The sequence below is a fragment of the Brachyhypopomus gauderio genome, chromosome 14, assembly GCF_052324685.1.
Source record: "Brachyhypopomus gauderio isolate BG-103 chromosome 14, BGAUD_0.2, whole genome shotgun sequence".
Classification (NCBI taxonomy): Eukaryota; Metazoa; Chordata; class Actinopteri; order Gymnotiformes; family Hypopomidae; genus Brachyhypopomus; species Brachyhypopomus gauderio.
Window position 1 is genome coordinate 11,552,198 of NC_135224.1, and position 72,089 is coordinate 11,624,286.

The window sequence follows — 72,089 nt, forward strand, 5'->3', positions numbered from 1 at the left end:
TTCTGTATAAACAATGATGTAAATAAATGTCCACATGTACATGCAACAAATAATGTATCACAAGTCACAGTTAATGTAAGTTTATCACTGTCTGTTAATTTATCTTAAATAATGGTTGCTACAGTGCATAGCAGCACATACAAGGATACTGTTATGTTAATATATGTACTGCATTTGTTTGTGTTTGTTTTTGCTTTTTTATGTTTGTTTTTGTCAGAGACACATTCACCTTGACAAAATGCCTGAAAGAACTGGGAAGACAATCCTGCATTATGAACCTATTGTGTAAAGATTCTGCTGTATATTCAATGAGTGAAAGATAGGTGATATCCTGTGCAGGAATTGTGTGTGTGTGTGTGTGTGTGTGTGTGTGTGTGTGTGTGTGTCCCTGTCCATGGTACTGAAGTTCCGGCCCCTGACAATGTTGTAAATAATAAAATTAAAAGGCTATGAAGCTCACACACTAATAAATCCTTGTCCTCATAAAATAATCAACATCAAATAGACCTCTATTGTCATAAATTATGTTCTCCTTCCTTTTATGCATCAAGCAATGTCATTCACTATAGTCAAAGTCATTATAGTCCAGTAATACAGTAGGCCTAGGCATTGAATTGCTGCTATGAATGAAAAATATTATAAAAAAATTGTCTTGCCTTACATGCCTATGCTCACCAGATTATGATAAACATAACAGCAAACAAGTGTTTTAGTATTTGGGAGGGGCTCTCTGCACAATCTATACTGCAGAGACTAAAACCTATGAGGGCTCTGTTATCTTTTCATTACAATTCACACTTTTTCACAGTTCACACTTGAGTTAACTTAAGATACTTACAAGTCTGGGTCAAGTCCAAATAGTTCTCTACAGAGTAGATGTGTGATGTTCAGGGCTGCTCTATTGTTCCTGTTGTCACCAGCAGGGGGTGGTGTTTGATGAGAGATCTTATAGCCTACCAGCCATTTCCAACCATTGACTACATTCTCTCATCAGTATTTCTACACAAAAAATAAAAATAAAAATGAACAGTTAGGATTAGAAAATCACCAATAATGAAATAACTGGGGGAAACAATTATTAAAAGTACCGTTAAGAAGCTAAAGTAACATTTAGCAGTAAATATGTCAGATAGACATGTAAAGGCATAAACATATTTAGCCAACTCTTAGAAAACAAGACGACCAAAACAGTGTTGAGTAAAGTTAAACTCCAAATGCAAAATATAAGCACCATGTTTCTCCTGTGAGTTGTTTTTAATTTAGTCGAGGTAAACAAGTCATTTTATTTTTGTCTGTGGTTATGGAAAGAGAAGCAAAGTGCATGTTGTATCTTTTGATGCAGCACATGGTGTGAAAAAGTCAGTCCTGGTCACTTCTGTGGGTGGAAACACTCAAACCAAGATACCCTTTGCATGCTCAACCACACGAACACACATCTGCAGCCTGGGCCTTTGCTACATAAATGTAATTACATGAATACCATCAGTTTTGCAGGATGAATTAAACAGTGAATAGATGATGATGATAATGATGATGATGATGATGATGATAGCAATACAACAACAACAACAACAATAATAATAATAATAATAAAGTGTTGGGAAAGAACACAAGTCGTACTGATATCACTCAAATATTTATTATTTCTTATTATTGATTATTCCTTTTCATTGTACAAAAATAAAAAAATAGAAAATTTACATTTGACCCATGCAGCAAAATGTTGTGGAAGGAAAAGCAAGGAATTATACTTCTATGGAAGTTATTCTTTCAAAACAGAAACCCTGTTCATTTTAAAAGTACTAGCAGTTAAAATCATAAGTATGCTAAGTACTTATCTAGGCAAATGACTTACAAACGAGCAAATAAAAGTTACTTTTAAACACACAAAAAATATCAATAACAACCCCATTGTTATTATAAATGTAAAACATTGAAAATCTAAATTTTTAATAATGCAGTATACTAATGACTGGTTACAGGTGTGCATCTATAAAGCTGAAAATGTGTGCTGGTCCGCTGCAGTTCAGCTCAGAGTTTCTCGCTAAACAGGAAATGATGGCCACATTCTGACACCTCCTTCTCAGTTATGATAATCTTACACCATCACCTTATAGGGGCATCGGCTGCTGTCATTTGAACTGGACTGGTGGTTTGTAGCCAATGCCCCTATAAGGTGATGGTGTAAGATGATCATAACTGAGAAGGAGGTGTCAGAATGTATATAAATCCTCAATAAGTCCTATTGTTTAGAAGAGATGTTTAAGGATATCACACACACACACACACACACACACACACACACACACACACACACACAAATACATATATATATATCAGTAGCGAACCGTGACCATTAAACCTGGGCCCGCTAGCCCACCACCCCCGGGATTTATTATTTTTTCCTCTCCTAATAAACTGCAATAAAGAATAAAGAAAAAACCGATACGATAGTATAGCTTTAGAAACGCAATAACATTTGTACTAGATAACTTGTTAAGCAAAATACGTTTCCAAACAAAATAAGGTTTTACAGCTCCGTGGTTCTCGGAAGCGGAATATGTAAATGAGGACGTCAAAGGACTGAATCGAAACTAGCTAGCGGCGGTAGGCTAACGACAGCTAGCGTCGCCACAGCGGGCGGAAATTATCATACAGTTAAGCCCGCCCACAAAGAGGGAAGATATAATTGGTCAATTTTACTTTCATTTGAAACTGGTATTGTGCTGAATTATAACTGCCAGGCCCTCTGTAAACGAACAGCGAGCATCACAGTCCTGATAGGGGGAGACACACACGCTCAGGCTTCCACTTAACCTTCCAACACAGATTGAATAGACACGGTTGAATAATTTATTTGCTTATATTTTTGTAATTGTTTAGATGTCGATTGTAAAACTGTAAGTAGATAAAATTAAATTGGATAATTATATATATAATGTTTTAAGAATATTTTAGGCCCTCTGAGAGGGTGTAGAGGGCCCTGACGGTTCCCCACTGATATATATATATATATATATATATATATATATATATATATATATATATATATATATAGTAAACAAAGCATTTATTTCCTCATTGAGTTCACCATGTAAATGTGCCATATTTTTGTCAACTGAGATTTTTCACTGCAATCGAAATATGTCCTCCGCTTTTTACCCATCTGTGCAGTTAGAACACACACACACACACACACAAGTGATTACTAGGGGGCTGTGGATCACACGTTACCAGAGCGGTGGGCAGCCCAAGCCCGGGGAGCAGTTGGAGTTAGGTGCCTTGCTCAAGGGCACCTCAGTCATAGCCTCAGGTCAGGGAATCGAACCCACGACCCTCCGGTCACAAGACCAGTTCCCTACCACCAGGCCATGACTGCCCCCATCATGACTTATTGTGCATGTTTGTAGTAGTATGCATTGGTTTATACTTCTGTTTACTCTTTTTGCAGAAACAAGGCACAGGGGAGTGTATGTCTTAGAGACAACAATGAAAAACACAGGTATCTTTGAATATTTGAGTAACACGTTGCAATTGTTTAATGTATTAATAGCATTTACTTTTTCCACATTTGTCAGACTTTTGTCTGAGATTCATATGGAGCAAAAATCCTTAATTAAATACATATTAAACAAACACATATTATATACAGAAACTCCAATTCTCAAAACATGTTTTTCAGGTTAAGGATATCTTTTTTCTACATTGATTAGAAAGGACCTGAGGATTTATTTAGACAAACCACCAGTCCAGTTCAAATGACAGCAGCCAATGCCCCTATTAAGGTGATGGGGTAAGATGATCATAACTGAGAAGGAGGTGTCAGACTGTGGCCATCATTTCCTGTTTAGTGAGGGACAGGAAGAAGCTGTTTAGTGCACAGTGAGAAACTCTGAGCTGAACTACAACGGAGCAGCACACATTTTCAGCTTTATAGATGCACACCTGTAACCAGTCATCAGTCAGCAATTATAATTTGATTTATAATTATAGAATTATAGGGTTAGTATAAGGGTTAGTTAAGGGTTTTTGTTCCATATGCACCACAGACAAATGTCTGACAAAAGGAAATAAATGTAGAAAAAGTTAATGCTATTTTTACATGAAACAACTGGAATGTGTTACTTAAATATCCAAAGATACCAGTGTTTTTCATTGTTGTTTCTAAGACATACACTCCCCTGTGCTTTGTTTCTGCAAAAAGAGTAAACAGATGTATAAAACAATGTATACTACTACAAACATGAACTGTAAGTCATGGTGAACTGAGAAAAAAACTAATTTTGTGCCTTGACTGTTATTTTTTAAATTGTTTTATTGATTTACTTGAGCACATATTTTTCAGTTGTTATTCTGCAAACAAGGAGCAAAAAGCCAGACTGGAGAAAGTGAACACAGGAAAAGACCATACAATGAAGCAAGTCCATTTTTCACTGTTGTGGCAGTAGTGTGAGAAAGTGCTTAAAAACCTATTGTGTAAATCCTATGTATATTCACTGAGATGAATATGGTAACCAGGTGTCACTCCTGTGCAGGAGAACATGTCCCTGCTCCATTCTACCTGTCCCTCACGCTGGAGGAAACACAGCTGTTTTCTGTCACCCAGTTGTCAGTTAGGCCACTCTCCAAGTCAAACTGTATTGTCATAGGCTGCTGCTGTTTGACTCAGGAGCTCGTGGTTTGTGGTGTGGTGAAACTACTGAAGGCCTCAGGCGTTATCTGATTGTCAGTCTCCCACAGAAACACCTTCAAATACTATCAAAACTGAAGTGCTGATGCAAATTGCTTATGCTGATTTCTAAACAGGTTTGCTCTCAAAATGAGGAGACTGTCTTCAAACTGTGCTATTTGAATGAGATAAAAATAGTGAGAGACAAAATTCTATTTAAAAAAAATGAAAGGGTGATGGTTTGTGGTCTTGCATATCCATAAAAAACAGAAAAAGTACATGAAAGAGTGAACCAGAAACTGATTAGTGTTAAGATTAACATTTAATTCTCAGTCCTAGTATATCATTCTCCTGACCAGGAGAGAGCAGAAGTCCAATGAGAATCTGAGAGGGGTGTCTGGAAACATGGCTATGTTGCTCTTATTCCATTTCCACATATCATAGTGAAGTTCTTGAAGATGATTTGCCAGAATGTGTAGGGCTTGTCAAAAATGTTCAGCAGAGAGACTGCACATGGCCTCTATGTCAGGGTCAGTCATATGAAGTCTGAAATTGGACCAATGTAGACAGTATATGATTTTAAAATTGCATAACAGCGTTCCTTAAATGGTCTTAGTCACTGGGGAGCTCAGGATGGATCTGTTGCATTGGAGAATGTCTGTAGGTAAAATGGAGGGGCAAGTGGCAGCACTGAGCATTCATGAGCATCTATATATATCAGTGTTTTGTCTCAGCGCTAGAGCATGTGCTTCCACTGTGATCAGCAAACAAAAGCATGCATTAAGGACACCTTTTTTTGTTGTGCTACAAATGTTCAAAGCAGGTCGATAGGTTACTGTTGCTCACAGCAGTCATTAGTGATGCATATAAGGTTCTGATCCACAACGTGAATTTACTGCCAATCCCAAACCTCTGCAATGCCCCAAAGCCACCTGGCTGAATACCTTTTGAGTGTCAGGTTACAGCATTACCTCTGACACACTGGGTGTAGAGGGGCCAAGTAGTCTAATCTAAAAATAGAAAATGATTGTTAATAAAACCTGTTTAAAAACCCTCCAAAACAATGTGCCAGAATTTTAGAACTTTAGTATTTAGAATAAGGTGGTATGAGGTGACCTTGTCTTTTTTGTCTTTCGCTTCAAAGAAATAATCTTGTCTAGTGCTTGTTGGATGGGATTAAAATTTTTAGGCATTAACATTTTTATTAAAATATTCCTTTTGAAGAATACATCTCTGTTGAGTAACTGTCTACTCTTGGGGATCTGTCTGTGACGATACAGGAGCAGCAGGAGGGGAGAGTAGGGCTGTTACATCTTAACATCCATAGTAAGAGAAGGATGTACACAAGCAGGCGTTCTGCAGCCAGTACCGTTCAGGGTGCAAAAATGAGCTGACTCGCTCAGGACATGCTCAAAGAATGCACAGGACTGAACTGCAGTATATGTGGGCTTTTAAAGGGCAAGACAAATGAGACTGTGAGCGGGGGAGTGTCACTGTGGGGGTGTGTCTGGAAGTGGGCGTCTCCCCTGAGCTCTGGGACTGGCCTACCATGTCATTGTCACTTTGCATAGACGTCATGTCTAAATGTAACAGTGAGGGAAGGAAGGATGCTGAGATGACATAATACTCTTTAACAGGCTTTCTTAAAACAAATAGTAGCACATTTAATGCTAGCAAAGATAAATAACATCCAGCGCACAGCGAGGAACATCAACATATATTAAATACCTTAACATAAACAAGAACCAAGTGCAACACGTAACGATAACGAGATGTGCCACAGGTGCGATGGATGAACACATGCACATAGAACCATACGCAAAGGAAATACATAGCCTACAGTGAAATACATACGGAACTTTGCAAGTTCTCCCACTTAGAAATCATGGAGGGGTCTGAAATTTTCATCTGAGGTGTATGTGTCCACTGTGAGAGACATAATCTAAAAAACATCTGGAAATAATGTTTTACTTATATTCCAGATATACAATATTTCAGAGCAAAAGGAACCAGCTTTTTCCCGTCAGCCAATATGTGACAACTAGGGTAGAGTGTAAAATGTGGGGTACAGCAGCTCAATAAAATAAATAAAGTGATACCTTTCGGTGCCGTTGTTGAAGATATTTTTGTTGTTTTGCCACAGGACCTGAAGCATAAAATGTCATAAATTGGATACCTACATCTACTTCATACATTCAACTGTAGCCCTATTGTAAGGCTATTACAGTACAGCTAAGAAGAATCGGCTGCTTGGTAATACATCTCCAGTTGCACGACTTATAGAAAACCACGCCTCTCTAAAATCAAAAAGCAGTTTGATTGTCTAATGCAGAAACAGAGTCCTGCAAACCACAGCTCAAATATGCTTCTCTTTCCTTTTTCATCAAACCACAGCTCAAATATGCTTCTCTTTCCTTTTCCATCAAGAGTGCTTGTGCTCAGTGGAATATGTGAGTATATGTGAACCATGTGTATTTCTATTATGTTCTGCTGTGTTTTTCGTAGGATTTAGTGTATTAGGATTTAAAATGGATAACATATGAGTATTCTTAATTATTAGTAAAAAAAAACAAAAAAACAAAACAAACACAAACATTAACAATGTCTAGAGTTATACATGTTTTGTATTATATAATCATGTCTTTAACAATTTGGCCCAAACTGCTTATTATTAATTTGACTGAAATGCTGCCTGATAAAGCAGGATATTAATGACAAATTTAAAGAAGTTGACTATGGAGCTGTCTGTATTCATGGTAATTCTTCATGGCTTTTAGGCTTCACCCTTGTTATATGGTCATCTCAGACCATTGTACAGAAAGTTGGAGAGAATGCAACTTTCAATTGTCTCAACATTTTAAAAGAACCAAGTTACATAGCCTGGTTCAAACAGACCAATGGCTCTCTCCCACTTTGTATTGTGACTAAGTATCATAGCAATGAAGCAACCACTGTTTTTTTCAATGGATTTAATAAAGAACATTTTAAGATGACTTTGGATAACAGAACCTCATCCTTGAAAATCATGAAAGTGAATTATTCTGATGCTGGCCTTTACTATTGTGGAGCATTTTGTGGGAATCACATGCAATTCTACAATGAATCACATTTAGATATTGAAGGTAATTTTGCATTTTTTTATATTTTATAATACATATTTATTCAGAAATATACTGTGTTCTACTGTTATTATGTGGTTTGTCAACATTTCTATGTCATGTGTCTCTGTAGTAAAGCACACAATCATTTTAATTATGACACCTTTATAAACAGGCTATGAAGAAAAACCTGTAACTATACAGGAGTGTGGTCGTGACAATATCATTCTCAAACTGACACTGCCCTTGAGTGCCATCATGATTATTTTTATCATGGCCCTGATGGTACTGTGCCTCCTCAGGCTGAAACAAAAGAGCAAGCAGGCTCAAGGTAACCTGAAGATGAATTCACAGAGAAATTAATTTCTTCTAAGAAATTGCAATCAGGCTTTAATCACACACAAAGTTCTGCTGTCTCCAGCTGAAATAACTTGATATGTTTATTTCTTGTTTTCTTACAGATGTTCATGTCCAAGCCCACTGTCACCATGCAGAGGTAAAATCTGTTCCTGCTTGACATTACTGCGAATTTGTTTATACTTGCATATTTGACCACTATAATGGAGTGGATATTATGCTTCTGTTTCTACCAAAAAATAAATTTAAACCAATCTTCAATTTCAAAGTACAAGAACCCACTTTTTAGTTTTTGTTTTAATCCATTTTAATTTCATTGTTTAGTTAGTGTTTGCTTTAATCCGGTTTGCTTTTTGATCTTGCTGAAAACAAACCGAAGTACTATACAGTAAATAAATGTTACATATTGAGATAACTTTATGACACATTGACTTGCCTAAAGGGTCTACCTTTAAATGGAAAGTTCTTGTAGGCTACTGTTTATTCTTGTGTTGTATTTGTATACATGTTGTGTTCACATTGTGATTATCATTTTGATTTTGCTGTTGTAAGCCTAATTGCACAGGCATATAAATAAAGTAGAATAGTGTGAAATACAGTTTAGAACCAAAGACCAAAAATGGATGACTGAGTTCTGGGCGTGTCCATAAATTTACAACAGAACTGCAGTGTGTGACTGCTCCTACAAGGCTCGTCTATGAGATGATGTCATGGGGAGATGTAAATCTTACACAGTTTAACTCCAGCTTAATAAAAATACATAGTAACAAAAAAAATTCCTCCCCCCAGGTGTGTCTGTGTGTGTATGTTTGTCAATGTTTGGTTGTTTCCATCTGTCCATCATAGTGTCTGTCTATAGCATGTGTCTCTTGTTTCGTCATTGTGATGTGTGGCAATTGTGTCTTGTTATTTTGCATGTATTTAAGTTCACGTTGTTTGTGTTTTTTGTTATTGTAACTATTTTTGCTATGTGGTGTTCAACTGAACATTTTTTTTTACTTTCGTAAAAAAAATAAAATAAAATGCTTATCATTTATATGTTTAGAACTAACAGGTGCAACAACAATTCCAATACAAATGCATTTTCATGTTTCATATTTTCATATAGGAGGAAGATCCAGAAGTACTGAACTATTCTACTTTAACTTTCTCCAAAAGGAATAAAAAGGCAGAAAGAAAGCAAGAGCATTCAGATGTTGTATATACCGCAACAAAATAAAATTTCTGATCCACAAGTATATGTGTCATGCAGCCTCCAGTGTGTCAAGATGTTGTCAAGTACCAGAGGACTTGACAACATCTTGACAACTATCTCCCAATTAGAAAATCTTCTCAAGATATTTTTCTCTAGAGTGCTGATTAGGTCTTTCATTTACACTTCTCATAGTTAACTGTGTGTTTCCTCATTGACTTTGCAAAGCATTGCCCTGTTATCAAAGCATTGTGTATCGTTGCCTTTAGTGAATTGACCGACTTTGTTTGCCTTGACTATGTTATTGTATTCTGTCCTGTTTGAATTTTTTCATCCTGGTGCTTTTGCCCATACTGTCTTTAGCCCTGCTCCTGATGTTCCTTTGGTTAGTTCTGGTTGTGACTTTGCCCTATGTCTGTTTCTGGATTATCAATATGTCTTTAAAACTTCAACCACTATTATCTGAAAACATCTGATCTTGTGCCATTACAAGATGTACATATGTGGCAATCATTAATTTGTAATTAATTTAACAGTAATTTTAAATTTGTCTGCAAAATGGCTTGTATTGTGCGTGGATTGGCAACATATCCAGTCATTCCCAGGCCAGTCAAGAAAGTTAATCCTAAGGCCTCTTCCAGGTGGCTATGCCTCATAATACCTTCAGTTAGAGTTTCACCCTTGGCTCCGCCCCCTCCTGTCCGTCACACCCTCATGTTTGTGTTCCTGTCTTTGTTTTTCATTTCAGCTGTTTCTAGTTTGTTTCTAGTTTGTTTCTCATTAGAATTTATCTCATTATCTGCAGAGTATGTAAATCTGGTGAAAAACTACAGGAAACGTTCTGTAACGTTCTCTGTAATTGCTTATTGATTATGCACCCAATATGAAAATTTCAGGATCCCTGCCGGATCCCTGGCACCCATTTGAGTCCAGACTGTGTTGGGCATGTCTGGAGAGTAGACAGTGTCTATTCATTTCTACAAACAGGAGAAGTAGGTTAGCTAGCTATCTCACAGTGCAGTTTGAACACTGTAACAAGTTCAAACTCAAATTCAACATGGAGTTTCCCTGTGTTGGTGGATTTGTGCTCTAGCCCCGCCCTTCATTGCGGATCTGGGGCCAAACTGCTTGGGCTTGTTGGTGGAGTCTGTCTCAGTACAGCCCCTAACCCCTGCCTCCGGGCGTATCTAAGTGTTTAGGTTTGTCTGGATATACAATCTTTTTCTGTGTGTGTCTTTGTGTGTGTGTGTGTGTATGTGTTGCTCTTGTCACACCTGTCTCTTGTCTTGTCGTTCTGATATGTTGGACTTATGTCTTGTTAGCATTTGTGTATTTACTGTAAGTGCAAGTGTTGTCTACGTTCCTTGTTGTCTGCAAGTGGCGTGTGCAGTTATACATGTTCCTGTTAGCGCTAAGCACCAATCTAAAAATATAACGGTTTCTGTAACCTGTTCTCACCTCGGCATCCTGCCTCAGCCTTGCATGTTACAAGTAGTTATTCATTAGCAGATTAATAGATTTTCACTTTTTCACATTTTACTGTATTAACTCTGGTTATTAGATGGGCTCTTTCTTTTAGAAGATAGTCCACAGATCTTGCTGTATTTCTTGCAGATGCAAACTGCACCAACATTTCCACTGAGTAGTAAAGAGAAAGCCTGCAGTTCTGCAGAACAATCCAGTCTGTACTGCCCCTATGGTTGTCTGACATGAATAAATCCTGATTTGAATACAAGTTGGACCTATGGTTAAGGCATAAAATATCAAAACAAAAATCACATTAATCCAAAGGGTTAACATCTTCTTGCATCCCTCCTCAACTCAAGCCCTGAGACTGACTTTCAAAATGTCCCTCCCTCAAAATGACCCATGTCCCTCTCTATATATACAGTATATCCAGTTAGATACAATTTGACATTTACATTGGACATAAATGACCATTAAAATAAAATATATAAGGTGCATGCAAGCCAATAAAGAATTCCACAAATCAGTCTTGCAAGTCCAATTGTGTTAAAATGTCTAAAAAGTGAGACCATGTCCATTCAAATCCCAGAACTTTGGACTTGGAGTTCATGTATGACATTCCTTTAGACATTCCTTTAGTTATTTTTGGCTGTGAAGCATTAATGTACTCCACATTTTTCCTATTACTCTGGTCTGAGCTGTGCAGGCCTCTTTCTTGTCTGAATAGTATGGACAGTGAGTAGTGCCTTCTCTCCTAACCTCTTGTTGTGGCATTGACTCCCTCATCTCTTGCACTTCATGTCAAACCCCACAGAGCTGAGAAATATTCCTAATGTTTGGCTTCTAACCCAGTGCCTAATCTGTAAGTATTTAAAGTAATCATGTCTGTGTAAACCATAGAACTAATAGCTCACCAAAGCTGGCAAGTACATTGTTGATACAGAGGTTGCCGATAGATTTAACGCCTTTCCTGACCCAAGGTTGTAATATACCATCTGTTAAGGCTGCAGGGACGTGACGTTTTCTTTGATGGGTGTGTTAAGCAGCAGCAGTATGTCTGAACCTAGGACTAGATGTAGCTGATGCCATGCATCAAAAGTAGAGGAAATCAGTGTGTTTTTTGTGTGACCATAGAGAGTTGCTTTTTGAGCCCAGAAAGGGGATATCCAACCCGGTCTCATTCCCTATGCGTATAAAATCATACGCAAAACTAAACACTGGAATGCATACTCATGCGTACGCAGAGAGCTGCGTACAGATGTTGCGCCGCTATCAAATACATGTAAATACCCGCCGATTCCCGACAAAAACGATCCCTAGGCTATATGTAGGTGTCCAAACTGATCGTAGTATCTACTCTGTACAGTATATTAAAGCAAACACTAAAAAAGATTAGACATTTGACATTTTGCGAGTTGAGAGAGAGAGAGATGCACTTCCTGAGTGCATGACCAGAATACAACGGGATTCAGCCAGAATTCTTCACTAAAAAGACATAATTCCTTTATTAATTTTTAAATGTTTTTTTTTCTTATTGTTATTTTCTATAAATAGCTTTTTATGTTTAGGTTTGTTCTTAAACTGCTGCTTTGTTAAAACAATTGTTAAAATTGGTCGTGCCAATAAAGCAATCTTGAAGTGAATTGAGAGAGAGAGAGAGAGAGAGAGAGAGAGAGAGAGAGAGAAAGAGAGATGTTTCATAGTTTAGGGATTGTTAGGTTTGTCTTTGGCAAATTTTTTATGTATGGGGGTAAACGTAATTTTCACCTAAACGTATTCCTTGTTTTATTCTCAGTTTCTGGTTCTTCTCAGGTTCTGATACGCCTAAATGAACTGGGGTGGGTTTCCCAAAACGTTCGTAGCGCTAAGTACTTCCTAACCTCGTACGTTTCATACGAGGTTACGACGTACTTAGCACTACGAACATTTCGGGAAACCCACCCCTGATTAGTATCCAAGCTTAAATAATGATGTATTATACAGCTTCAGAAGTGATGTGCAGGGTTGCCAATTTAACAAAGGAATTTACTTTTAGTCATGTGTTCATTTTTTTTAACCTCACTTGTTACAGGAATTCACTCATAATAGACCACATATGGAAACATCTGAACATATGTATGTATTTAGTTAACAAGAATGTGCTCAGACAAAGACTCTTACTGTGAAGTTCTGCTCGCATTGGTAAAGTTGCTATCCAATTTGAGTGCGATTGCGACCATAGATATCAAGGTTTTTAAGCAAAGATTGGTTAAGGGAGGGTCCAAGTTAGGGCACTACATTTCAAACAGCCTCATTTATGAAAGCTTATGAAAAGCATTAAAATGAAAGTGAGCGCCCCCCAGCTGTCGGATTGTGTGCACTTCCGCCCGAGCCACTGGACACAGAATCACAGGGCGCTTTTCCCTCCACACGGGTGAGTGTGTAAGAATGCGTGTCTGTGTTTAACAGGTGAAAATGTTCTTTACTAGCTAGCATTAGAGCTGGCCTAATTAGAGCATGTGCCTCTAATTATGTATACCTAAATAATACACAGGTCTAGACTAACATTACTCAAACTCTATGTCCATTAATGAATGATATAGAAATGACATTTCAGCTAGAACTGATTGATATGTGAATTGTGAAATCACGAGTAAGAAGTTTTCATGATATGTGGTTGTATTTAATAAATATGTTAAAATATTATCAGAGTATAAAAGCACAATGATATTTCTTAAAAACATTTCACACACTGTGCTCTACCAAATCTAGTTGGAGAGGCCTAATTATACTCTCTTTTTAATCAAAGGTGCAGTTGGGAAGTGTTTTATTACTGACAGTATTTGCAATATGCTCCGAAAAGTTATATGATAACATTAAATGTTTTGACATCTTTTTTTTCTTTTCCAAGACCTTTCAGATCCCTCCTCACATCCATCTATCTCATGTACTGTCTGTTTATAATCTGATTATAGATAATCAATTTGTCTATCTTGCTATCTATCTATCTATTACTGTGTTACGGCAAAGATGGGCATGTAAATTGTTGACGGGGGGACGGGGGGGTGGCGAGTGTATATTGTTGAGGGGGGGGGTGTAATGGACAAAAAATAAGTATTATATCGCGATCGATCGCCAGTAGTTGGCGAATTAGTAACACGTGTGAGCGTGTGAAGACAGTCAAATGCGTGTTTTCCACTACGCCGGTTTTAAAAGTATTAGCGGCTCGCTAGGCTTGTAAACAAACCGCGTACCATGAAGGTGTAGCAGTGTGTCGCCCTCAGAGCTGATGAGGTAACCGGGCCACAGCACATACCGTTAGTGCAGGTGAGCGCGCGGACCGGCTGGGGAGCCGCATGAAACCAGGCAAAGAGCCGCATGCGGCTCGTGAGCCGCAGGTTGGCCACTCCTGATCTATCTATATATACTGTATTTCTGTCTATCTACTTACATACCTACTTCTCTGTCGTTCTACCTTTTTGGCTTTCTTTCTGGCTTTTTCCATCTGTCTGTCTGACTGTCTGAATACCATGCTAGGTTCAACCCAAAAGACCTGCCAGTCATGCAAGGCACAAATAAATGTTGGCTGTAAACACTGCAAGCTGTGTGGGGATTCTCAGCCCCAAAAAGTGAAATTGCAGCAGGCCAAAGACAAATTTTCAAAGGAATGGGCCCAAAAAATGTTGAATGGAAGAAACACCTCAAAGCTGATAAATTCCACCAATCTTCTAGTAAGTTAACTAATAATAACTAATTACATGGACTGTTATATACATATATATACATACATATATACATATATGGGTTTTGTAATACTTATTGTTAACTTACAGCTCCACAAGTTTCACATTTTGGGTTATTACCCCCTTCTTCTACTTGAGAGGAGGAAGACGGAACAGGCCACACATTTTAGTTCATATGTTTTTGTCCTCAGCAGTTTTCATCAGAAATGGAGAGGACAACAATTTCTACAATTTGTTTGCTGTATGAAGGTATTTTAAAAGGCATGTTGAAATTAAGTACATTCAGTATTTCACTCACTCATTTTCGGTCTCTCTCATATCTGCTTATCAAATCAGGACAAATGAATGTTAATATGTCCTTCAAAGGACTGTAATTACTATAAAATTACATTATAATAGTATGGTATTATCCAGAAGCCAACTCCAGCTCTTCAAATGCTCCTGAGACCAACCCCAACTCTGCACATGCTCCTGAGACCAACACCAGCTTTTCACATGCTCCTGAGTCCAACCTCAGCTGTTCAGATGGCCCTACAGAGAACTCCAGCTCTTCAGTTGCTCCCCTTCATACCGAACCTACATACACCTTAATTCTTACTCCTGTTACATTTGAAAAGGAAAATTCCACAGGCGAGACCCTTGCAAGCAAGGAACACAAATGGTTCTGTCAGATGGTAAAATATTCACTATTACTCTTTCAGTTATTTACATTGAACTGTTAATGGTGTATCACTGGAATCACTACGTTCAAAAACGTTTTACGTCAAAATGCATAATTCATGTATGCTTCTTAACTAAGATCAGTCCTTCTGAGAGTGAAAGCAAATACCAAAAAATAATGCATAAAATTCACTGAATGTGCTTCATCAATGGAAATCAAATTTATTAACCAATGGAGGCCTGGATTTGGAGCCACACACAAAATTAAAGTGGAAAAACACACTACAGGCTGATCCAACTTTGATGTAATGTCTTTAAAACAAGTCAAAATGAGGCTCAGTATTGTGTGTGGCCTCCACATGCCTTTATGACCTCCCTACAATGCCTGGGCATGCTCCTGATGAGGTGGTTGATGGTCTCCTGAGGATTCTCCTCCCAGACCTGGACTAAAGCATCCGCCAACTCCTGGACAGTCTGTGGTGCAATGTGACGTTGGTGGATGGAGCGAGACATGATGTCCCAGATGTGCTCAGTCGGATTCAGGTCTGGGGAACGGGCGGGCCAGTTCATAGCTTCAATGCCTTCATCTTGCAGGAACTGCTGACCCACTCCAGCCACATGAGGTCTAGCATTATCCTACATTAGGAGGAACCCAGGGCCAACCGCACCAGCATATGGTCTCACAAGGGGTCTGAGGATCTCATCTCAGTACCTAATGGCAGTCAGGCTACTTCTGGTGAGCACATGGAGGGCTGTGCGGCCCTCCAAAGAAATGCCACCCCACACCATTACTGACCCACTGCCAAACCGGTCATGCTGAAGGATGTTGCAGGCAGCAGATCGCTCTTCATGGCGTCTCCAGACTCTGTCACGTCTGTCACATGTGCTCAGTGTGAACCTGCTTTCATCTGTGAAGAGCACAAGCGAATTTGCGAATTTGCCAATCCTGGTGTTCTCTGGCAAATGCCAAGCGTCCTGCACGGTGTTGGGCTGTGAGCACAACCCCCATCTGTGGACGTTGGGCCCTCATACCATCCTCATGGAGTCGGTTTCTAACCGTTTGTGCAGACACATGCACATTTGTGGCCTGCTGGAGGTCATTTTGCAGGGCTCTAGCAGTGCTCCTTCTGTTCCTTCTTGCACAAAGGCGGAGGTAGCGGTCCTGCTGCTGGGTTGTTGCCCTCCTACGGCCTCCTCCACGTCTCCTGGTGTACTGGCCTGTCTCCTGGTAGCGCCTCCAGCCTCTGGACATTACGCTGACAGACACAGCAAACCTTCTTGCCACAGGTCGCATTGATGTGCCATCCTGGATGAGCTGCACTACCTGAGCCACTTGTGTGGGTTGTAGAGTCCGTCTCATGCTACCACGAGTGTGAAAAGACCACCAACATTCAAAAGTGACCAAAACATCAGCCAGAAAGCATAGGTACTGAGAAGTGGTCTGTGGTCCCCACCTGCAGAACCACTCCTTTATAGGGGGGGTCTTGCTAATTGCCTCTCATTTCTACCTGTTGTCTATTCCATTTGCACAACAGCAGGTGAAATAGATTCACAATCAGTGTTGCTTCCTAACTGAACAGGTTGGTTTCACAGAAGTGTGGTTGACTTGGAGTTATATTGTGTTGTTTAAGTGTTCCCTTTATTTTTTTGAGCAGTATATATATATATATATATATATGAAGAGTTTGGTTCCAAAACGCTATAAATCCATTTTGATCAATTTGAGTAAAGCTGAAAACCACTGTTTTCTGTTTCAAACTATCAAATACCATACTAAGGTTAAAAAAACACAAACAAATCAAATCAAGATTTTAATATTTAAAGATTTATTTTAAAAAAACAATTTGTTTTTTCGCAAAACGCAATAAATCCATGCCATGTTTTTTTCAAAATGTCTTGTACATCCTTTGGCATCAATAGAACATTTCTTTCACTGAAAATGTGCAAAATACAATAACAAATAACTGTAAATTGTACATCTTAATATAATAGTTTGACCATTGGGCCTAAAAACACAAATTTCAAAACATTTCATTAACGAAAAAGACATTGTCACGCTACAGCCCCGAACCCCTCCCTTCGAGCGTGTGTTAATGTTGTCCGTGTCTTTATATGTACGTCCGTTGGTGTGTGTGTGTTCACTTGTCTCGTTAAGACTAATGTGTTTCACGCGGTGCTTGTTAGGCTACGTGTATATAGTGTGTGTGTTTGTATCGTTTGGTGCTCGTCTTTAACATGACATTCGTTGTGTGTGTGTGTGTGTGTTAAACCGTGTCAGCACGCCGTGAGCGTGTGCTGTGTAGTGTATTCTACTGGTGTTATGATGCGCCGTGAGTGTGTACTGTTCAGTGTGATTGACAGCTGTTTCAAGACGCCGTGAGTGTGTCCATTGTCAAGCTCAATAAACGTAGCCTTTGAACGCACCTCGTCTTTGCATCCTCGACTCCCTCGGACCCGTTACAGACATAAATAGTAAAATAGTATAACTATTAACATAAATAGTATAACTGCTATACGAACATGCTCCACTATACTATCAAAACCGTTCATTTTCGCGGATAGGCTACAAGAAATGCCGGGCGGCTCAACAGGTCGCGTTCTATGGTGTTTCCATATGTGGTGGTGCGCTGTGATTGGATGAGTGGAGATGTGGCGTTCTGCGGGAAATCAGGATTGGCGTTTGTTGCATTTTGGAAAGAAAGAGAGAAAGCAGGGCAGTATTACATGGTGGATGTGGCGTTTCGATAAAAATTGAATATTGGCTTTTCAAGAGTGGTCACATACCATTCTGATTCTGGCTCCAACTCATTTTTTTTTAAATGGTGTTTATCGCGTTTTGGAACCAAACTCTTCATATATATATATATATATATATATATATATATATATATATATATATATATATATATATATATATCAGTGCGGAACCATCAGGGCCCTAAAATATTCTTAAAACATAAATATATTGTGACGCCGGGGGCGTCAGGACAGAGGCAGCCGGAGACGTAGGTTGGACAGAAGGTGGTTTATTATCCATGGCAACCAGTAACACTCGTAGCGCATAAACAGCACGTAATGCACGGTAAAGCTCGTAGCGCATACACTGTAGATGCAAGGTAAAGCTCGTAGCGCATACACTGTAGATGCAAGGTAAAGCTCGTAACGCATACACTGGCGATGCAAGGTAAAGCTCCTAGCGCATACACTGTGGATGCAAGGTGAAACTCGTACACACACGGTAGGGACGTGCTGTCAACCAGGGACGCTCGTGTAGCGGCAATGTGCAGCACTGGACCAGACGACCTGCGGGCTTAAGAAGTGCAAAGTAAACAAGAAACAGGTGCTCAGTATGATGGTGATTGCGACTGTGGGAGTGGCTGCGTGCGCGGGGGTGTGTGCTGGGATCGGCTGCTGGCCGGGTTGCGCGCCCTCTGGTGGCGACCCGGCCCCCTCACCGTGACAGAGCCCTCCCCCAAGGACCCCTCCCGTCGACTCCCACGCGGTCTTCCCCGTCGCCGCGGAGCTGGCCGGTCTGGATGTTCCCTGTGGAAGTCGGCGATAAGGGAGGGGCCTAACACTTGAGAGGCCGGTATCCAGGAGCGCTCCTCCGGTCCGTATCCGACCCAGTCCACCAGGTACTGTAAGCCACCTTTTCTGCGCCTCGAGTCCAGTAACCTCTCCACGAGGTACGCGGGTCCGTCCGACAACTGCAGCGGCGAGGGCGGCCGTGACGTCGAGGCCTCCTCCAATGCACCTGTTCTGTATGGCTTGAGAGCGGACACATGAAATGCACGCGACACACGTCTGTCTTCGGGCAGACTGATGCGGTAAGTAACTGGGTTAGGCCGCTTCAAGATGACGTATGGGCCGGCATATCTCTCCCCCAGTTTACCTCTCCTGCCCAGGCGTCCATCTTCGGTGGAGACCCACACCTTATCCCCTACCTGATAAGATGGGGTCTCTCCCCTCCGACGGGCGGCTTTCCGCTTGAATCGCCGGATCACCTCTCTCAGCCGCTGATGGGTGTCCTCCCACACCCGCTCGCTCCTCTTGCACCACTCCTCGACGATGGGCTGGTCTGAGGACGCGGCGTTCCAAGGATAGAGCGGCGGCTGGCGACCGAGCACGCACTCGAACGGTGTCATCCCCGTGCTGGAATGTGTGAGGGAGTTCTGTGCGTACTCGGCCCAGGGCAGAAGGGCGCACCATGTGTCCGCGTGCTCGCTGCAGTACGCGCGCAGGAACTTTCCCACCTCCTGGTTCGCTCGCTCCACCTGTCCGTTAGCCTACGGATGGTAACCAGAGGTTAGGCTAACCGTGATGTTGAGCTTGGATAGGAACTCCCGCCACACACGCGAGGTGAACTGCGGTCCCCTGTCCGACACGATATCCTCAGGCAGACCGAACTGCCGAAATATGTGCCGAAACAAGAGATCCGCAGTCTCCCAAGCGGTGGGCAGGCCCCGCAGGGGAAGGAAGCGAACCATCTTCGAGAACCGGTCTATTACCACCATGATGACCGTGTTCTCCTCGGACGGGGGGAGGTCCGTGACGAAGTCCAAAGCGATGTGCGTCCATGGTTGCTTGGGTGCAGGGAGAGGGAGGAGCTTACCCGCAGGAGGAGTGTGTGGCACCTTGCAACACGCACACACCGCGCAGGACGCCACCTGCTGCAGTACGTCCCGGTGCAGCCCCGGCCACCAGTAGCGAGCCCCCAACAACTGAGCTGTTTTTGACACCCCTGGGTGCCCCGTCCCCACTGACGTATGAGCCCAGCTGATGAGGGCACTACGGTGCGCGGGGGGAACGTACTTACAGTGCGGCGGGCAACCTGGATGCGGGTTCGCTGCCTCGATCTCCCGATCGATCTGCCACTCCAAAGCTCCCACAACGCACTCAGGCGTAAGCACCGGCTCTTCGCTTGTCGACTCCGTACTGCCAGGAAAGGACCTAGATAGCGCATCCGCACGCTGGTTCTTCTCTCCTGGCCGGTATGTCACCTGGAACTTGAAACGAGAGAAATACAGAGACCACCTGGCTTGACGGGCGTTCATCCGTTTCGTGGTCCTGATATATTCCAGGTTTTTGTGGTCAGTAAGCACGGTGAATGGATGCTTAGCTGCCTCCAGCCAGTGTCTCCACTCACCGAACGCCTTCCGCATAGCCAACAACTCACGGTCTCCCACCCCGTAGTTGCGCTCGGCGGCGGTGAGCTTCTTAGAGTAGAAGGCTATGGGACGAAGGGAGCTATGCTTTTTCGGCCGTTGTGATAACACCGCGCCTACTCCCACGTTCGAGGCGTCTACCTCCACTATAAAGGGAAGGTTAGGATCCGGTTGGTGCAGAACCGGCATGTCGACAAACGCTTGCTTCAGCTGGTTGAACGCTCTCGTAGATCTCTCTGTCCAGCGAAGCTTAACTCCTCCCCCTCTCAGCATGTCAGTAAGGGGCTCTGCGATCTGACTATATGCGCGAATGAACCGCCTGTAGAAATTCGCGAAGCCCAGAAATCTCTGCAGCTCGCGCCGTGTGTGAGGCTGCGTCCATTTCACGACCGCCTCCACCTTCCTGTGCTGCATGTGCACGGAGCCTGGCCTAATGGTGTAGCCTAGGAAGTTCATCTCGCTGAGATGGAACTCGCACTTCTCGAGCTTACAATACAACCGATTGCGCAAGAGCGTGCCCAGAACTGCCCGTACATCACGCACATGTTGGTCGTGGGAGGGAGAATAGATCAGGATGTCATCGATGTAAGCGACAACGCATCTATTCAAATACTCCCTTAAGACCTCATTAATGAACGCCTGGAAGAACGACGGAGCAGACGCCAAGCCATAAGGCAAGACGCGATACTCGTAGTGCCCCGTAGAGGTACTAAACGCCGTCTTCCATTCATCACCCTCGCGTACGCGAATAAGGTTGTAGGCGCTGCGCAGATCTAGTTTAGTGAAGACTTTAGCCTTCCTTAACTGCTCCAGCACCGACGGCACTAGAGGCAGCGGGTAGGCAAAGTTCACTAAGAGGGAATTGAGCCCTCGGTAATCTACGCATGGCCTCAGCCCACCGTCTTTCTTCTTTACGAAGAAGACGCTGGCTGAGGCGGGAGAGGTGGAGGGAGTAATATGGCCCTGAGCGAGAGCCTCCTTAACATACTGAGCCATGACCCACTCCTCTTCCTGAGAAAGTGGATAGACTCGGCCGCGCGGTGGCGTAGTACCTGCCTTGAGGGTGATGTGACAGTCCCAGGGTCGGTGAGGTGGTAACTGGGTTGCCTTGGCAGCGCTGAACACCTCCGCTAGATCACGGTACTGAGCGGGAATGACTGGGGCGGAGCTGATGTTAGGGCTCTCAACGCTGGTGGATTGCGCGAACACACGGGGTTGTGGAGTTTAAACCAAGGGAGACCTAATGTGATGGAATAGCGTGTGGAAGGGAGTACAAAAAAACTGATCTGTTCCCTTCGGCCCTGAACGTGCATGGTGACTGGTGCAGTGCGGTGAGAAATAAAACCCCCACCCACAGGTCGCCCGTCCAGTGCGTGCACGCGTCTCGGCTCCTCGAGTTGGATCAGGGGCACCCTCAGCTGCTCAGCGACGCTCCTCCGCATCAGGTTCCCCAAGGCTCCCGTATCCACTAATGCAAACACAGATAAGGACATCGCCCCGTAAGACACTGACGCTTCCCACGTTAAGAGATTTCCCATCAGAGCGATACTCACCCTAGCCCGCCCCCTCGTCGGACCAGCGGTATGAGTGAGGGGGAGGGCGGCAGCACCCATCTCCATGGGCTCGGCGGGCGTGGTCTCACGGGGTGGTGTGTGCACGGGAGCCTGCGGGGTAGGAGGAAGCGCCGCTCCTCTGCCTCGCTCCTGCAGCAACCTGTCCATGGTTATGGCCAGGTGCACCATCTGATTGAGGTCCTGTCCCTCGGGCCGACAGCTCAACTCCGCCCTCAGGTCGGGCTTCAACCCCGCCAGGAAGACGTCTGTTTGAGCCGCTTCTCCGCAACCAGTCCTGGCGGCCAGGGTCCGGAACTCCAGAGCGTAGTCTGCGGCGCTTCGGCTTCCCTGCCGTAGCTGTAACAGGCTCTGGCCGCAGACCCTCCCGCGGCTGGGGTGGTTGAAGACCGCCCGCAGCTCGCAAACGAACTGGTTGTAGCTGCGGGTACAGGGCTTCTCCGCGCTGATCTGGGCTGCTCCCCAGTCCAGTGCCTTGCCCTGCAACCTGTTCACCATGAAGCCGACTTTCTCCTTCTCCTCCAGGTGGGGCATGCTGGTAAAATAGAGCTGGCACTGGACCAGGAAGCCCTCACAGCTCTCCGGATCCCCGTTGTAGGGCTCGGGTGGAGGAATCGGCGTTCTTGGCGTCAGAGGGCGAGCAGGTGCCTGTACCGTCAGAGCCTGGATGCAGGTCGTCAGGGTAGTTACCACTGAGCGGAGCTCCTGGAGCTCCTGCTGTTGTCTGCCCAGGATGATGCCTTGATGGGCCAACACCTCTATAGCAGAGGCGCCCTCGCCTCCGGCTGCTCCAGGCTGCACATTCTGTGACGCCGGGGGCGTCGGGACAGAGGCAGCTGGAGACGTGGGTTGGACAGAAGGTGGTTTATTATCCATGGCAACCAGTAACACTCGTAGCGCATAAACAGCATGTAATGCACGGTAAAGCTCGTAGCGCATACACTGTAGATGCAAGGTAAAGCTCGTAGCGCATACACTGTAGATGCAAGGTAAAGCTCGTAACGCATACACTGGAGATGCAAGGTAAAGCTCCTAGCGCATACACTGTGGATGCAAGATGAAACTCGTACTTACACGGTAGGGATGTGCTGTCAACCAGGGACGCTCGTGTAGCGGCAATGTGCAGCACTGGACCAGACGACCTGCGGGCTTAAGAAGTGCAAAGTAAACAAGAAACAGGTGCTCAGTATGATGGTGATTGCGACTGTGGGAGTGGCTGCGTGCGCGGGGGTGTGTGCTGGGATCGGCTGCTGGCCGGGTTGCGCGCCCTCTGGTGGCGACCCGGCCCCCTCACCGTGACATATATATAATATAGTTTATCCAATTTTATTTTATCTACTTACAGTTTGACAATCGACATCTCAACAATTACAAAAATATAAGCAAATAAATTATTCAATCTGTGTTGGAAGGTGAGGGGTTAAGTGGAAGCCTGTGAGCCTGTCTCTCACCCCATCAGGACTGTGATGCCCGCTGTTTGTTTACAGAGGGCCAGGCAGTTATAATTCAGCGCAATCCTAGTTTCAAATGACAGTAAAATTGACCAATCATATCTTCCCTCTTAGTGGGCGGGCTTAACTGTATGATAATTTCTGCCCGCTGTGGCGACGCTAGCTGGCGTTAGCATACCACCGCTAGCTAGTATCGATTAATTCCTTTGATGTCCTCGTGCGCGTTGTTTACATATTCCGCTCCCGAGGAACACGGAGCTGTGAACCTTATTTTGTTGGAACCTTATTTTGCTTAAGAAGTTATCTAGTACATATGCTATTCTTTATTGCATTTTTAAAGCTGTACTATCGTCTCAATTTTAAAAAATTTCATGTGCGAAGTGAGTGTATGAGGAATCTGGTGTAATTATGATTAAAGAGAATGTATGCAATGAATTATAAATATAATGTGCAAATGTAAACAGAAGTGCAAATTGAGGGAGCGTTAGACTTCTACAATGATGGGTGTAGAACCAGTTTGTCTCAGTTTTTTGTTGAACTTAAGTGTTAAATGTTGTTGTCATTTGTTTGAGATTTGTCTTGTTATTAAGGATGAAGCAGGGAGTCAGTTGATCCTCCTGACTGCCTGGTGAACGAAGCTGTCTCTCAGCCTACTGGTTCTGGCTCGTAGACTTCGTAGTCTCTTCCCTGATGGCAGTAGGTTAAAGTAGCTGTACATGGGGTGTGTCGGATCACCCACTATGTTTAGGGCTCTCTGAGTGGGGCGGGAGTTGTGAAGGTCTTGTAGAGAAGGAAGTGAGGTGCCCACGATCCTCTCAGCTGCTCTCACGATGCACTGGAGGGACTTGCAACACGATGCTGTGCAGGTGCCGTATCACACTGTGATGCAGCTGGTCATGATGCTATCGATGGCTCCCCTATAGAAGGTGCGCATGATGGGGGTGGAGCATTGGCTCTTCTCAGCTTGCGGGGAAAGTACAGGTGCTGGTGGGCTTTCTTGGCTAAAGATGCAGTGTTCTGCATGATGATCAGAGGAGCATGCTGGGGGGGCAACTTCCTGAAGTCCACAACTATCTCCTTTGTCTTTTGCACATTCAGAGATAAGTTGTTGTGACCACACCACCCGGCCAGGCGGCTCACCTCACTTCTGTAATTTGTCTCGTCGTCGTTGTTGTTGATGAGACCCACCACAGTTGTATCATCCGTAAATTTAAAGAAGAAGTTGGAGCTGTATGTTGGTGTGCAGTCATGTGTCAGCAGAGTGAATAGAAGGGGGCTCAGTACGCATCCTTGGGGTGTCCCTGTGTTGAGCACGATGGTGCTGGATGAGTTGCTGCCAACCCGTACTGCCTGTGGTCTCCCAGTCAGAAAGTCTAACAGCCAGTTACCAATAGTATGTTTGCACACATACTCAGAAAGTAAGTAATTGCAACCCTGTGTGGAATGATTGTGTTGAATTTAAATCAATGAATAGCATTCTAACATAAGAGTCCTTAGTGTCTAAATGTGTGAGAGCTGTGTGTAGAGCAGTTGAGATGACATCGTCGGTGGAACGATTTGGTCGAAAGGCGAACTGGTAAGGATCCAGATTGGCGGGAAGGACGGTTTTATTTATTAAGGTTTCTATGAAGTAACCGAGTTAGAACATTGATGTTCGTGAAGGCTACAGTAACTGGACTTTTTATCTCACATACTTACTATATGGGCAATAGGCTGACACAATTAATTTTTGATCATTGTTGATCCAGTATTGTACCTTTTCTGTTAATGGAAATAGAAGTTTGCTGATAAATTGTGCCGCACAATCTACACAATGGTCAATTACTGTAAACTTGTAAAATATATTAGCGATGTACTTGATGAAATAGACAAAAAGCATAGATAAAAAAATCAGTGCACCTAATAAACTTGAGTGTATCTGAGTATTTAAACATATTTCATCCTTGGCACCATAAATGAAACACGAGAGCTTTGTATTATGTATTTATCGGTCATGCATTCTATGGAACTGTAGTAAATAAAATATTTTCCTCAACTTAGTGGTTCTTAATCTGGAAGTCAAGCCCAGTTCTTCAGATGTTCCTGAGACCAGCCCCACCTGTTCAGATGCTCCGGAGACCAGCCTCTTCTCTTCAGATGGTCCTGAGGCCAACCACAGCTCTTTAGATGCACCTGAGGCCAGCCCCAGCTTTTCATCCCCTACTGAGGCCCACAGCAGCTCTTCAGATTAACTCAATCCAATTCTCTCCCCTGTTACATCAGGAAATGAGAATTCCACAGACATTATGCAATAATACGACAGACAAAACAATCTAAGATTACAATAGTGTTAAGCGCTAGCCTTTTGTTTACCCTGAAAACTTTCGTTGTTGAACAATGGCACCCATGCCCATCATTTGCCTATAAAGCAATTGACTCCCGTAATGTAGACCTAGCCGTGTTTAAATATCCCATAAATTAGTGAAGTAGATGAATGAAACGTTTGTAAAATCATGAAACAATTAGCACCCACATCGGTACAGTTAATAAAACTATTTTATCACTGGAAACTAATCTAACCTTTATTAGATTCATATTTGTGTAATCATAATTTTATGCATGTATCTGTAATGTATATGTATATTCAAATAATAATTCTGACCAAGAAATAATGTTATATTTGGCATTGTTTCAGATCAGTCTTACTGAACTGCGAATGTAAATAAGTATTAGATTTCTTAACATTCACTGAAGGAATCATCAGGTTCAGACTTGTAGTCTTCCCTCCTTAAACTTTATAATACCTTGGTTGTTTTGCATTGTTTTCTATGTAGCAACTGAACAACAATGCCAGTGCAAGTGAGGCAGTAGTTTCTCCAAGTTGGAACCACATGGGTGACCATGTGGTTTATTTGAGACATGAATAGAACATGGAGATGAAATGTGTTTGTATGGCCTACTTTATTGGTGTTTTGAACTCATATGAAGCAGAAATAAAATACAGGGTTAATTATTACAAATTATTTACCACTACTATTTAGACTAATTTTATGTGTAGTTATATAGATGCATAGTTATATAGTCTGCCTGTTTACTTCTAAATAAGAGTTGTGTTGGTGTGCACTCAGCCAGAATGCATTGATGTCACAACTCAGCGAAAATTTAGATGTGCCTGGCATTCTTATGCTGCCTGCTGTTGGGAAACCTAATAAAACAGACACCAAGTGGTTCCACCACTTTAAATCTGACTAGACTATGAATGTGTATATCCACAAAGTTTATATGATTAACTAGACCAGTTTATTTAAGGTGTGACAAATGTATGTTTACATAAAAACACAGATTTTGTTGTAACCTTCAGGTCTATTAATAAAATGTTTATGTATTATATCTGCTAAAAGGCCATTAATATATTTCTGTCACAGCTCTAACTACAAATATGTTTTCTTTCACCTAGTGTCCAGCTCGATATTTGATCCTACTTTTCCCTGCAAGAAAAGAAGAATAAAAATCAACCCAAGTGGTAAAATCATATTCTCACAATCTGGGGTTTTATTGGGTTCATCTATTTAATTAAATTGTTATTATTTTTACCTAGACTAGTTTATTTGATTATTTATGAAGAATGTGATATTTCAGAAATATTTTCTCAGGTGCTTGAAACATTTGCATAGTACCAAATATAGGTGCATGCATATGGAGCTTTTTTTAGAGTCACCAGAACCTGAACCTGAAATCATTATTACTTGAAAAAAATTCAAGTTAAAATTCAGGTTCGGGTCGAAATTTGGGTCAGGAATCCATCCAGGATACTTAGGATGAGCAAACAAACTCAGAGCTAATCGAACTGCATCTGGCCAATCACAAAACATATCAGAGGTCATTGGGAGGCGGGTCTTTCTGCTAAATTTCCTGTAAGGGGCCATGTAAGTAGCATGTAAGCAGCACGAAAGTGACCACTGTGCCACCCAGAAAAATGTCACCTTGTGGCAGCTGCCACATAATCGTGGCACTTAGTGTGGCCAGTGCTGCTTGACTGTGGCCTCCTTAGCCAACATTCAGCTAGACAGCTCTATATTACTAGTTCAGAATACTGTTTAGCGATAACGTTGAATTAAGATTATAGGAGGGTACACGAATCTACAGTGGTAGACCGTTAACGACAGCACTGTAAATTTAAAGTATTTATAATTATAGATGTATTGTTATCAGTGAATGTTCCTCCACGCCATCAGCATATTTAAACCTCTGCGAGCGAGTGGCATCGCATTTGTAGTATTTGTGCAAATGTAGACAGTTTAGGTTTGTATTGGTTTCGATATTACTATTACCTTAAAAATCGATTATTATACAAGACCAATTTTTAAAAAGATTTTTAATACAGAAATGTGGAAGACCAGGTTGCTTTGATAGCGGCCTTCAACTCATCTGCATTGTTGGGTCTGGTGTCTGTCATCTTGCTCTTGACAACTCAGATGAGTTTGCTGGCCAATCAAGCACAGTGATACTGTGGTTACAGTAGCAATCTGACCAAGCCAGCTGTTACTAATAAGGTTCGAGGACTAATTGAGTAAGTACAAACCATGCAAACATCAGACTACCACAGAGATTGTCCAGGTTACTCTTTACTCTGCATTTCTCCCCCCAACAGAGCAACAGCAACAATAAGAGTACCCAAGCTCAGAACATAAATAAACTATGACCAGTCCAGGGCCTGAATGTGCTGAAGTCCATTGATGAGACCAGTAGCCTCAAAACCCCCCAAAAAGAGTCCCAAAGACCACCTTCTTATGAACAAAAACCCAAAAAATAAAAAAATGGAATGCGCTCACCCAGTTCCTTGATATATATCCATGTGTACCCTCTTCAAAAAGGCAATCCACGCATTAAAAAGGAAATCCACCATTCAAGGACAAGAATGAGAGTGCAAGAAAATGTAAATGTTTGATGGGCAAACAGTAATGCTCAGCAATGCTCTCCAGGCCTCCTTTCCCCCAAACTTTTACCATCCAAAAATGGCTGCTCCACTTCCTTCTCCTGTTCTCCAATCAGGGTTTACTTTCAAAATAAAAGTCTCTCTCTCTGGGAATTAATAAGTGTTTCTAAATATATATGGATATATACACATACCCTCATATACATGCGCATATACATAGGGAAACCAGACACAACCAAAAAAAAAAAAAAACCCACACTCCCTCTCGACGTGTCCCAATGAACAGTCTGAGATAATTAGGGACTTTACTCTGCGGGGTAACCTAAATAACACTGCCAGAAATCTGTGTAAGTGTCAATCATTAGGTATAACACAGTGGACCATCACAAGCAGATGACATGGCTGCCCAAACCATCACTGATTGTGGAAACTTAACACTAGACCTCAAGCAGCTTGGATTGTATGCCTCTCGACTCTTCCTCCAGACTCGTGGACCTGGATTTCCAAATGAAATTCAAAATTTACTTTACTTACAACAAGTCAGACCTGCCAAAATGCAAATTTTTTTTTTGAGTAGCAACTTCTTGTGTTGGGGTGGCACAGCACCCCATGGCGCGGCGTGAGGTCAGGTACATTTGCACCCGGGCAACGGGTATTGGTGAATGCATGCTCATAAAAAACAAAAACACCTCAATCCAATACTCAAGCACAAACATTTCACTCGAGCACAGAAAGCAGTGGAAGGTGATTGACATGGCACGCAAACACAACTATCGAATCGAGAATTAAAAAGGCGGTTTGAGCACAACATGATAAACACACACGGAGGACTCCTTGCTGTGCTCATGAGTTTCACATTTACACTCGCAGGGGGATATTTACACAAGCAAATTGCTAAAACTTTAAAAAAAAAGTTTATATTTTTCATCTTGTTTTTGAGTCGCCTAGATTTGACAATTCACAATTCCCATATCCTGCCAGTTACCTCTGAAACTGGGTTTAGTACAGTCCTCCCTGAACAAAAATAAACATAAAATAGAAATAGCACTAATAGAAAATAACAATAAGAAAATAAAAAATACATTTAACAAATTTAATAAAGCGATTATGTTGGTCTTTTTAGTGAAGAATTCTGACTGAATCCCACTGTATTCTGGGCATTCGCTCAGGAAGTGCATCTCTCTCTCTCTGTTTGTCTCTCTCTCTCTCTCTCAACTTGCAAAACATCACATGTCTAATCTTTTTTGGCGTTTGCTTTAATATACTGTACAAAGTAGATACTACGATCAGTTTGGACACCTACATATAGCCTAGGGATCATTTTTGTCGGAAATCAGCGAGTATTTACATGTATTTGATAGCGGCGTAACATCTGTACGCATTCCAGTGTTTAGTTTTGCGTACGATTTCATATGCATAGGGAGTGAGACCGGGTTGGGATATCTGCTTTTTTAATTTATTTTATTAGAAAAAGGGTAATAAACATACATTTAAAGAAATTCTATAAGGTTTTCTTTAACAAAGGAGGGAGTTCTTTGGCTCGGCTGAGAATGTCCTCACAGTCCTTATAATAATGGAATCTACAGACAATCGCAGGGTTGCCAACTCTCACGCATTGAGCATGAGACACACGCATTTGACCGTCTTCACATGCTCTCACACCACACTTTCAATTTCTCACGCCGAAAAAAAAAAATCTACTTTATTTACCTCTGACCCATATCTACGTTCACCACCCCCCCTCCCCTGCTCAGCAACTTTAGTTCGCCACCCCCCCTCAACAACTTACGTTCACGCCCCCATCCCCCCCCCCCCCCCCCCCGATGGGCACGATCCAGAAGTGACTCCTTTTCAAGGCCGAATGCCTTTTTTTAAAGTGCCAACCAATCTTAAATTGTTCCTTCTCGATCTGCTCTCCAAATCCTTCTAGCTTGGCCACACTCGCCATGAGAGATTTGATCGCATTCTCCATCGTGGCTACATCATCCAAGCACATTGAGAGGGCGTGTTCCATTTCCACAACTGCTGTTTTTGTCTCTGAGATAGCAGCTTCGGTAGTGGCTTTTAAGTTCGCCATTTGAATTTTCATGGCTTGTAGGTCACAATTTATAGGCGCCAACGCTCTCTCCAATGATTCCTGAAGCTGCATCTTAAAGATCTCTGCTATATCATTCTTTAGTGAGGTTAGCATTTCAAGCTTGAGAGAGGCTACATCGAGGTTAGCATGTGTAGAGGCGGACTCAGGCGAAACGGGAGGCTCGTTTGAAGGCATGCTTGACACCATGGTCTCGGCGCGCATGGCAGGCCACAGATGTGTCTGAACCATGCTCCGGGTGGATTTCGATCCTTCACCAGACATCTTGGACCCCTCTTTGTTGTAGTTCAACAATCTAATCGTTAAAGAATCCGATGAAGGTAGGAATGTCACCAATTCGCACTTTTTAATAATATTTTGACATAAACAAACATAAAGCTTACAAATCCTACACCATCGATGCTCTAGAGCAGGGGTACTCAAATAGAAATGATGACGGGCCACTTTTTTTTTTTCAATCACTGACGGGGTGGGGGGGGGTAGCGAACGTAAACTGTCGACGGGGGAGGGGGGGTGAACGCATTTGGGCGTCTGCTACCTGTTTGTTGTTGCCATAAAGGCAATCCCCGGCATCGTCTTGAGATCGCGGTGCGCGATTTCAAAATAAGAGCGGATAGCGCGATTGAAAAAAAAGATTCCTAAAAAAAAAACACTTTTCAAAACAGCTTGCGGGCCAGAAATAGATAGCATCCGGCCCGCGGGCCGCTATTTGAGTATGGGGGCTCTAGAGTGCCCCCGGATATCTGCTTTTGATTTGATTTTAACACGCAATTGGGAGGCCAAGTAATAGATTTTGAAATTTAGAAGGTATAAACCACCTTTAGAGTAAGGAGCCTGTAAAGTAAGAAATTTGACCCTTGGGACCTGTTTTCACCATATAAATAAATATATTGTTCTATATTTATTATATATATCTAATTCTTTTTAAAAATGTTTCTTTTTTAATTCCACAGAGGGAGTATTTCCTTCCCATTGTTGCCTCCATCTTACTCATTAGGAATCTGGATCCACACATTTGTAAAGCTGTTTTGTGACAATGTGTGTTGAAAAAATTACAGCTAGTAGTGTTATGCTGTCTTCAGCTCATAATTGACCAGTGGTAGTGAACCAGACACCCAGCCCCAGGGACATGACCACAGCCACAGCAAGCCAGCCATAGACACAAACACACCTTCCCCACTCAAAGTTTTCTTATTATTGATTACATTCACCTGTCTTATTTAACTTTAACTTTCATCTTACAGTTTTTATGAAAATTCTACAGAACATTCATTCAGTACTGCAGAGTGCTTCTTTGCTGCTGCACTAGATGTTACGAGTGTTACTGCTATTCGCTTTGCATTGCAGCACCTCGTGAGTTACTGCAAGCACTTTAGCTTTCATTTCCACCACTCTACTGTGTTTGCTTTTTAAATGGAGAATATAGACACTTTGTTCACTTGCTTCTCACTCCATCCCTGCACCCATCACATACTCTGACACAGAAGCATGATATATCCAGATATTGCAATTCTACTTTATATCAAGCTATTTCTAAAATGTTTAACATGAAAAAAGCTTAATGCGGCTTAATGTGCAAAAACAACTGCCTAGAAAAACCAAACATCCTTGTTATTATTGCTCATCCATATTTTCTACTGCTGAAATGAAGAACCTGTAGCCTAATCCAAAAGGAAAGTAATAATTTGTACATTCAGCCTTTTCTCTCCAATGAAACTTATTATAAGGAAAAAGCTTAACGTGACATAATGTACTTAAACTACAGCCTAGGAACACCAAACATCTCAGTTATTATGCCATGTTAAGCATTTTTCACATTAAGCATTTTAGATTATCCCAGCTATTTGTAACACACATCCCCTTCTAATGTTTTGTTTCTATTGTGTCTGGTGTCTTCGTTTTAACTTATTTTATTTTGTTGAGTTTTGCGCCGCTTATGAGTTTCACCTGTGTCTTATGCAGTTCTCTGTAGCCTTTGTACTTATATCCCATATTTCCTTAGTTTCCCTGCTGGTCATTGTTCTAGCACTGTGCATGTTATTAGTCATTCTATCTAAAGTTATTCTAATTTGTGTCATGTTCTTTGTTTCACATGTAGCATGTCTCTAGTTATTGTGATTCTGCATTTTGTTCATGTATTCTGCTTCCCATTGTGTTGGTAATTTGGCCTTGGACTGTCTTTACAACCCATATCTTGAACTAGAATTATTAAACAGCAAAAATGTTTTTTTTATTATGAATACCTCTGCATGAGTCATGTTTACATTTGTACAAGTGTATTGATTGACATTTTACCAGCCTTATACCTGGTATATGTACAGTTGTGATCAAATTTATTCAACCCCCAATGCTGCGAAGGGTTTTATGGAATTCAGTGCACATTTGTAATTGTGTTCATAATGAAATCTTACAAGGACTTGTTAAAGAACTAAATGCAACTAAGATAGCATCAATTTTTTTTGTCATAAAGTATTAAATGGCCTTTTTGTGATTTCTTCATTGACACAATTATTCAACCCCTTTACGACTACCACTCCTAAGAACAGAGGTTCATTCCAGTGTTTTCCATCAGGTATTGAAAACATCTGTGGATGTCAACGAGCAGCAATCAAGCATGATAAGCACCAATTAGGCAGATTTAAAAGGACTGTGATACTCAGCTCCTTCTAGACATCTACTGGTGTGTTTCCAAGCATGGTGAAGGCAAGAGAATGGTCCCAGAAGACAAGAGAAGAGGTTATTGCTCTTCACAAGAATGGCAATGGATATAAAAAGATTGCGAAGTTGTTAAATATTCCAAGAGACACTATCGGAAGTATCATTCGCAAGTTCAAGTTAAAGGGCACAGTGGAAACGTTACCTGGTCGTGGCAGAAAGAAGATCCTGACCGCGACTGCTGTGCGCTACCTGAAGCGTAATGTGGAGAAAAATCCCCGCGTGACTGCTAAGGAACTGAAAAAAGACCTGTCAGATGTGGGCACTGAAGTTTCAGCTCAGACAATAAGGCGCGCACTGCATAACGAAGACCTCCATGCCAGAACGCCCAGACGCACCCCCTTGCTGACTCCAAAGAACAAGAAAAGTCGACTGCAGTATGCCAAAACTCATGTGGACAAGCCACAAAGGTTTTGGAACAGTGTACTGTGGTCAGATCAAACTAAATTAGAACTGTTTGGGACAATGGACCAGCGCTATGTTTGGAGAAGGAAGAACCAGGCTTATGAACAAAAGAACACCTTGCCTACTGTGAAGCATGGCGGGGGGTCAATTATGCTTTGGGGCTGTTTTGCTTCTAATGGTACAGGAAAGCTTCAACGTGTGCAGGGTACCATGAATTCCCTTCAGTACCAGGAGATCTTGGAGGAAAACATGATGGAGTCAGTCACAAACCTGCGGCTTGGGAGACGTTGGACCTTCCAACAGGACAATGATCCGAAGCACACATCCAAGTCCACTAGAGCATGGTTGAACATGAAAGGCTGGAACATTCTAGAGTGGCCATCGCAATCACCAGACTTAAATCCAATTGAGAACCTCTGGTGGGACCTAAAGAAGGCAGTTGCAGTGCGCAAGCCTAAGAATGTGACTGAACTGGAGGCTTTTGCCCATGAAGAATGGGCTAAGATACCCATAGGTCGCTGCAAGACACTTGTGTCAAGCTATGCTTCACGCTTGAAAACTGTCATAACTGGAAAAGGATGTTGTACTAAGTACTAAAAAATAATGTCACTAGGGGGTTGAATAAAACTGATAATGATGTGAGCACAGTAAAGACATTTGTGGTTATTCCATCATAAATATTATGTTATGTTTGTCTAATTTATAAGTGCCTCTTTGATTTAATTGTAAATAAGATGACTGAAATGATCAAAATCAATGTCAAACTGGCTAAAACACTTTATTTCAGTGGGGGTTGAATACATTTGATCACAACTGTACATGCCTAAATATGAGCAAAATAAAACATTCACAGTTTAACTTGTGTATACACAGATTCATCTTTGCTGGACTTTGCTCTTGCTTTCTTTGAAGATGCAGATTTACGAGAGAAACTCAAAGCAGCATAATTCAAAGAATCCTCATTATCAACCTGAAACAGCAATAAATAAAATTCATATCAATGCTAACATCTATATGTCTAAATTTTCAAATAAATATTGAGAAATGAGAAATCAAAGAGAAATAACTTTTTGGTTAATTGATTGAAAGTTAAGAATAACAAATTTAATAGAAATTCAGAACTGCACACATACCTGATTGAATTGTATTGTCTGACCATTTAAAGTGTCTTAAAAACAATCAGAAAGTATAATTTAGCTATAGTTTCACATTGACACATACTGAATCTTTATGTACACACACACACACACACACATATATATATATATAAATATAGGTTTAAATCTGTACCTTTTTGTCGATACTTTTGTAATATTTTGGTAAGCATGATAACCACAATTATAGTTATGATGTTTAATGTTGCAAGCACTAAGACGAGGACTTTGCATGTCTCCATGTTGGTTCCTAAAGCAGTTCAGTTAAGGTGCAGTTAATCACAAATTACAACAGAATGCAGTTTGTAAACATTTTGCTTATAATCTTTGGGCATACGTTAGTTACTTTTCCTTTAAAGTTGCTGTTGAATAAGTTTACAACTGAATCTCTACTAAATGTGTTTTCATTCATCATGTGGGATGTTTATCTAGGGTTTGCTTGCTTTCTAACATTATACTTCAGTCCTTACCATTGATAAGTGTAGTTCCACTCCCCAACAGTATCTCTCCACATGCAGCCACAGCACAGTAGTAAGATCCAACATCAGAGAAGCTGAGGTTCCTCTTGGGGAGTTCATACACACAACTCTGTGTAGGGGAGCCAATCTCAGAGCTCTTCTTACACTGATCACTTTTGTCTCCATGAGCATAAATGAGTCCTGGATGAGATTCTCCTGAGCCATGTCTGAACCAGTAGACAGTGTGTTCCCCTACACAGCCCCCCGTGAAGAGTGTACACTGCAGAGTCATGGAGTCTCCTGGATTAAAAAAATTTAATATAGTTTGCTGGAGAATAGTGTAGCTGGAAAACGGTGCACCTTAAGAAAAAATTAGAAGAGAAAAATAATTTTACATTCATTAGACTGAATAAATTAACTATAATACTGAATTATCAATATGCACATGGTATAAACTATAACCTTCAAATAAATTAAATAATGCACACATTCTAAAATGCTACCAAATAAATTGTTCGTGATCCAAAATGTCTAATATTATGTATTCATAATGATGTTCAAACAAAGCACTTATTTCTGCATAATTATTTAGTATGAAACTGTGACTAACCTTTGATCATCAAAACTGTTCCATCTCCAAAAGTAATAACATTCATAAAAACTATAGCACAGTAGTAGGTTGCTGAATCCGACTTTTGGATTTCCACAATTTTCAAAGCATAACTGTTGTCTTCAATGTGTACAATATAATGGTTGTTTTTGTCAAAACCATTATAAAATGTAACCTCTTTTGAGCGTATGTGTGAGTCTGCAACTAGTAGCGGTCTCTTTCCGATAGTCTGCTTGTACCATGAAACTTTATTGACAAAGTCACTAGAATAATTACAAAGAATTGTCACATTAGATCCAAGTTCAGCTGTTATTGCAGGCTCCATTTGCACAACCTTGTCCATCTGACATGATGCATCTGAAGATGCAAAGAGAATGCAGAAACATTAGAGTGAAATGACCATTAATCACATAATGAATTAAATAGAAAATCTAACTTACAAAAGCATGTAGAGAAAAGCAATATAATCAAGAACAGGAACCTCATTTCTCAAATGCCACCAATGAAGTCTGGAAGAAAAACATTTAGTAGAAATATATGTTTATGTAAGTGTAAATTTACATAAAAATATTAAAATATAATATTAGTAGACTGATGGTATTCAAAGTTAATAAACACATGTAAACAATTTAACATTGTAGTCTGTAATTCTACTTTTACAACATCAACATAATATTATTAATTATTTTTTTATGTGATTTTTTTTTATGCGATGGTCACGTTTTGTATCATTCCAGTACTTACAGAGATGCATCAGTTTTCAGAGAGTCTAAAAACAAATTAGTTCAACTTACATGATCTGTGCATAAAGATTTGGTGGAATAATCCTTTAACTCTGCACATGTTCTCCTTTGCACAGAATGACTAGTGAGAACATCAAAGGATACTGACATCACAGTGTTTGACTGGTCCTGTGACAGTGAGGGGCTGAGTCATATACAGGCACATATATACCCTTAAAACCTACTTGCATTTTTTATTTTGTAAAATTTTACTTCTTTTCTGTGTTTCACTTTTTTATTTTATCATGTTCTTGGCATTTTCAGTATAAAAAAGGAGTGAAATTCAACTGCCCACATTATCAGAGAGCCACAAGTCTATGACATCAACCACATGACATCGGTGATGGGCAGGGTGAGCGAAATAAAATGGAAGCGATCACGCTAAGTCTCAGAGAAAAAGTATGGTTTAATAGAAAAGTGTGCACACAAAAAACCCGTGACATTGATCCAAATAAAGGATATAATGACCAGCAGTCAACTGGTACAAAGACAAGACATATATAGACAAACAAACGACCCTCAGGTGAGACGGATCGTGGGCTCCACCCACCTGAGGGACACACACAATGCAACAATTACAGGACAGCTGCCGCTGTATACAGAGGCGACCAGTAGGGGGCCCGCTGTACCGTGACAACATCACAACCAAAAAATTTAAATATACAAATGAGGTCCTATAACTGTGAATCACATTCATGAATATGAATAATAAATGAATTACAAAAAAAAAATGACGAAGAAGAATCTTAATTCATCCCATGTGGGGATACAGTTTTAGGATAAGATATTAAGATCTAAGAGATGTTTTTTGTGATTGACAATTTCTAGCCCAATGAAACATAAAGTATTAACTTCATGTCCCACCACACTAGATTACTATGAGGTGTGCAGGCCAGTCTTTTCTCAACTACTGCAGAATTGTGCTGATTGTGCAGGGTTGTGAGACAGTTATGGGTTTCTAGACAACAGAATTACACAATAGGTGTGAGAGCAATAGGAATGGCAATAATAATTTTTAAACTGTGCAGTAATAAGTAGACTGTGCAATAATTGCATGTCTTTGTAAAACTTTGTGATGGTTGCAAATTGTGGGACTGTACAATAATTATTGAACTCCAATGGTTTCCAGGCTATTTGCAAGATAACTGGAATTGTGTTTTATCATGTGGTTTAAATATTGTGACAACCAACACTTGGACTCTGCAATCGCGGTGTGTGTGAGAAGTTGCACACACAGATTGCATTGCAGGTTTTCAGTTAGTAAATTATTTGGGGGACTTTACTGCTATTTTGCCACAATGTTGTGTTACTATGAACCATATTCACCGGACTACTAGATCAGTATGCAGAATTTAGCATAATTCACCATGGGTCAGGTTACTACTGTAGTTAAGCACGTCTCTGTGGTTTACTCACTATGGATGGTTGTTGGTTCTGTCTTAGTAAAAGAACTGATAACAGAATATCATTGATTGGAAGATGCTGCCTTCTTCGTGCACGTCACATTGCTGTCAGAAGTGGGACGTGGCCACAGAAATTGACGAAATGGAGTGTAGGATCAATGACCTAATGGAAGAAGCCCCACCGTAGCAGGAGAGCAAGACCCCGCCGCAGGTGGGTGCAAAGTGCTACACTCACCCAACTCTACCTGATGGTGCTAGTCAGCCACAAATACAACTGGCTAGTGAAGATACACGGACGTGGGCTGGCTGGTGCAGAAGCAACGACAGGCCACGCAGGCAAAGTATCACGTCACGCCCCCCAGCAATACCAGCAACAACGAAGATAGAGCAGCCTCACTATAACTTGTCATGGAAATGTTAACCTTAATGGTGAGCAAGAACAGTCAACAGCAGTTGGGTTGATATCAAAGTAAAATGCAAAGTTTATTAAAGACAAAAGATGGATCGATCCAAAGATCTCTGTTACACACACTCAAGAGCAGAGCCAGAGTGGCTAATCGGGAGATTCGGGAGGATTCCCGATGGGCCGGCTCATGTCAATCTCTAGTTTGGGCTGATTGGGAGGGAAAATTTTGGGCCGGATTTGGGCATGAAACTCCCGGGCTGAAAAAGGGGCCCACTCAAGAGCGTCTGCAAGACGCCTATGCCCCCCTCTCACAGATCATAGTTCTTATACAATTTTGCTACATGATGACATCATACTTCCATGACATGAGTAAAGCATGTTAGGTCTCATTGGTGGCCCACATGAGGTGAGATGATGGAGTGAGGTATCACCCCATCACCCCTCCCCTGCCAGGGTCTTAGGGTCAAGGCCGCCTTGTTCCACCGGTCTGCCAGATGCACCATTCTCATGCCAGTCACACCCTCATCTACAGGCCCGTGATCATCAGGACTGTCTTCAATCTCACAAGGAGTGCTCACACACACACAATTTACTACTAGAGATAGATAGGAGAGAGAGAGAGAGAGAGAGAATACAAGCACTTAAGGTGTACAATGATCAACGTGTACTAGGCCTTACATATATTCAATATACCTTAATAAAGTGATTTCCTTTCCACTTATTACTAAGAGTGGTCAATACATATATGAATACCTATGAATATGAATACATATGAATATGATTACAGAGAGACCAAATATACATTTTGGCCTGACATGGGGAAGGAGCTAGGCAGCCCTACAAAGCGCAGCTAGGAGTGGTGGTACACCACTACGGATGGACAGAAGAGGAGATGGCCACCCAGCTGTGTTTAGTCTTCTAAGGGAAGGCACTGAAGGTGTTGGTGGATCTACCAGAGAAGGAGCACGGCAACCTTGAGGCACTCAAAATGGCCCTTCAACAACGGTTTGGCCAAACCTTCGCTTCTGTCGTACAGAGGTGGTGACTGTGGGAATACCACCAAGAGAAAGGAAAGAGACTCTGAGTATTGGCAGCTGAGTTGTGCACCCTAGTATGGCAGGCTTACCCCAACTTCACCGATTTTGCCCGACAAGAGCTGGGGCTGGAAGCCTTCTTGAATGCCCTATTGCCTGGCAGCCTGCAGTGGCATGTCCAGCTGATCACCCCATCCATGCTTGAACAAGTTATTGTAGAGGCAGAATGTGTGGAGCTTATACTAAGCAGCCATCCACTGACCCGATTCTACCAAGCTGTGACAGAGGGAGAAGGTACCAGGTGCCAAAATTCCATCAGATGCTGGCGCTGCAGATGGAGGGGCCACAAGGTCAGTCAGTACCGTGAACTAGAGCTACTGGGAAACAGAAGCGGGACCACCCAGTGAGGGGTAATGGATCCTTAGAGCTCCGAAACCCTCAAGGCAGAGGGTTATAAACACCCCAGTGGCTCCATTGTGTGGTTGAAGGAGTGCCAATGTCCATCCTACGGCTGGGGTACTACTGGAAACAATTGGTGATACTCCAGACTGTTGGGAACCAATAGCTAACAACCTAACAATCAAGATGATGGATAAGAAAAGCCTCGAAGTCCAAGTAGAAGGACGGCTACAAGAACATGAGCTCTGGCTGGCCCATATCCAATACCCAGATTAGGAAAAATTGAGGTCTGCGTAAGAGATATTAAGTGCTGGATGTCGCTAAACTTCCTCCACCTTAACAGTGACAAAACTGAGGTTTTCCTTCTGAGCCCAAAGGCCGCAAGACAGAAAATACCAGATCTAATGCTAAATCTCACAGACTACATCATTAATCTTGGCTCAGAAGCCAAATATTTTGGCGTCATACTCGACTCTGACCTATCATTTGATAAATACATAGATAATACTACTAGGATAGCTTTTCTACATCTCCGTAACATTGACAAGCTAAGAAATGCATTATCCCAGCATGATGCAGAAAAATTAGTACACGCCTTTGTTAGCTCCAGACTAGACTACTGTAACTCATTACTGTCAGGATGCTCAAATAGGAATCTAAAATAAACTTCAAGTAGTTCAAAATGCTGCAGCCAGAGTTCTAACTAGAACTAGAAATTTTGATCATATCAGGCCTGTATTGGCTCCCAGTTAAATTCCGTTAAATTTAAAAATTCTTCTATTGACCTATAGGCCTAAAGCACTGCAAGGGCTTGCTCCTGACTACCTCCAAGAGCTTATCGCCTATTATGAACCCCCATGTCCACTAAGATCACATGGTGCTGGCGTCTTATTAGTTCAAACAATTAATAAGGTAACAGCAAGGGGAAGAGCCTTTTTTTTATAAGCCCTCCCCAACTATGCATTTACCTTCCAGAATGTGCCCGGGACCATGACACAATCTCAATCTTTAAGTCTAGGTTGAAACTTACATATTTAGTGTAGCATTGGTTAATTATTGTACCCCCTTAGATAAGACAAGAAGTGACAAGCCTTTGCTGGTATCCACCCTGGGCCTGCCACCTCCTTCCAAACCAGCTATAAATGAAGAATCAATCCACTGCCCCTCTCACCACCCCGAATTCTCCCCTGCTAAGGCTGTATCTCTACCGCCCTGGACTACTATTACTGACCATCAAGAAGTCTAGACTGACCACCAAGAATTACATAGATAACACATATATAAATACACACAAAAATGAGAACTATTCATCATTCCCATCATTTCTTTGTTTACTTATCTCTTTAGTTACTGTTGTCATGGTGACCGGCGTTAGCCAGAGGACGATGGGTTTCCCCCCTGAATCTTGGTTGCTCTCAAGGTTTCATCCTCATGCTCTTAAGGAGTTTTTCCTTGGCTTGCTCACTGGGGGCTTGGACTCGGACACTTGTAAAGCTGCTTTGTGACAACAACTGTTGTAAAAGTGCTATATAAATAAATTTTGATTTGATTTGATATTTTGGGGTTGGACTTCCTGGCATTGATGTGGGTCATCCTCGACATACCTGCTGCCATGCCCCAGTAGAATGAGGAATGTGTGCCCCTCACCCTGCAGAGAGACGGGAACCAGGATGCAAGCAGGTGTTGTGGCCCCATAAAGGCAACCCACTTGAGTGGTAAGACACCCCGCAGCTGGAGCAGACCAGAGCCACCATACCAAGAACAACTACATGAAAACCCAGCCCACATAGCGACGATGGCCTGCGCCAACTAGGAGGCAGTGCAAAAGCTGTGGCAGCGGAGCAGGAAGGGGCTTAGTGAGAATGAGAGCCAAAGACTGTGGGAACTGTCATCCAGCTTCGCCCACACCACCTCTCCCTCGCTAAACACCAGGCAGCAGAACAGACGCTTAGGGAGATGGTGGAAGCCGGGATTATTGAGCCATCCAACAGCCCATGGGCAGCACCAGTGGCCCTGGAGAAAGAGAAGGATGGGAGCTGGCAGTTCTGCATTAACTTCCTCCTTCTCAACGCAGTCACCAAGGCTGACTCCTACCCACTGCCGTGCATCAATGATGCACTGGACAAGGTTGCTGGGTCATCATGGTTCAGCTCACTGGACCTCTGTGGTGGATACTGGCAGGTGGCGTCCTTTTCCTGTCTCTGTTTAGACCAAGTATTGAAGGCCTTTCTCATCCTTCATCTTTCTTTTTCAATATGTATGATATGCTTTTCAGATGTGAGGGGCCCTAGACTTCTTTGTGCAACTCGCACTAGCTTGGACAAAGGCGAGCAACAAGCATGACACAGATGCACGAGTAAATGCACAGACGTTAACAAGACACAAGTGCAACACATTACAACAATGAAACAAGAGACAGGTGAAATGAGTAACGTACACACAGATAAATGCATACAACCTGAGGGAGGAGTCGGGGGCAGAACATGACAGTTGGATGCCTGAGAATGTGAACCCAGCTGTCAGTCTAGTGAGGATTGTTTGATATGAAGGCTGCCATTTTTCTCAGTAATGTAATAATTTTTTGCTTATGAATTTATAATTTTTTTTTTTTTCATTTCAAAGAAATTCTTTTTTTTCATGTTTTTGTTAAATGCATCACAATGCATCAATCCTGCATTTCATAATATAGAGCCATTGGGGCAATTTTAAGATACTGACATATGTGCATACAGAGGTCAGATTTTCAAGATTAGATGGGGATAAAAGAAAAGAATTTCATACAAAATTAATTCATAGGCAGAGCCAAAGCAGGGGCAGTAGCACTAGATCCCCCTGAAATGTGATTGGACCCCCCAGGCGCCATCCTAGATGACTGCAGGGCTCTCAAGGGCTCCCGTGTGAACTGCTTGTGAACTTCACACGCTCACACCTTGTATCTCTCACTACTAATAATTTTAACTGTGGATGAAGAGCAGGCATGAAGCAGTTTACTGCAGAGTTCAGAAGTTTGCCCTCCCCTAGTCCACCTCTGGCCACCCCCTGGCTGATGGTCTAGCTCTGCCACTGAGTGAATTAGGAGAGCATAGTTGAGTGGAACATGGCAATACTTCTCACAAAATAATTTACTTGATTTGAGCATTTTTATTGTTTTTGTATGCATGACTGAAGTAGGCTTGTGTGACATTTCAAGGATCAGGGTTAGGGTTAGGGTTGACATTTCCTGACAGATATTATGACTTTCGTCATAATTGATGCATTTTATGCAATTTAACAGGAATATCCAAAATTGTAAACAATAAAGTCAATGGACAAAACCAGCAAAAAGACAGAATAGAAAAATCCAAGAGAGCAAACAAGAGGGATTACAAAGAACAAAAAAGGTCAATAACAACAGGCAAACAATATAGCAAAGACACTCAGTACGCTTGAAGAACTAAAGGCAAAACAGTAAAGATGAACAGCAGGTCTAACAAATAATGTGTTGATGGTGATCTAACAAGGTGGTGTTGGGGATGTTGGGAGTCGTAGTCCACTGCACTGTGCCTGGAATGTGAATGTGTAACAGCTTGATTCACATCAACACAGAAAAAAGGCTGTTCAATTTATCTGGCACATCTTGGTTGAAAGTAAGTAAGTACATTTTATTTATAGAGCACTTTTATACCATTTATATTGACCACAGTGCTGTACATTTTATCCACCAATACTAAAACTGTGTTAAATTACTAAGTAATAATAACACAAAAATAAAGATACAATTTGGCAGAACTAAAAGAAAATAAAAGTCTGTTCTCCTGCATATAAATAAGACTAATATGGCATCAAACAGAAGACAAAAGGTCCTCATTTCAAATGCCTATTGTATTTTGACCTGAGCATAAACATCTGAATTGTTCTTAATTCTGGATGCTCCAGAGGTGGAAGGTTTCTGAGCAAATCTCAAAGCTATGTAGTTCAAGTCATCTGGGTTTTCAACCTGACAGAGAACAAATGGTAAAACCATGCAGAGAATGAGAACATTGCAAAACTATATTTATATATTTTAATAAAGTTTACTACTAGGAAAATTCCTGTTTTACCTTATTTAAGTGCCTTGGCTGACCTTTATCTGAACCTTTCAAAAAGCAAAAAACCTTAAAGTATGATATTCAAATGCTGTGCAAAGAGGAAATAACTACATTAAACTACATTTTATTTAAAATCTAATTTAACTAACCTTTCTGTTGATGCTTATACAGCAGTCCACCAAGGACCCCGATGATAATAACTGAGATCACATTAACTGTTGTCAAAGCAATAACAGTCCATTTGTTATTTTCTGAAATGACCAAAAGCGATAAGTTAAAAGCAAATTCAATCATAGACAGTAGTCTGGGTTTCCTATGCATTAAATGTAGGTTTACAGTTAAAACCCATTACAGAAAATACTCACAATGCATTAGTGGTTTTACCTTCAACATCAACTTTAGCTCCATTTCCAATGAGTATTTCCCCACAGGCAGCCACAGCACAGTAATAAATCCCACCATCAGAATGTTTTGTGTAATTCCTGGGAAGGTCATACACACAAGTCCGTGTTGGAGAGCCGGCATCAGAGCCTGTGGTACACTGATCACTCCCATTTCCATGAGTGTAAATAATTCCTGGATGAGATTTGTTTGAGCCATGGCTGAACCAGTAAACACTATGTTCTTCTGCACAGCTGGCAGTAACAGTCTGCATTGAACACTGGAGTGTAGAATATTCTCCATTCTTGAAAACCATTTCAGTCTGCAGCTGCCACTTGATCTTTTCAGCTTTAAAAAATAGTTATAAAAAAAGAAAAGAGGAATAATGATAAAGGGAACCATGAAACAGACAGAGAACAAAAGAAGCTGCACACAAATGCACTTACCGTGAAATAGCAAATGGGTCCCAGATACAAACTCTACAACATTTGTCTTCATCATTCCACAGAAATATGTTCCTCTGTCATCTTCTGAGACTTCCTTAATGATGAGGTCAAATTTCTCCTCCCCAGGATCAACAGCGAAGTGGCCATTGTCAAATGCTCGAGCAAATCTGTGTTTTGTACCTGCATCAGATATTCTCACCACAAGCTGAGGCACCTTCCCTAAACTCATCTTATACCAAGCGAAAAAAATCGCTTTACTGTCTTTGACTGAGTTTTGGCTACATTTAATTTTTACGCTATATCCCTGCCTAAATGTTTGTACCTGAAGCTCAGTGGTTGTAGAACTTTTTACTGGAGAGAAAAAAGCAAAGGTTTGTTGGCTAGAATGCATTTTATTTAAATGTACCAGGTACATAGAAGGTTGATTGTATCATAAACATATTGATTACTCAAAATATGACTTACCTGTTATGAAAAGGCAAAAAGTGAATAAAATAAACATTTTTATTGTTGAGACAGACATATAATCTAATGAATCAGTACCTTGCCTGTCCAATTTCAAAAGAGACTTTGTGTTACCTGAATCCATATTTTAAAGCTGTGAACTCATTTGATTGGTCCAATAGTTTTGAGGAAATGCTAGGTTGTGGTTTCAGATAACAAAGAGAATTGCAGTGTTGCTATTTAAAGTAGTATAGAAGTGTGTCAAAGCACAGAAACTATTAAGAAAAGTTGTTCTATAGTGCTGTCACATGGAACTTTCAGCTCATTTTATTTGTTTTAATTTATCATAACCAATTAACTAATAACAAATTGTTTTCTGTTTTGGGCTCTGAAAGCCCTGAAAACATAATCTGGTAATACATATCATGAAGTTCTCTAATTACAAAGTTTTATTAAAAATTTAATTACAGATCTGAAATCGAGTGCAGGGTATTAATTCCTTCCTGTAGGTCAACATTACCTCTACGCTATTGCTACTGTCACGGTACGGCAGGCCCCCTGCTGGTCGCCCCCGTATACAGCAGCAGTTGTCTTGTTGTTGTTCGTCCCTCAGGTGGGCGGGGCGTATGATCTGCCTCACCTGATGGTCGTTTGTCTATATATGTCTTGTCTTTGTACCAGATGACTGCTGGTCATTGTATCCTTGATTTGGAACTTGTCACGAGTTTTTTGGTTTGCTCACTTCATTAAAACCCCCCTTTTCCCTGAGACTTGGCGTGATCGCTTCCATTTTATTTCACACTCCCTGCCCGTCACAGCTACATGATCCAAAACATACAATTAAGTAAACTATAGCAATTTTTAAACAGAAGAAATCTCTTATCTACAATGGCTAAGTCAATTTTTTACTTTTTAACTAAACTTAAACTTTTAAACTTTTGGTAGCAAGCTGCCCAATGGTGGATGGGTTCCCTTTTGAGTCTTGGTCCTCCCGAGGTTTATTCCTAATCCTTGCCATCATAGGGAGTTTTTCCTTGCCACTGTTGCCTCTGGTTTGCTCATTAGGGACCCATACAATTCTAAAGCTGCTTTGTAACATGTGTTGTAAAAAGCACTATATAAATAAATTTTATATAGTTATAGTTTATATAAATAAACTTAAACTGTTGCCATAGTTGCTCCCTCTAGCCTGATCTGGATTTCTACATTAAATCACTGGATGGCATCCAATATTCTTAAAATAGAGCCCAACTCACCAAATAAAATGTTTTAGGACTAGTTTAACCTCCTGTATACCAATTGTCAGCAGTTTATATGCAACTGCTCAGCAGAAAATCCATGAATTCATTGTATTTCCTTATTGTTTACAGGTGGACCACGCCTGACTTTTAAAAAAGTTATTAATTTTATCTACCATTAGAGCAACTGTATCACACTTTTAAACAGCATATGGAATGTTAGTAAAGTTCTTAATTTTCTTTCTTTCATCTTATGATAAAACATGATCATTATCTTAGCTGAAAATGGCGAGCAATTCTCAAGCCATCAGCGACAGTAATATTGTAAATATGTAGTATGCAATATCATATCCAGAAATGCTCTCTTATACAGAGCACAGTTACTCCGTGTATGTCACATTACAGACCCCTCCCTTTTGGGCGTGTGTTTACGTTGTCTACGTCTAGTCGTCTGCGTCTGTGGGTCTCCGTGGGTGCGGGTACGTCTTGTGTTAATCCGTCTCACCTGTGACTCGTCTCCTCATCACTTGGGGTTTATGTGGTTTGTCTATTTAATGTGCGTTCGCGCAGTGTCCTGTGCTCGTCGTTGTTGGAGTCAAGTATATGTTTATGTCTGAGTGCTCTTCGTGTGCTGTCTGCGCTACTTCGTGTAACACCATATTAAATAACTGTATAAAATATTTTAGCAACCAGAAAGAAAACTGCTACTGCTGCTGGTGGTGGGCCTCCTGTAGCAGCCCTCACTCCTGCAGAAGACCTTGCTTTAGAGCAAAACAGCGGACGCCCCATCATTGTGGGAATCGAAGGAGGAACATCATCTGATCCTGTCTGTCCTCAGGATACAAAGCCTTATGTTAAATGATTTTACATTTTTGTTCTTACAGGCTACATCATAGTATTATTGTATTCTTGATGACTAAAATTTTACAGTGGTGGGGGGTGTGCTGACTCTTTTGGACCCTCCTGTATTTGATGTGAGTACCATAAACCAGCCTATTTCTTATGACTGAACCCTGAGGATCGTTAACATTTATGTGTCTTAATTTGTTGTTTGCAGAGGGAGATTGCCGGACCATCCAGGATGGTACAGGAGGATGAGGACACAGTTTCTGCCTGTTCAGAGAGGACACAGTGTCTGCCTGTTCTGTAAGGCGTGTGTGTGTCTATGTATCTGTCTGATAATGTGCTGTGTGATCTCGTGATTTGTGTTGTGTTTAAAGGAAATGGAAGAACAGAGAAGACCCTCAGGCCTCCATGTCCAGAGCTCACACCTCTGCAAGAGAACACGTGAGTAGTAGTTATGCAGTTCAATATGAATAAATACTTCTCAATCTTGACTATACTTCAGTCTTAAAGGAATCCATGATTAGTGAGATCTACAAAAGGTACTCCAAGTTATAGAATGTAAAAAAGCAGATCTGCAATACAAAAAACTAAAAATACGGAAGTTGGAGCTTGAATAAAGAAAATGGAGTAAGATGTGAGTATTTGCAAAAAGGTCTGACTTTTGTCAGGAACAGCACGTGACCACCTACTTAGTCCTTGCACCCTGTCTTCCTTGTGGGAACGTTACAACTTTATTATGCTTGTTTTTGCAAGATAAGTAAATCTAAGTTTCTTCTGTCCACAGGCTCAGCAAGAAAATTAATAAATTTCTCTTTCCAAAAAATGGCGTCTTGTTTTATGTTAATAGTGTTAATGAACAAATGCAAACAAAATATTCCCTTAACTAAAGTAAGTATTTGCATACATGTCCCTCACAGCTCTACCATCCATGTGGTCTGACATTAAAATGTAGTCTTCCCATTGCTCCAACTGCACTCTTGGTATTTCTTCTTTTTGCAGTATTGCCACATTGTGCAAAACTGCACAGGGTGCTACAATATCACAGGCTCTCTCAGGGGTGACTCTGAGATGGCGCAAGCAGTTAAATCTGATCTTTAACTGTCCAAATGCCATCTCAATGCATGCCCTTATCTTAGAATGTGCACGATTGAACCTCCTCTCTGCATCTGTTGTAGGGTCTGCATATGGTATAAGGAAAAAAAGTTTGGCAGGGGTAACCCCTATCCCCAAGCAGTAAGCCAAGAAAAGCACCTACGATTATAAGTAGTAGAGTTAAACACTGAGGCCAAATCTGCACTATTTTGTGTGGTTGGAGTGTTCTTACCTTGGGCAAACCTCTGTGCCAGTGAGGAGGCACGAAATATCCTGGAATCGTGCACCGAGCCGGGCCATTTTGCCTCAATGTTGGAGAATAGACATTCGCAAACCATTTAGAACAATGGTAAAAGTGACAAAGGGTGAAAGTTGTTCAAACCCATGAACTGACATGCTTTATATTTTCTGTTGGGTAGGCAAAACTTGCATGTACCTGTACATTGATGCTGTGAAATAATTTTTTGGTTCACATAGTCTGCCTCCATGGGTACAGATGGAGCCTTTATCCAGATGTGAGTACAGTCTATAGCACCAATGACATTTGGAAATCCTAGAGAATTCAATGCATTTTGAATTGAATGAATTTTAGCATGAAATAGTTGATTAAGATGAATACAAAGCACTTTGGTAAGTGCTCTGGATAAGAGCGTCTTTTAAAGTCATACATTTAACTCCCAAGTTACTGATCAAACCAACACTACTTCTCATGAATACATGCCAGCTGTTCTGAAAAGGATGGGAAGGATGCCTCTGTGACCAGGGAATTTGATCAATATATTAAGGAAACGCTTAAGCGCAAGGTAAACCTTTCGAATTTCGCGGCAGGCCGTTGCCTTACTAAGATGCTCTCAGTTTGTAGAGCTCAATAATATTCCATCCAAACGTACAAAAGTTAAATATGGGGTCCCGCAAGGCTCCATTCTAGGACCACTATTATTTACATTATATATGCTACCATTGGGCACAGTTATAAACAAACATGGTGTCAATTTTCACTGCTATGCAGATAACACTCAACTTTACATATCAGCCAAACCTGATGACAAACTCAGTTTAAGAAAAATTGAGGCCTGTGTAAGAGATATTAAATGCTGGATGTCTCTAAACTTCCTCCAACTTAATGAGGACAAAACAGAAGTTCTCCTTCTGGGCCCTAAGGCCACAAAACAGAAAATTCCAGATCTAATGCTTAATCTTGCAGGCTACCTGTGACGGGCAGGGTGAGCGAAAATAAATGGAAGCGATCACGCCAAGTCTCAGGGAAATAGGATGGTTTAATATGTAAAGTGCGCAAACCAAAACCCGTGAACTGATCCGAATTAAGGATATAATAACCAGCAGTCAACTGGTACAAAGACAAGACATATATAGACGAACAAACGACCCTCAGGTGAGACGGATCGCGGGCTCCGCCCACCTGAGGGACGAACACAACGCCACACCCACATGACAAGCTGCTGCTGTAGACGGGGGCGACCAGTAGGGGGCCGCCGTACCATGACAGATCCCCCCTCCAAGCCGCACTCCCCTCCACCGGCTGTGCGGCCTACAGCAGCAGCACACAAAACAAAGGGGCAGGCAGGCAGGGACAAGGGACACACCCCCTGTAGTCCCGGAGCTGAAACACAAAACACAAACAGGTTAGCTCGCCTACCTGGGCGGGACCCTGGACCGACTGGGCCGTCAACAAGACAAAACCACGCCCCGGTCGGTCACAGGGCCCTCACGCCCTAACTGGCCTTAAGCCGCATAGCCCCACAGGTGCGAGGACGGCGGGCCACGGCTCCGTGTCCGTCCGGGGTGTATGTGTGCAGGTTACCTCCCTGGGGCGTGGCTAAGTCACCTCCTGGACCTACCTCCTCCCGGAGCTGGCCCCTGCCTTCTGCTAGGGGCCACCCCAGCCTCCTGGGGAGTCAGCCCCAGCCGGAGCCTGACTTTACGAGGTGGACTCCTCCACCAAACCCAGGAGCGCCAGAGACCGAGGCCCAGAGCACCCTTATCGCGGGCTGGGGAACAGCCCCCAAGGGCCTCCTGGTCACCCCGAGCAGGAGGGAGGATCTCCATCTTCAGCAGGAGCTCTTCGGACCAGAGCCCTATCGTCCCCAAACATCCGGGGGCCCCAGCCCTCTAGGGAGGGGCTCTTTCCGACCGGGCTCCGGTCACCCCACAACATAAGGGGGGCTCCTGCCGGCTGGAGACCCCCACAAGGTCCAGGACTGCCACGATCCACCACCAGGGAGAAGCACCTGCACATAAAACACAAAAAGCACACACACACCCACACACACCAACACAAAACATAAACGCGCACTTACCCTGACCATCTCGGCACCCCGCATCCGGGGGGAAGGGTCTCCATCTCAGCAGGAGGGGACACCAAACAACTCACCTGATGCATCAGGAGAGGGGCCCCTACCGGCTCCGGAGAACACCCTCGACTCCCTGGTCAGGGCCTCCCTTAGGAGCGACGCCCTCCGTGCCACTCCCCGTGGCACGGGACCATCACTGGTCCACCCCCACACACACACTCAAGGGGGAGGAGCATGTGTGGAATTACACACAACAGTTCACAAGCACGCTAGGACAAAACACACAGACTAGACAAAAGCACGGTGCAAAACGGCAAACGGACAGGACACACACATGCGCGCTCTACACAAACAGTGGTGACGCGCCGCTCAAGTTCGCAGTCGCTCCCCACATAAAACACTAGACACACGGGGGAGCGAGGCGACCGTGACGAGCGGCGACAGCGTCACACACACACACAACACATTCAACAATTAACACAAGCGAGCGACGCACAACGTTCCATACATCCGTTCACTGACACACACACACATGCACACACAAGTGACCACACAACACGAAGAGCCCGACCGGGGTCGATTGCCCTGGTCACCGCCGTGCTGCACACACACACAACGTTTCAGCACGGCGGGGCTCTTCAACAACAAACAAAACACCACGCAGACAAACACTTACCACGAGACATGACCACGAACGAAGGAAAAAGCAAAGGAGACTGGCGGCTTCCGAAGGTGGCTGGTTATTCTGTGACGGGCAGGGTGAGCGAAAATAAATGGAAGCGATCACGCCAAGTCTCAGGGAAATAGGATGGTTTAATATGTAAAGTGCGCAAACCAAAACCCGTGAACTGATCCGAATTAAGGATATAATAACCAGCAGTCAACTGGTACAAAGACAAGACATATATAGACGAACAAACGACCCTCAGGTGAGACGGATCGCGGGCTCCGCCCACCTGAGGGACGAACACAACGCCACACCCACATGACAAGCTGCTGCTGTAGACGGGGGCGACCAGTAGGGGGCCGCCGTACCATGACACTACCCCATTACACCTGGCACAGTAGCCAAAAACCTAGGCGTCATACTCGACTCTGATTTACATAGATAATACTACTAGGATAGCTTTTCTACATCTCCGTAACATTGCTAAAATAAGAAATGCATTATCACAGGATGATGCGGAAAAATTGGTGCACGCCTTTGTTAGCTCTAGATTAGACTACTGCAATGCACTACTGTCAGGATGTTCAAATAGGAATCTAAATAAACTTCAAATAGTTCAAAATGCCGCAGCCAGGGTTCTAACCAGAACTAGAAAATTTCAGCATATCAGTCCAGTCCTATCAGCCCTGCATTGGCTCCCAGTTAAATTCCGTATTGACTTTAAAATTCTTTTATTAACTTATAAAGCATTGCACGGGCTTGCTCCTGAGTACCTTCAGGAACTTATTTCCTATTACGAACCCCCACGCCCACTAAGATCACAGGGTGCTGGTCTTTTATTAGTTCCAAAAATTAACAAGGTAACAGCAGGGGGAAGAGCCTTTTCTTGTAAGGCCCCCCAGCTTTGGAATAATCTTCCTAAATGCGTCCGGGACTCCGACACAGTCACAATCTTTAAGTCTAGGTTGAAAACCCACTTATTTAGTTTAGCGTTGGATAATTAATATCCCCCCTTAGATAAAGGTACAGATCCAGGGGTTCAGAGGCGAAGGGTTTTATGGTTGACTGGGGCGCTGGTGCTGTCATCCTGTCACTGCTCGTGGTCACTCAAGTTTGTTGACAGTGCAGTGGATGGATGCCATTGTCTCAGAATGCCCCCAAGCCTATGTTACCTTCTGGTTCTGCCTTTTTAGCTAGGCTGTAATAATTTAACTTAATGCCAGAGTTGCTGCCACACTCCGGAAATGTTTATAATTTCACCTGTCTTGTATATGTCCTCATACAGAGCTAATTTTCCCTGTTTCATTTCTCCACATGGCTGCCCGCCTGCTTGATCCATCCTGGGCCAGCCACCTCCTGCCTAACCGGATGCATACATCATGATGGACATTATTACATATTTTTCCTTTTCTTTCTCACAAAGAAACAATTGTTAATGTTGTCATGGTGACCGGTGTCGGCCAGAGGAGGATGGGTTCCCCCCCTGAGTCTTGGTTCCTCTCAAGGTTTCTTCCTCATGCAAAAAAAAAAAACTAGGGAGTTTTTCCTTGCCACTGTCGCCTTTGGCTTGCTCACTGGGGGCTAGGACTCGGCACTTGTAAAGCTGCTTTGTGACAACAACTGTTGTAAAAAGCGCTATATAAATAAAATTTGATTGATTGATTGATTGATTGATTATACATCCCCAACGCTGTACAGAAATGCACGACTGGCAAAGAAGCGCAAAGCGATACAGACCGTTTGGGGTTTGGTAAGAGCTTTACTGCGTCTAGTGGTCTTCTCAATATATGGTCCCAGTAATTTACAAAGATATATAATACTGGGTCTTTTGAACCTGTAGTGCTCAAATAAGTAGTCATCCAGAAAGCCCAGTGGATCTGTCCTGTCCTGGAATGACCTTGGAGCTGGTAGCATGAATGCTCTGTGCACTACATCTCATCTACTGGATTCTCTACAAATGGGCATGCCATGGTCAATCAGCCTTCAGCCTTCACTGTTAGCTGCTTTTTTTATAGCCTACATTTTGGATTATTTGTATCACCTGTATGAAAATCTTGGTAAGGTATTTGTCTGTGTCCATTTCCTTTTTGCACCATTAAGTTAACCACACATTTACATTATTTATACTGAACATATGTAAATTGCAGAGTGATATGATTTGCTTGTAATTTGAACACAAAAGAGGAAGTATGGGGATAAATATATACCTAAAAGTATCTTCACCTAAATTACTCAGTATTAATAATTATTAATACTCAGGTACAAAGAATTGTATTTTTTGTGATATAGAGTTTATGCTAATGTATGTTTCTGCACCATAACTGCGATTAGACACTGTATTCCATTTACACTGACCTGAATTTGTGAAGATTAAACCAATACATTACAATGTGCAGAAACCTCACTGATTAACAATGAATATGTACTCCTAAGATCAAAATATAAATTGCATTTTGAAATATAATTATTACATTTTGATAATAATAACCTGCAATCATTCCAAACTAATAATTACTGTACTCAATTAAATGTATAAAGATATGATATGCTACATCCACAGCAATTTAATGGATAGAACTGCAGCGGAACCTTGTTCCTCAATTCAGTTTCCCGGATGGCGAGACTGACATCACGCTGCTCAGCCAATAGAAGCGGTCCCGCTAAGCTAAGCCTCAACTCTAGCCTGGTACGGAGCAGGTTAGTTCAAACGTATATGTTACTGTAGTAACTGAGCGAGGCTCAAGTCTAGCCTCTTTCGTGGAACCGAATTTGAGCAAAATGAGCCAGGCTTGTCTTAAAAAGCCTGGCTTACTGAGTTAGCTTGCTTCGTGGAATACCCCCCAAGTCTAAAGTATGACTACAATTATGCGTAGGACCCACCACATTCTGAGTGATACCCATTGAAAATTTATACTAAATTGAACTGAAAATTTATACTAAAAGAGTCACATAGATTTTCAAAATGGATGCTAAAATCACCAATTATAATCACCAATTATAATCACCTTATCGGCTGATAGATTAGATTAGATTAGATTCAACTTTATTGTCATTACATATGTACAAGTACAATGCAACGAAATGTAGTTTAGCATCTAACCAGAAGTGCAATAAAGTAGCAAGTGCAAAATGTACAATACAATCTACATAGATTTACAATTATAGAATTTGGTATATATTATATAAACTATTTGAAAACTGAATTTGGTGTGAATGTGTTGAGGTTCTATAAACATAATATAGATGGGTATTTAACAATATAGACATGATATACAGATGGAATAATTACAAGAATATCTATATGTATATTACATGTATGTACAGAATATAAGAATTATGAATAAATACAATTTACAATGTTGTAAAAGGTGCATCAAAGCATTTACTTGATAGCACTACAAGTAAAACTTTTTTTTATTAACAATGTACTAACATAAATTAAATATGAAGCTCATTAAGATCAAGTAAATCCCATTACTTAGTATTTTAACTTAAACACATTTTTCGTGATATTTACTGACCTGCTGAATATTTTTTTTGAGTGTACTAGTAGAAAAAATAGTAGAATATAGTCAAAGTATATTTATTTTATGAAACATAAATAGAAAATACATACACCCGATTTTCTTTATTTTTTGACCAGGCATAGCATATCTGCTATACAAAAATGTAAAAAGCAAAATACAATCCATGTACAACAGTCTAGTACATAAACAATGTAGTTCCTTTCCCAAACAGTATCTCTCCACATGCATCATCTCTCTCACAGAACAGCAGTGACCGATCAAGCCAGCAGCCTCCTCCTACCCCCAGCCCAGGAACACTGGGAGGAACTTGGGCGTGCTCCCTCCCTGGGAGTAGCACAGTACCTCCCACCTGCCCACATAGCACTCAAGCATGCACTGGTCAGCCTGGATGAAACCTCCCTAGTCCTCCCTAGTGAGGATTGGTCAGGGTGTAGAGACTACTGAATTTTAACAAACATGTTTATTTGAATGCAACACGGAACACAAATCAACACATGGGTCTGGTTCTGACAAAGATGCAAGAAGCATGACACAGCTGCACAAGTAAATGCACAGACATTAACAAGACACAAGTGCAACACATTACAACAATGAGACAAGAGACAGGTGAAATGAGTAACGCACACACAGATAAATATACATATATACAATCTGTGGAAGAAGTTGGGGGCGGAACATGAGACCATGAGAACATGAACCCTGGGATGTCTGAGAACGTGAACCCTGCTGTCTGTCTAGTGAGGATTGTCTGATATGAAGGCTGCTTTCTCATGTAATATTTTTTTTTGCTTATGAATTTATAAAGACAATTATATAAATATTGCATTTTTTCATGTTTTTATTAAATGCATCACAATGCATCAATCCTGCATTTCATAATATAGAGCCATTGGTGCGATTTTTAGATACAGACATTTGTGCATACAGAGGTCAGATTTTCAGGATTAGATGGGGATAAAGAAAATAATTTTATACAAAATTTTTAAAAAATTTAAAATTTTAAGTCATAGGCAAAGCCAAAGCAGGGGCCGGGGTAGCACTAGATCCCCCTGAAATGTGATTGGACCCCCCAGGTGCCATCCCAGATGACTGTATGGATCTCAAGGGCTCCCGTGTGGTCTGCTTGAAATGCTTGTGAACTTCACACGCTCACACCTTGTATCTCTCACTGCTAATTTTTTTTACTGTGGATGAAGAGCAGGCATGAAGCAGTTTACTGCAGAGTTCAGAAGAAGTTTACTGCCCTCCCCAGTCCACCTCTGCCCACCCCAAGGCTAATGGTGTAGCTCTTCCACTGAATGAATTAGGTGAACATAGTTGAGCGGAACATGGAAATACTTCTCGCAAAACAATTTACTTTTATTTGAGGATTTTGTTCAATTTATCTCTGTGATGATGGGTGGAGGCAGGCACGAAGACGGTTTTGGTGCTGACACATATGTTTATTCAGTGACGACAAAGTGAAGTTCGGCGCAAGCACACGAAAACATGCAGCTCACTCAAGCACGAACTTTAGACAAAGACGAGCACGAGACATTGCGTGAACGCACATTAAATAGGTGATGAACACATTCCGCAGTGATCACGAGACACGGCACAGGTGAGACAACGAACACGCTCACAAACGACCCACACCCACGTAACTACAAACATGGACATAACTGCACGCAGACGACATAACACGCCCACAGGGAAGGGTCCGGAGCTGTGACCGGGCAGTCATGGCCTAGCGGTTAGGGAGCTGGTCTTGTGACCGGAGGGTCGCAGGTTTGATCCCCAGGCCATGACTGAGGTGCCCCTGAGCAAGGCCCTTAACCCTCAATTGCTCACTTGTATAAAAAATGAGATAAAAATGTAAGTCGCTCTGTAAGTAAGCTAAATTACTAAGTAATAATAACACAAGAAATAAAGATAAGACTTGGCAGAACTAAAAGAAAATACTTAAGAAAATGTATTTGTATTTGAAACAAGCTCAGGAGTCACCAAAATGTGAGTTCAGCTTTGTTGCCAATTCAAGTCTGTTCTCCTTCATGCAAATAAGACTAATATGGCATCAATCAGAAGACAAAAGGTTCTCATTTCAATTGTGTATTGAATTTTGACCTGAGCATAAACATCTGAATTGAACTTTGGTTATTTCAGAGGTGGAAGGTTTCTGAGCAAATCTCAAAGCTGCGTAGTTCAAGTAATCTGGGTCTTCAACCTGACAGAGAACAAATGGTAAAACCATGCAGATAATGAGAACATTGAAAACTATATTTATATATTTTAATAAAGTTTATTTTAATAGGAAAATTCCTGTTTTACCTTATTTGAGTGCCTTGGCTGACCTTTATCTGAACCTTTCAAAAAGCAAAAAACCTTAAAGTATGATATTCAAATACTGTGCGAACAAGAAATATTAAACTACATTTTATTTACAATCTAATTTAACTAACCTTTCTGTTGATTCTTATACAGCAGTCCACCAAGGACAATGATGATAATAACTGAGATCACATTTACTGCTGTCAAACCAATAACAGTCCATTTGTTATTTTCTGAAATGACCAAAAGCGATAAGTTAAAAGCAGATTCAATCATAGACAGTAGTCTGGGTTTCCTATGCATTAAATGTAGGTTTACAGATAAAACCCATTACAGAAAATACTCACAATGCATTAGTGGTTTTACCTTCAACATCAACTTTAGCTCCATTTCCAATGAGTATTTCCCCACAGGCAGCCACAGCACAGTAATAAATCCCACCATCAGAATGTTTTGTGTAATTCCTGGGAAGGTCATACACACAAGTCCGTGTTGGAGAGCCGGCATCAGAGCCTGTGGTACACTGATCACTCCCATTTCCATGAGTGTAAATAATTCCTGGATGAGATTTGTTTGAGCCATGGCTGAACCAGTAAACACTATGTTCTTCTGCACAGCTGGCAGTAACAGTCTGCATTGAACACTGGAGTGTAGAATATTCTCCATTCTTGAAAACCATTTCAGTCTGCAGCTGCCACTTGATCTTTTCAGCTTAAAAAAATAGTTATAAAAAAAGAAAAGAGGAATAATGATAAAGGGAACCATGAAACAGACAGAGAACAAAAGAAGCTGCACACAAATGCACTTACCGTGAAATAGCAAATGGGTCCCAGATACAAACTCTACAACATTTGTCTTCATCATTCCACAGAAATATGTTCCTCTGTCATCTTCTGAGACTTCCTTAATGATGAGGTCAAATTTCTCCTCCCCAGGATCAACAGCGAAGTGGCCATTGTCAAATGCTCGAGCAAATCTGTGTTTTGTACCTGCATCAGATATTCTCACCACAAGCTGAGGCACCTTCCCTAAACTCATCTTATACCAAGCGAAAAAAATCGCTTTACTGTCTTTGACTGAGTTTTGGCTACATTTAATTTTTACGCTATATCCCTGCCTAAATGTTTGTACCTGAAGCTCAGTGGTTGTAGAACTTTTTACTGGAGAGAAAAAAGCAAAGGTTTGTTGGCTAGAATGCATTTTATTTAAATGTACCAGGTACATAGAAGGTTGATTGTATCATAAACATATTGATTACTCAAAATATGACTTACCTGTTATGAAAAGGCAAAAAGTGAATAAAATAAACATTTTTATTGTTGAGACAGACATATAATCTAATGAATCAGTACCTTGCCTGTCCAATTTCAAAAGAGACTTTGTGTTACCTGAATCCATATTTTAAAGCTGTGAACTCATTTGATTGGTCCAATAGTTTTGAGGAAATGCTAGGTTGTGGTTTCAGATAACAAAGAGAATTGCAGTGTTGCTATTTAAAGTAGTATAGAAGTGTGTCAAAGCACAGAAACTATTAAGAAAAGTTGTTCTATAGTGCTGTCACATGGAACTTTCAGCTCATTTTATTTGTTTTAATTTATCATAACCAATTAACTAATAACAAATTGTTTTCTGTTTTGGGCTCTGAAAGCCCTGAAAACATAATCTGGTAATACATATCATGAAGTTCTCTAATTACAAAGTTTTATTAAAAATTTAATTACAGATCTGAAATCGAGTGCAGGGTATTAATTCCTTCCTGTAGGTCAACATTACCTCTACGCTATTGCTACTGTCACGGTACGGCAGGCCCCCTGCTGGTCGCCCCCGTATACAGCAGCAGTTGTCTTGTTGTTGTTCGTCCCTCAGGTGGGCGGGGCGTATGATCTGCCTCACCTGATGGTCGTTTGTCTATATATGTCTTGTCTTTGTACCAGATGACTGCTGGTCATTGTATCCTTGATTTGGAACTTGTCACGAGTTTTTTGGTTTGCTCACTTCATTAAAACCCCCCTTTTCCCTGAGACTTGGCGTGATCGCTTCCATTTTATTTCACACTCCCTGCCCGTCACAGCTACATGATCCAAAACATACAATTAAGTAAACTATAGCAATTTTTAAACAGAAGAAATCTCTTATCTACAATGGCTAAGTCAATTTTTTACTTTTTAACTAAACTTAAACTTTTAAACTTTTGGTAGCAAGCTGCCCAATGGTGGATGGGTTCCCTTTTGAGTCTTGGTCCTCCCGAGGTTTATTCCTAATCCTTGCCATCATAGGGAGTTTTTCCTTGCCACTGTTGCCTCTGGTTTGCTCATTAGGGACCCATACAATTCTAAAGCTGCTTTGTAACATGTGTTGTAAAAAGCACTATATAAATAAATTTTATATAGTTATAGTTTATATAAATAAACTTAAACTGTTGCCATAGTTGCTCCCTCTAGCCTGATCTGGATTTCTACATTAAATCACTGGATGGCATCCAATATTCTTAAAATAGAGCCCAACTCACCAAATAAAATGTTTTAGGACTAGTTTAACCTCCTGTATACCAATTGTCAGCAGTTTATATGCAACTGCTCAGCAGAAAATCCATGAATTCATTGTATTTCTTTATTGTTTACAGGTGGACCACGCCTGACTTTTTAAAAAGTTATTAATTTTATTTACCATTAGAGCACCTGTATCACACTTTTAAACAGCATATGGAATGTTAGTAAAGTTCTTAATTTTCTTTCTTTCATCTTATGATAAAACATGATCATTATCTTAGCTGAAAATGGCGAGCAATTCTCAAGCCATCAGCGACAGTAATATTGTAAATATGTAGTATGCAATATCATATCCAGAAATGCTCTCTTATACAGAGCACAGTTACACCGTGTCTGTCACGTTACAGTCCCCGACCCCTCCCTTTTGGGTGTGTGTTTACGTTGTCTACGTCTAGTCGTCTGCATCTGTGGGTCTCCGTGGGTGCGGGTACATCTTGTGTTAATCCGTCTCTCACCTGTGGCTTGTCTCGTCATCACTTGGGGTTTATGTGGTTTGTCTATTTAATGTGCTTTCGCGCAGTGTCCTGTGCTCGTCGTTGTTGGAGTCAAGTGTACGTTTATGTCTGAGTGTTCTTCGTGCGCTGTCTGCACTACTTCGTGTCAAATAAACATTACGTGTGTACAAGAAATTCGGATTCCTGTCTCGTCCATCGCCTTGCACCACACGTCACAGTGTACTGCAAAACAGCGTTTGTAATATATTGGTCAAGTGGAAAGGAAGTGAGTGACACTTCTGCAGAACACGGTGTGTGTACATAAATATATATGAAGCACTATGCTCGCACAGCTAATGAAACATCCTGTTTCTATAAGTATGTGTGTAATGTTTTTCAGGAATAAATCGGTGCACAGGACGCAGAAGATATTTTAACTTTTTGGTTTTAAATTATGGTTTTAAAGTAAGAGGCATTCAATATGTGTACTTGTGACGCGGGAGGCGGCAGACGGACGAGACACAGAATCCCTCGGGTTTGCTCATGGTCACTTTTATTTTAGTGCACACGGATTGCGCAATAGCGCACGAGTAACATAAAGTACACACACAACGTGCAGACCATAGACAACGACGAGCACAGGACACTGCGCGAGCGCACATTAAATAGACAAACCACATTAGCCCCACGTGATTACGAGACGAGTCACAGGTGAGACAATTATCACACAACATAACCATAACCACGGAGATCCACTGACGCAGACAAAGCATGTGGACAACGTATACACACGCCCAAAAGGGAGGGGCCGGGGTCCTCAACGTGACAGACGCCCCCTCCAAGGGCACTACCCGTCCCGGGGTGCCAACAGGACAGAGTGCCCCGAACCCACGACGATGGGCGGATCCGACGCGCTCAGCGCTTGGCGAAGAGTCCATCACGAATCGCCTAGCACACCCTCCCTGGGAAGACCGGGGAAAAGACGTTAGACACATTGAACGGAACAGACATGAATACACACACGGGTATGTTAACACATAGAGGAACAAGAGGGAAAAAGGGGTTAGGTACACAAACGGGAAGATTTACAAACACTGGCACACACACACACGAAACAGGTGCCAGGCTACGCGCCAGGAGGAGAGCGATGAGGGGAGAGAGATCGGGAGCTGCAGCAAACGGTCCTCCTCCGACCTGTGCTGCGAAGCCACCGCCCGGTGCAGCACGGCTGGCAGACGCGTCGGGTGCAGCGCGGCCGGCGTACGCGCCTGGCGAGCCGCGAGGGAGCTCCTCTGCTATGTCCATTCCCTCCTCTGACCTCTGGTTCCACTCCATGGACTGCTCCGGGCTGCCACCCCGGGAACTTCCTCGAGCTTTTGAAAGGTATTAATTTTATAGTTCTACTCATTTTTTTCTTATACCTGAAATTTCAACACTTATTAATTGTTAGTTTTTATGATTGGCATTTTGCCAATGATAATTTTGCGACGTAATAATTAAAAAAAATTATGTAAATCAGTGGTTCAGTTTTCAACTAGCGGAGCTTTTCCAGTGCAGATGCAGAGGCGGAGTCAACAAAGAACTACTTAGAACTTGTTCGTAAATTGGGAGACTAAAAAGGCTTTTGGGAAACACTCGTAAATTTGTCGTTCTTAAAGTTTCTAAGATCGTTCGTTATCGGGAAATGCACACCTTTTTGGAGGTTGGACTCAGTTTTGAACTTGGTGGCGGTCTCTTGACATCACTCCAACTCTCGGTTGGTGGTGGTATTTTGGCGTAAATCCAACAAACTCAAAGTTTCTTCTCGAGAAACGGGTTTTAACTAACTTTTAGGGTCATGATCATAGTACACCCATTAGTCACTTACACTGTTGATCACTGGATTTTGATTACTGAATATTCATTACCTCTGTCTGGACAGGAGGTTCTTCGAGGAGGAGAGAGAAAGAGAGAAAGGGAGAGAGAGAGAGAAAGAGCACTGTGACAACTGCCCTTCCCCCCAGGTCCAGATAACTGGTGACGAAAAGCAGAGTATAGAACTGCAGCACAATTCAATACATAGAGAACCCCCTATTCCTAAATAAATTGACTTGTATTATTCTGCCTCAATAAGTATTAGTTTGGTTCTATCATTATAACATTAAGCCATTCTAAATTCCCACTTTTGGGCAATAAATGACACATAATGCCCAGACAGGCCTGAATCTGAGGTCACATAAGCACACATGAATATGCTTACATTTTAACTAATACCACATAAACTAATACATAGATAGGCATACGCCTAATATAGCACATTACATGTTGATACTTGGTTATATATAAATCTAAAATAATACTACACTAGAACATAAGGGTGTCTATATGTCTAAAATAGTGCAGCACAGGAATATATAAATACGTATGTCTTTATGACTAACACACAGAATTAATAAACATGCATGTCTAAAATAGCAGAACACACAGGAAAATATATGCATGTATGCATTCATAATACAATTCAAGAATACAGGGACATGTATATCTAAACTACTGAAACACACAGGAATACATAGATATGCATCAATGTGAGGTGATTATACAATAAAGGGTATTATTATGGAATCAATTAATACTGAATACATGAGAGATCATAAGTTTACATCAACCACATATCACACAATGTTCAAATCTCATAGGCACATGGTTCAGCGTTTGCATTGATCCTTTGTCCAGGGTCCTTATGGGCTGGTACAGATGAATACTGGTTTTAAGTATAATTACCCTTCCCTTGGTTGCAGGCTATCAACTTTGGTATCTTTTGATTGATCTCGCTGAGTTTGTTCCTGTTGGCTGGACTCTGATTCCATGTACAACTTAAATGTGAAGTTATAAAGACCTCTGAAATATTTGCATCCTTAGTTATGAGTCATAACAAAGGACTTCCAAGGGATTGTAAATTGGTGTTTAAGGCTTGGGGAATCAAATGAGGCTGTAACTTAAGAGTTTATGAGTGTAAGTCCTTCCTCAGTTTGTGAGATTTGTGTCCTTCAGAGGAAGGGTGACAATGACCAGAACCCTTTTATGGCCTTTGCCCCACACTCAGGAGATCAGATAAGATTACGATTCTAAGCTTTGGAGAAGAAGACCATTGTGAGTGTGAGTGATGGGTTGAAAACAATGTTTACCTTTCCCAGCATTTTAAGGGATTAGATGAAGTCAGTCTCTCACACTCTGCAAAGAGGTGTGATCTGTGTGTGTGATGGTGAAGTGGCCTTGTGTTAGAAACAGCACATGATCTCTCTAGGGAAGATTCGTTTCACCTGCTGCTCGATTGCCCCACTCCCTTTTCATGACTATTTAAACTTCCTCTTCACACTGCAACCATATTCAAAATTCCAAAATATCCACATCCTAAAGTAACAATCTTTCTCTTGTTGAAATACGACTTTCGTCTTATAAACCTATGCAATTTCATTAAAAAATAAAAACGAAAACAAAAAAAATATGCATTGGTGTAATGATTCAGGGGGTCCACCACAGCCACTGCATGGCAGAGACCGTTTGCTTCAGAATGTCCTGTTTGCTTTTGTTGATGTCTCCAGCACTGATGGCACTGCCCATGCACACCGAATTCATACAAGAGCACCGTCACCACACCCTGTTCCCACACAGGAGCTTTCTTCACCATGGGGGGCTCCAGTGTTGTGTCATGTACCACTGTGGGCCTGCCTGCCTTTGAAGGACCTCTGGTTCCTTGCAATAATGTGATTTTGTGCACCCACTAGTTGTATTCCTGGGCGTCTTCATGGCTTCTGCTCCCGTTTTGGCCTTAGCTCATGTTCCATACTTTCGTTTAAATTTTTATATTTAATTAATTAATTACTTTTTTTGGGGGGGGGGTGGAATTTGTTCTCTTTCAGGACTGTGATTAGAATCATTTTACCCTAGCTAATCCACACAGAGGTGAATCCACTTGTGTTTCTTCACAATAAAGAAGACTACAGTGGTAAAGAAGGTAGATTTGATACATCCCTGTTGGTCTGGTCCTTTGAAGTTTGCTGAAGGGAGTAAGACTGGTGGTATAGAGACAAGGCCCAACCTGAGGTTTGCCTGGGGAGTAGATATAAAGCCAAGATGATTTAACCTGCTTCTTGGATGTACTGCTGGGGGCATGCATTGAAATGTATTCTCCCCCTGAATTTTCCGATGTAGCCATCAACCTTCTCTGGGGTAGTGACACAGTTGCCAGATGCAAGTACCTGTAGGGAATGTTGCTGGGGTCACAGATGAGCTGTTTGGTCAGCGACTCCGTTGGAGCCTGGAGATGCCTGCTTAAAGGTAGTGGTAAGTGTAAGGTGGCCATGATGTCATGCAGCTGCTGAGTGTTCTCAGCTCTTGGAGTACCACTGGATTATGCCTTCTATAGTTTCCCATAACAAAGTGTCAGACGTTTTGTTAAACTAATAGCTTAGCACAGATTATTTTGCAGTCACTGCAGAGTTAACAAAGTTTTGTCTATAGAGTAGATGCAATATCTGATAATCCAATCACAGGCCAAACTAAGCAAACAAAAGTGATAAGGAGAATATTGTAGTAAAAAGCAAAGGCTTGTGAAATTACAGTCGAGAATTACAGATAAAACTTGGTATTTCTTGACAAAAAACACAGAGAGACTGCTTTTTGTAGGAGTAACGAATGTCAGAGACAGGAGTGACGCAAACACAAGTTACTGAATTTTAATAAAAATAAGAAAGCAAGACACAAGAATGAAACACAAAATACAGATAAGGACAATACTTTACAAGGAAGGGATAATGCTAAGTAGGGCTGCAACAAACGATTATTTTCGTAGTCGACTAATCACCGATTAATTTTTATGATTAGTCGAATAATCGGATCATATGTTAATTGAATATAAAACATACAGCTTATCGCATTAGAATGCTGCTATTATATAACCATCATTATATTTCAGCGATATGCTAACAAAAAAAACTGGTTATATCATAGTTCATTAAACCTTTAATGAAATATGCAGCTTGTTGCAACAAACAATTATCAAAATAAGGATAAGGCACTGGCTTTAACACAAAAATAAGTACATTAATAAAGAAATTTTTTTAAGGTTTTTTTTTCATTTGTCTCTGGCATGAAACCTAGCAACAGTTAAATCAAATTAGGTATTTCACAAGAATTATTCACAAAAATAAAGTTTTGGTCTCACTGACGTTACAGAAAACACATGAATGCATGCTAAAGCTAATGAAACAAATCGCCATCGCTAAGTTAACTCTGTTTACGCTAGTTTTAGCAGCTAACTAGCAGTTTAGTTTACTGAGATGGCGGTCCATCTTCATCAGTGTCACAATCAGGCACAACAGGCTTCAGGGGCTCATACATCGTGGTTGTGCTGCCGTGGAAGACAAGTTCTGCCTTGCAGATATTGCATTGCACATGTTGTCCTTGACACACTACTACGCATGTGCGTCAAGGACAGAAAGGCAGATGCAGCAGTGGAAAACGCTGCAGCAGTTTGGAGAGGAAAAAAAAACGATGTGACTATTAGATTTGTCGTCGACTATTTTAATAGTTGACATAATCGTGACTAGTCGACTAATCACGGCAGCCCTAACGCTAAGTAGCGGGACTGCAAAACATCTAGGAAGAGATAATAGACATGGGAACATTCTACAACACATAACGCAAAAAAAATGCAAAAAAGTTAACAACAACACGATACAAATCTTAATTCCAGACAGACTATGTGCAGCGGGGAGGTAGGGCAATGAGGAGAAAATACATACTACACAAGAACTAGAGACAAGACCAGAAACAAGAACAGGATACACGAAAAGCTAGAACTAGAACAACCAGGAAAGCCAGGAGGGACTCACGTACAATGACTGACGAGGGTAGACAGGGCAGGGGAAATGAAATACACAAAACCCAGGGGAGTAAACGAGACACAGGTGGGAACATTAAGGACAGGGCGTGGCAGACAAAAGAGAACCCAAGGAAACGGGGAAACTAGGCGGGACAATGGAGGAGGGCAGAGCCGGATGTTACAGTAGGGTGTCAGGAATGTCACCTGATTGCCACCCTGCTCAGCTGTATCCCATCACCACGCCCACATTCCTAACATTCTCATACCGTTCCGTCCCACTTCCTAGACGCGAAGTATTGCCTACAATGTTGCGTACTGAGCGTTATATCCTAGTGTTGTTTTCTCTGTGTACTGACCTCTGCCTGTTCCCTAGACCTCGTCTCCTGCCTAGCCCCTGGATACCTCACGGACTCTGCCTACCCGTCATGACCTCGGACCGAATTGACCACTGCAACGTAGCGACAAGAGTTACCCTTCACACCACCATAGCTCTCTCATATGCTACCGCTACTGTGCCTATCTTTCTAAATAAAAGCCATGAGCTTTTGCATAAGGATCCCTCTCCGTGTCTTTCAATTGTAACAAAATACTTCACCTACTACAAGGATCCTGCAGAAGCCCAAACACATCTGGCACACCAAGAGTCTACCATCGCTGCGATGACTGAGAACATCAGACAGCTCACCGAGACGACTCGTCATCAAGGGACCACCATCCGAGCTCTCTCTGAAACCGTTCAGCAAGCCACCACCACCACCCGGAATGTAAATACCGCAGTACCTACACCTATGGCGACTGCCGTGTTGCCTTTGAGTATCCCGGTTTTGGTTCCAGAGCGATACGACGGGTCCCCAGAACATTGCCGTAACTTCTTAATGCAGTGTTCAATGTATTTCACGTATCATCCTGCCCATTTCTGGACTGAACTCCAAAGGGTTGATTTCAGTCTGACTTATCACACTGGAGAGGCGGGCGCATGGGGCACTGCCCTCTGGGGCATTGGGGATCCCTCCTTGGAGTCAGAGAGTCAGTTCTCTGCGCTCTCCTCAGCAGGACGTGATGTCGGTACCCAACTCTGCGAGATCAACCAAGGGAGACGCAGCGCTGCTGATTACGTATGGGAGTACCGTACTTTAGCCGCTGGGAGCGGTTGGGGAGACTCTGCCCATAAGACCATATTCCACCGTGGGTTGCGGACCGATCTTCAAGTGGAGCTAGCCTGTCGGAGTGACAACCTGTCACTTACAGACTTTATTCAAGCGGCAGTGAGAGTGGATAAAGTGTTGACTACTCACCGTCCTACTTTCAGGAGGTCTCGTTGGTCTAATCCCCCTGTAAAGTCATCCCATTCCCTAAGTGAGACATCACGTGACTCCCCAGAATACATGCTGTTGGACCGATCTCCGATAACTCCTCATGAGAGGGTTCGTCGGATGCGAGAAGGTTTCTGCCTCTACTGCGGCGAGGAGGGTCACTTCCGTGACGGATGTCCTATGCAGCCATCCTGTTCCAGAGGGGAATCTCCCTCTCAGGACATAATCACGCACCCCCCGTACACTTCCCGCTGGTAAACTCCTCCCACTACATGTTCCCTGCCGACCATGGTCTCATCTGGCGGTGGATTTTGTCACTGACCTACCTGTTTTGGGAGGTAACACTGTCGTTTTTGTAATAGTGGACAGGTTTTCAAAGATTTGTCGTCTGATCCCTCGTCCCAAACTACCTACAGCCATGGAGACAGCCTCTGACATCTTTCACTATGTCTTTCGCATCTATGGGCTACCAGAAGACATCGTGTCAGATCGGGGAGTACATTCACTTCACACGTCTGGACCCAGTTCTGCAAGGCGCTCGGAGTTACAGTCAGCCTGACTTCGGGATATCACCCCCAGTCGAACGGTGAAGTAGAGAGGTACAATCAGGAATTGGGTCCATTTATACGTCAGTACTGCATGTCACGTGTCACGGAGGGACTGGCATAAATATCTCCCCTGGGCAGAATATGCACGCAACTCTATAATTCACACCTCAACAAAACTCACCCCTTTCCAATGTGTGTATGGTTATCAGCCCCCGTTCTTCCCGTGGGACAAAACTCCCTCTGACATCCCTGCCCTGTACGACTGGCTGAAGAACAGTGCCCGTACCTGGGAGCTCGCGCACGTGCAGTTAAGGTGTGGTCTTCATACCCATCGTATGAACGCGGATCGCCGTCATCTCCCAGCTCTGATATATCACCCAGGCCAGCGTGTATGGCTTTCTACTAGAAACCTCAACCTTCGCTTACCCTGCCGCAAACTTAGCCCTTTGTACATCGGGCAGTTCAAAGTCCTTAAGAGAGTTAACGCGGTCACATATAAACTTCTCCTGCCCCCACAGTATTGCATCAACTCTATGTTTCATGTCTCTCTCCTTAAGCCTGTCCATTACAGCCCCATGTTGATGGTCGACCAGCATACATCGTCTGGGAACTGCTGGACTGGGAGGGCTTTGGTCCGGAGGAAAGAGCCTGGGTGCCCGCGCGGGATGTGCTCTGTCCCTCGCTCATCTCGGACTTCCAAGCTGCCCATCCGCATTTCCCTGCCCCCCGGGGCCATGGCCGTCCTCTTTCTTGTCGTGGAGCATCCAGAGACGCTCCGTTGAGGAGGGGTAATGTCAGGAATGTCACCTGATTGCCATCCTGCTCAGCTGTTCCCCATCACCACGCCCACATTCCTAACATTCTCATACCCTTCCGTCCCACTTCCTAGACGTGAAGTATTGCCAACAATGTTGTGTACAGAGCGTTATATCCTAGTGTTGTTTTCTCTGTGTACCGGCCTCTGCCTGTTCCCTAGACCTCGTCTCCTGCCTAGCCCCTGGATATCTCACGGACTCTGCCTACCCGTCACGACCTCGGACCGAATTGACCACTGCAACGTAGCGACAAGAGTTACCCTTCACACCACCATAGCTCTCGTATGCTACCGCTACTGTGCCTGTCTTTCTAAATAAAAGCCATGAGCTTTTGCATAAGGATCCCTCTCTGTGTCTTTCAATTGTAACATAGGGATTGGCAAAATCTCACAAACACAAGGGTGGAATTCCAGTGAGCGCTCATTCCCATTGGCTGAAGTGGGAAGTGTGTGGAACTGGTATGTCAATCATTTATGAATTTGAACATAGTATGTAATTATTTAATGGGTTATTTATAGATGTCTTGCAAAATTTCATTACAGTACATATAATTAATGGCTGAAAACGTTGTCAGAGGGCTTGACCTGCATACTGGTCATTGTGGCATATGTGCAGTTTTTGCATATTCTTTATAGAAAATAAAATTCGTATAATCACCTAGCAGTGGTACAGAATTGTAGAGAAAAGCTCTTTAGTGGTTAAAGAGACTGATGTGATTTAGAGCCTTTTTTAAAATATCATTTTCTGAAGAATTTCTCAAGTTTAGTAAAATATATTTCGTTTTCTACCACTGACATCTTAAGGATCTGAGGATGATGTCAGTGTTTAATTACAATGAGTAAGCAATCAATCAAGAACAGAGTTGTCACACTGCATATGCTATTATCTTTGCTGCATGCATAAAACCAAGTTAAAAAATACAAGGCAATGGTATTTAGATAAATTATGCTTTATTGATGTAATGATTAAATTGACGTATGAGTTGAAATAGTCTAAGCAGTCCTTAAAATAGTAAGAGGGGTTCCTTTGAGCTCCCTCTCAAACCGTGGTTGTCCCGAGCCCAACCCTTCTGTACATCCCACACTCTGCTTTTACGTCGTGACCCTGGACTGGCCCGACGCCCCACCTAGGGGTTGGGGGTTTACAGCTAAACTACAACCTAGAAGCTTTCATTTACATCCTCAATTACATAACACGCACACACACACACACACACACACACACACACACACACACACACACACACACAGATTAAAATGGTAAATTAAACCTCTAATATTAAATCTGTCCAGCTGACATGACCCAGGCAGAACAAACGGAAAACATTTTAACTTACAGCCGCGGACGTACACGGATTCCTGGACAATTACCTCGCAAAACAGTTTGCAAGCCCACAGGCTAGAACCAGATGGAGTGACAGCTGCGGTGGCCAATGACAAGTTAGCAAGAAACGGCAGCTCCAGTCGAGGAACTTGTGGGCGGTCTAAAAGGAACCTGGCTTCCGCTTGAGCAGTCGTTTTCTGCGTTGTCCTAGCGCTTGATCCATTTCGATTTAATATATCGGTTTTTAACCATAAAAATTGCAGGGCACCAAAACCGGCTTTTGAAAAAGTGCAGGGGACATGTCCCCCCCATCCGTCCCCCCCCCCCAAATTATGTCCGTGTCCCTTCCATATTAAGTTATATCCTCATGTTAACGCATCTTCTAGTCTGCCCTCATTCGTGTATGCTTCATGGTTAGAATGTAAGACCTTTTGAATTTACATGCTGTTACTCTGCATGTTAAGATGCCTCTCCAGTCCCGTTGTCATGTCCCAAGTTTGTCTGTTGGGTGTGTATCTCTGTGTCCTAACTCTAATGTAAATGTGGTATGGCTGAAAGACCATAATATTGTTGTTGCTGTATCTGGGGTCAGCGGTGACAATTGTGGTGGCTATACGAGTTGAGTATTAATTACAGGCCACGCCCACTGTTGAGAGTGCACCGTGACGCTAGGGGAGCAATAAGAGTGAGCTCAATTAGGTGGGATTAGATCCACTAGGTCTAAGGCAGAAGCGTGCTGGTTTGCCCTGGCATCATCGCCGTGGAAAGAGTTTGGTTCATGCTGGTTTGCCGTGGCGTCATCGCCGTGGAAAGAGTTGGTTCATGCTGGTTTGCCGTGGCATCATCGCCGTGGAAAGAGTTTGGTTCGTGCTGGTTCACCGTGGCATCATCGCCGTGGAAAGAGTTTGATTTACGCTGGTTGGCCATGGCATTGTCGCCGTGAGAAGAGTTTGGTTCGTGCTGGTTCGCCGTGGCATCATCGCCGTGGGAAGAGTTTGATCTACGCTGGTTGGCCGTGGCATCATCGCTGTGGGAAGAGTTTGGTGTATGTATGTGTATGTAGTTTTGGTGTAATTTCAAGGCAACTTACTGCACTTGATTTTTGAGTTTTGATCCCAACTCAAGCTCTTAAGTTTTTAAGAAATTCACTCACAGTTGAGCCAACTTATTATTTCTTGTTCCAAACGTCCAAATGTGAGTATTTTGGTTGAAATACTACCTTTGTTGCAGAAAGGTATAATAAACATGTTAATTTGACCGTTTTGTCATTTGTCTTATATGACCCAACTTCAGTTAGCTATTCTTAGTATTGAATTTAGAGATTTATGTACATGTGAAATATACATTATCTCAGGGGTCACCAACGTGGTGCCCGCGGGCTTGTTTTAAAAATAGCTCACTATAGCGCCATGCACCACTATTATAGATTGTCCGCGGTTGCTAGCGGTCTTCCCGCTTAGCAATTGACACTCGCACACGCACAACTTTCATTCGCCCCCCCCTGCATTATCTGAACAAGATATTGTAGCGTCGGGCCAATGGGGGGGTACCAGAGGGTGACGTCATTACCCATGAGCCCTTGCGGCTCCGGCCCTGTTATGTGTATTATGTGGTGTTTATGTCTGTATAGTGTTATATTATTAGTTAAGTCAACCCTGTCCATTTCTTTATGTACATGTGCATTATCCGTGTTCCCCCTCCATGTATGTGTAACGTTGCCATCTTCATGACCTCACCCTGTGTTTCATGTGTAAGGCCAAGTTAGTTAAGGCCTCGAGTTTGATCTAATTGTGCCTGTGAGTGCCAATTTTCTTGCGAGGTGAGAATAAAATCTCTGTTCTTGATAAGAATGGGCTAGTCTGTGGCCTTTTTCTCCCACGCCACAATATAATAAGTTGGCACAACTTTAAAAAACTTGGAACTCCTGGTATGTAACTTACATTTTGAGGTTCATATACATGGGCAAGATAAATTATCTGAACAAAGTTAGCATAACTTGAATCATTTGGAATTAATTGTAGGCAATACTTAAAATCTGAAGTTTATATACCTGTGAAAAATAAATAATTGGAACAAGAAATAATAAGTTGGCTCAACTGTGAGTGAATTTCTTAAAAACTTAAGTGTTTGAGTTGGGATCAAAACTCAAAAATTGAGTGCAGTAAGTTGCCTTGAAATTTTTTGTT

General features: G+C 42.1%; 2 protein-coding genes across 3 annotated transcripts; both read right to left on the reverse strand.

The window, feature by feature from the left end:
• Window positions 1–42,904: 42,904 nt before the first annotated feature.
• Window positions 42,905–45,181, reverse strand: LOC143475113 (uncharacterized). Of its 2 annotated transcripts, XM_076972855.1 has the most exons (6): window positions 45,088–45,181; window positions 44,623–44,973; window positions 44,180–44,524; window positions 43,945–44,046; window positions 43,808–43,842; window positions 42,905–43,704 (listed from the first exon to the last, which is right to left on the reverse strand). In XM_076972855.1, the coding sequence occupies exons 1-6, from the start codon at window positions 45,143–45,145 to the stop codon at window positions 43,585–43,587; spliced, it is 1,011 nt and encodes a 336-aa protein (XP_076828970.1). In that variant the 5' UTR covers window positions 45,146–45,181; the 3' UTR covers window positions 42,905–43,584. The 2 variants fall into 2 exon arrangements, with proteins under 2 accessions (XP_076828970.1, XP_076828969.1); XM_076972854.1 differs by having other exon boundaries at window positions 44,623–45,159.
• A 10,440-nt stretch (window positions 45,182–55,621) lies between these two features.
• LOC143475274 (uncharacterized) lies at window positions 55,622–58,423 on the reverse strand. Its single transcript, XM_076973062.1, has 6 exons — window positions 58,330–58,423; window positions 57,865–58,215; window positions 57,422–57,766; window positions 57,187–57,288; window positions 57,056–57,090; window positions 55,622–56,951 (listed from the first exon to the last, which is right to left on the reverse strand). Exons 1-6 carry the CDS (start codon window positions 58,385–58,387, stop codon window positions 56,829–56,831), a joined length of 1,014 nt encoding a protein of 337 aa, XP_076829177.1. The 5' UTR covers window positions 58,388–58,423; the 3' UTR covers window positions 55,622–56,828.
• Between the last annotated feature and the right edge of the window lie 13,666 nt (window positions 58,424–72,089).

Coding starts and splice junctions, on each gene's coding strand:
- LOC143475274 (XM_076973062.1), bottom strand. CDS start 58,387: ATGTCTGTCTCAACAATAAAAATGTTTATTTTATTCACTTTTTGCCTT. Junction 57,767..57,864: donor GACCCATTTGCTATTTCACG/GTAAGTGCATTT, acceptor TATTTTTTTAAG/CTGAAAAGATCAAGTGGCAG. Junction 56,952..57,055: donor AGCCAAGGCACTCAAATAAG/GTAAAACAGGAA, acceptor GTTCTCTGTCAG/GTTGAAGACCCAGATTACTT.
- LOC143475113 (XM_076972854.1), bottom strand. CDS start 45,037: ATGTACCTGGTACATTTAAATAAAATGCATTCTAGCCAACAAACCTTT. Junction 44,047..44,179: donor AGCTAAAGTTGATGTTGAAG/GTAAAACCACTA, acceptor TGGTCATTTCAG/AAAATAACAAATGGACTGTT. Junction 43,705..43,807: donor AGCCAAGGCACTTAAATAAG/GTAAAACAGGAA, acceptor GTTCTCTGTCAG/GTTGAAAACCCAGATGACTT.